This window comes from Urocitellus parryii, chromosome 13, assembly GCF_045843805.1.
Source record: "Urocitellus parryii isolate mUroPar1 chromosome 13, mUroPar1.hap1, whole genome shotgun sequence".
Taxonomy (NCBI): domain Eukaryota; kingdom Metazoa; phylum Chordata; class Mammalia; order Rodentia; family Sciuridae; genus Urocitellus; species Urocitellus parryii.
Genome location: NC_135543.1, coordinates 64877138 through 64949226, shown reverse-complemented (window position 1 = coordinate 64949226; position 72089 = coordinate 64877138). Strand labels below are relative to the sequence as shown.

Below are 72089 nucleotides of genomic sequence, written 5' to 3'. Positions count from 1 at the left end.
GACTCCATTTTCTAGGATTTGTTACATTTTACAGCTTTCTTTACTCAAAAAAGCTATTTATATTTGTTTTCTCTTGGCAGCTGGAATTCAAAGGCATACTTGTAACATGATAGTCCACGTTTTATAAACTTTATAATAATTTTTTTCAAACACAGAAAATAGTAAAATGAGAGCCAATTCCAAAAAGACAAATGCTGAATGTTTTCCCTGATATAAGGTGACTGACTCATAGTAGGGTAGGGAGGGGGAGCATGGGAGGAATAGACAAACTCTAGATAGGGCAGAGGGGTGGGAGGGGAAGGGAGGGCTCAGGGGATCCGCAATAATGGTGGAATGTGATGGACATCATTATCACAAGTACACATATGAAGACATGAATTGGTGTGAATAAGCTTTATGTACAGAGATATGAAAAATTGTGTTCTATATGTGTTATAAGAATTGTAATGTATTCTGCTGTCATGTACTTTAAAAAATAAAATCAATTAAAAAAGATAGAAAATAGTAAAATGAGAATATCCATATTCTAAAGGTGGATTTTTTCCCCCTCTTCTTTGGAAGTGTCTGATATTAAACCCAGGACCTCAGACTTGCTAAACATACACATTACCACCAAGTTATATTCTCAGCGCTAGAGGTAGAAAGTCTTCATGTCTTGCCTTTTCCAGTTGTTATTTTATTAAAAGTCATAATTGTATAGTACAACACAAAGAACTTAAACATGCAGTTCTTTAATAATGTATAAAATTACCTACGTGATCCCAATAAACGAAAGTCATGGTAACTTTCCTCGATATTTCTAAGGTCCAGGCCATTTGCTAATTTCCCCAATTGTTCCCAACTAGAGTTTCTAGCTCCTTTTTTTCTGCAACTAAAATGAGATCAAGGACTACACACTGTAGGTGCCACTAGGACAACAATTCCATATCACCTCTGAGGCTGTGGCAGAACCTGGATTTCTGGTATCAGGACAGACTGTCTGTAACAGGTTGTCCCCAGCTAAACCTTCCAAAGGAAAATAGAAATCCTCAGCATGACACCTGGATGGTGGCCTTCTGGGAAGTGTAGTCCGCAGGGTGCCGAGCAGCCTTCTGGGAGTGGGCTGCCTCCGCGCGTGCGCAAGAAGCACGGGCTGGCCCACAGCCGCCGCGTCTCTTCGCGCGGCCCAGCGTCGGGCGCGCGCCTCGGCGAGGCCTCCGGAGCCGCGTGGGGCCACGTGCTCGTGTCCGGCGCGCCCTTGCGGTGCGAGCCAGGCCCGGTCTCCGATCCTGGCCCTGGGCCGGCCCGGGGATGTCGCCGCATCCAGAAGCCCTCCCGGCTTGCGGGGCGGCGGGCGCTGCGGGCCGCTGCGGGGACGGTGAGTGCGCGGGGCGCTCGGCCCTCCACCGCGAGCCCGGAGACCGCCTGCCGCCGCGACCCAGCGGGGGCCAGCCCAGGGCCGCGCCCTCCGCCCGGCTCCCCGCGCCCGCCCCGGCCGGTGGGAAGAAGTGCACGGAACTGGAGCGGAACACGTGGAGCGTCCCACCCGTCAGCAGCTGGGTTAGTTTTCAATCGATATGAGTAATGTCAGTAAAATGGTCACATGAATTGTCACTTTGTCAGCCCTCAGTAAAAGAAGACACATTTAGGACGAATTAATAGGAAAAAGGACTCACAGCCACCCAGTGGAAGAGGGGATGTCCGCACGTGGCGGTCGTGGCCCTGGGTCCTGCGCTGTCCGCGTTCCAGACCCCTAATGACCGTGTCCTTACCCCCAGGTCATCCTTCTCAGTTCTCAACTCTCTTCCAAGAGCGACAGAAAATGAACCTGTCTCAGGTGAGTTTTTAATCAACAGCCTTTGTATCATGGATTTATAGTATTTAAGGGTCTGTCCATGTGGAAAAGTAAAAATGAGAGTGGGCCAGAACCTTTCAGAGGGGATGTAGAAAAACTCATGAAAACACAGCAGAGTTTGTGTGTAGAAGGTGCAGATCCTCTGATTCGGATTTTTGCAAAGTGCTGCTGCCATTTTCCTTCTGACCTTTCTCATATCCGTAGCTGACAGTATTTGTTTAAAGATTTGTCTTTAGGAGAGACTTAAGCCAGACTGAACCCTTGTGGAATCTAAACAATTGAGAAAAGTGTTTTTGTTGGTCTTCATGTAAGTGATAGTAAAAAATCTTCCCAAGAACAGCCCTGAGGTAATGCAGTATATTGCTTCTCCTTTTTCCTCACTGTTAGTAGAATACCTTGGACCAAGTGGGGATTTTGTTAAAACAATTTTTCAGATGACTAAAACAAGTTGAGGTTAACAGTTTGTCAACGAAGGGAAATCAGATGCCTGGTGTAGGCTCAGTTGATCAAAGGGGGAGAGGTGAAGAGGATGATGTCAACCCTAAAGAATGGCTGGTACTATAGCTGTTACAAAGCGTGGAGGTTCTTAACCTTTTAAGAGCAGGCTAAGGAAGGTGTGTCCTAATCTGTTGTTTTTGTTGCTATAACAAAATACCTGAAACTGGGTAATTTATAAAGAGGTCTTTGGGCTCCCAGCGCTATAAGCCCAAGGTTATGGATACTGCATCCACTTGGCTGTTCTTGGGTCTCTTGGTAGAAGGGCAGTGGGCTGTGACAGAGAGAAGAGGATGTCAGGCTTCTCCTACAATATCACCCTCTTCAGGAACTATATTAATTCTTCATGAGGCTATTTCTCCCTATTAAATGATTGATATCTGGGTTTACTTCTTGGTTCTCAGTTCTACCGAATGGATCCACATGACTGTATTTATGCCAGAATCACACTGTCTAAATTACTAAGAAAATACAAGTCTTCCAGCTTTTTTTTTTCAAGATTGTTTTGACTATTCAGGGTTCCTTGAAAATTGTATGAATTTGAGGATTGACATTCTGCAAAAATGCCTTTGGAATATGGATACAGATTTCACTGAATCGTAAATCACTCATAGGAAAATTGCCATCTTAATATAAATCTTCCAATTATGCACATAGAATGCCCTTTCATTTATTAGGTTTTTAATTCTTTCAAAAATGTTTTCTAGTGTTCATGCACTAGAATAAATTCTTAATTTATTCCTAAATGTTTCATTATATTTTATTCTATTGTAAATAGAATTATTTTCTTAAATTGTTCATTGCCTGTATAGAGATGCAAATTATTTTTGTGTATTCTTTAGTATCCTACAATTCCTCTGAATTTACTAAGCAACATTTAACAATTTTTGTGGATTCTTCAATACTATCTATATTAAATCATTTGGTATATGAATAGAGTGATTTACTTTTTTTCTTTCCAATTTGAATGATTTTTTTCTTCCTTTCTTACCTATTTAAGATGGCTAGGTCTTCTAGTGCACTGAATAGAAATGATTAAAGCTTGCCTTCTTTGTCTTGTTCCTCATCTTTAGGGGAAACATTCTGTCTTTTGGCCCCATGTTTGGTGTTAACATCAGTTTCTCATAAATGTTTCTTATTATGTTGAGGAAATTCCCTTCTGTTCCTACTGTGTTGTTTGCAAAGATTATCATGTGGTATATTTCCTTTATTCTATCAATGTGATGTATTACATTGATTTTCTTAAGACAAGTCTCATTGCAATTATGCAGCAAATTATACTTACTGTTTGTTGTGTCCCAATAAACCCATTATACATTGAAAATATGATATCATAAGTCCAAATTGCCCGTAATACACTAATTTAGTGAACATTAAAGCTTAGCCTAGGCTACCTTAAGCATGCTCAGAACATTCACACCTTGGACAAAAATGATCTAACACAAAGTCTGTGTTATACTAAAATATAATTTCTACAGCATGTAAATCACTTTCCCATCATGAAGTTAAAACAGACAAGTCAGGCCACCGTATGTAGAGGAACATTTGTCATCCTTTTTATTATGCTGGTATTATGTTGAAGTCTTTTGCACCTATATACATAAGTGATGTTGATCTATAGTTTTCTTATGTCTGGCTTTAGTTCAAGGTAACTGAATAGATTGAATTAGGATGTGTTTCACTTTTATTTTGGGGAGAATTAGAGAAGTGTTATAATCCATTCTTTAAATAATTTGGTAGATTTACCAGTGAAGCCATTTGGTTTGGGGCTTTCTGTTTGGGAGAATTTTAATTACTGAAAGGTCTCTCCAGATTTATTTATTTGTTTTTCTCTATATCACTGAGACATGTTTTCTATTTTGTTTTTTAAGTAAGCAAAATATGTGATTATGTCTGTGTTCCAATAAAACTTTATTTACAAAAAAAAAGGACTGGTAGTGGTGATGATGTTTTTCTTCATTTATAAAAAGAAACAGATGATGAGCTAGATTTGGCTTTTGAATTGTAAGTTGATGATTCCTATTCTATGTCCTTGTTAGTTCTTTCAATCTGCTTTTCTGTATTACTGGAAGAGTTCTATTAAAATCACTAATTGCCTTTTTATCATTTTTTTAACCTTTTGTTTATGTATAAGCAATTCCCTGTTGTCCTCAGTTGTAACATTCTATAAAGTCACCATAAATACTCAATTAGTAAAATACTGAACCATGACTAAGAAGGGATATACAGGGTTTGGTTCCTGCAAATCTCGGCTCACATTTTCTTAAGCCAGTCAATATGTAATCTTGTCATGTTTCTGTTTAAAGACATTTATAACATAAATAATGTTATAAATTATAATATTGTTGATTTATAAACATTGGGCTAACAGCCAACAGCACACCATAGCTAAGGCCTGAACAAAGCTTACCTAGTTCAAATGTTTTCTCCATGGAGCATATCCAATCCTTCCTATCTTAAGAGCACTAGACAGTCCATCAATATCAAACAAGTAGGCTATAATAGGCAGCTTTTTGTCTCTGTGACTAAAATATCCAATAAGAACATCTCAGAGGTGAAAAAGTTTGACTCACAGTTCCAGAGGTTTAGTCCATGGTCTGCCAACCCCATTGCTCTGGGCCCAAGTGAGGCTGAACATCGTGATGGAAGGATGTGGTGGAGGAGTATTTCCATTCATGGCAGCCAGGAAGCAGAGAGGTTGAAGTAGAGTCCACGGGAGAGAGGTACCCTTCCAGGGCATGTCCCCAGTGACCATTTCCTCCTAGCCGTTCCCTGTCTACCTCTACACCTAGTCAGTCCATTCAAACTAGGATGAGCTGAGTAGGTTTATGGCTTTCATAATCTCATCATTTCACCTCAATATTCTTATATTAACACAGGCGTTTCGGGGGGACACCTTATCTCCAAACCATAGCAGAGGCCATTTTTAAAAAGCAAAATCATTGAGAAAAAGCACAAAAATGCAAATAATGTGGAACTAAATAAACTGAGAAAGGGATACTTGTTTACATTATCAGTGAAGCAGAGGAAGTACCTCCACCCTTGCCATGACTAAGCTTCTCCTCTTGTCATGTCAGCAGGATGTCTGCAGAGGTTATTGTGGTTGGTAGTTACCTCTTTCTTATAAATGCTAGGTTTGTACACAAAAGGTGTGACAGAGTTAGTTTGCAACCTTGTGAAAAAATATATTTCTATTTTCTTAATTAAAAACTTGTGAAATCTGTGTCTGGTCTAGGGGATGGAATAGAGAGCATTTGTCATGTGAACCTCCAATACCCCTCTAACCCCCTCCAGCTGGGTATAAAGTTCAAAAGTCTTCCAAAATCTTTGTTCAGGGGAAGAATTCTTAGACAAGAGCCACCTCTGAATCCTGTGGTCAATAAACCTGATTCCTGAAAAGTCCTCAGTTGTCCAGCTTCTTCTGTCCCACTTCATCAGAACTAAAATAAAAGGCAAAAAAACATCATTTTATTCAACCTCGCCTAGGGAAACTCAAATTTTGTGTTATTCTATGGATGACCAAGAGTGACCACAGATAACTCTGAATATTCATTTTGAGGTTACTAATAAACCTAAGTGAAGGATTGAGTTCACAATTACATAATTTGTGAATAATAACAAATGTTTGTATTTGAAAGCTCTATTTTCTAGTGCATACCTGTTTATGTTTGTTATATATACTCTATTGAAAGGATCATTTTATCATTCTAGGTTGTTACTTGTCAACTTTTATCATGCTTTCTTACCTTATAATCTACTTTTCTCAATACTAATATAACCACATCAACTTTCTTTTGGTAAATGATTAAATGACAGTTTTTAACATAATACCTTTATTTTGTTTGTTTATTTATTTTTATGTGGTGTTGAGGACCGAACCCAGGGCCTCACACATGCTAGGCGAGCGCTCTACCGCTGAGCCACAGCCTCAGCCCCCTATTTCTTTTTATATAAAATGTTATCTTTGTTGTTGCTTTTGTGCTGATGATTTTTCCTTAAATCAGATTTTTTGGTGTAGAGATTAGCAAATTTTCCTATAAATTATCAGGTAGTAAATATTTTCATTATCAACATTTGCAAGTCTCTGATAGTATTTTACATCTTCTGACTATAAAAAATAATTTAAAATGCCAAGATATTACTAACATCTATTGGTAGTTCATATTTATGACTTAAAAATATATACACGTGAATTATTATGTATTTACTAATTGAGTAACTTCAAAGAATGAGATCATATCAAATTCAGAATAGACTTTGTTTATAGTCATTTTAACCTCTTTATGGTAAACATAATAAGAATCATTTTTATGAGTATTTTCTATGTCTGTTTCTAATTCTGGACCTTACAGATGAAACAAAATGTACTGTTCCAGGCCTCAGTGTCATTCCGGGATGTGACTGTGGAACTCACCCAGGAGGAGTGGCAGCACATGGGTCCTGCTCAGAGGACCCTGTACAGAGAGGTGATGCTGGAGAACTACAGCCACCTCGTCTCTCTGGGTGAGCATATAAGCCTAACTTACCCTCGCAATGCTGGGAGAAGGCACTTCCTTTTTACTTACCATCATGTATGAACACCTAGCAAGTTTCATGGTATTTAGGATTTTCATTCAAGAATCCAAAGTAACTGAACTTTTAAGAGTACCACAGAGAATGTGTTGTCAGCTTTCAGTGATAAATTCAAATGTTACTTTGAGGATTCTGCTCCTGAAGCTATACCGTCTTCTACTTTTGGAAAACAGAATGCTCATGTATCTGGCCTAAGCCCTCAATTGTTCCGTATTCATAGGGTACTGCATTTTCAAACCAGAGGTGGTCTTCAAGTTGGAGCAAGGAGAAGCACCTTGGTTCTCAGAGGAGGAAATTTCAAACCAAAATGACCCAGGTGAGTTACTGAACAGATCTGTTTGCAGTAGTTAGACTCCAGATGGTCAGTTTACAAGTGAACACCTTTGTATCATGAAACTTTTATTAAAAGATCAAAGTTGTAAAAACAACTAATCAAAGGGAAATGATTAATAAATCTGACTCCATTAAAGTTTAAAACTTTGTTTTAAAAGATATCTTTTAAAAGGGTAAAAGACCACAGAATAGCAGAATTGGAATATGGTGAAAGTAACCTAGACAGAGTAAGCTTCCTGAAAATGTAAAGGATTTCTATAAATCAATGTGAGAAGAGGGAGACAACACAATTGAAAAATGGGCATAAGGACTGGGATGGGGGCTCAGCGGTAGCACATTTGCCTGACGTATTTAGGCATTGGGTTCGATTCTCAGCACCACATATAAATAAATAATATAAAAGGTCTATCAACAACTAAATATATATATATATATATATATATATATATATATATATATATATATAATATATTAAGAAAAATGGGCATAAGACTTTGAACAGAAAATATTCATTTTAGTTTTATTTATTTATTAATTTTTTGTGGTGCTGGGGATTGAACCCAGGGCCTTGTGCATTAGCGGCAAGTACTCTACCAACTGAGCTACATCCCAGCTCAGAACAGGAAATTTTTAAAGGGTCAGTAAATCTGAAAATTTATCACATTATTTTTTATAGACTACAAAGTGAAATAAGAGATGTAAGATAAGATTGCCAAATCTGGCTATACCAAGTCCTGGTGGGGATATGAATTATGAGAGACCAGTATTCATAGATTGGAAGTGTAAACTTGTAAAACTATTGTGAAGTCAGGAACATGCCACCTAGTCTGGTTATGTTTTGCTTACATTATAAGCAAGCAAGCCCTTTGATCTCTGTACACCCTACCAAATGTATAATTGTATTCTCTAGTATATGTAATAATATTAATGGGAATATTGTTTATATTTGCTGAAATTTGGCTCATCAGCCACCGGGTAAAGAAATAGCTGTATTTTTTAAGGAAAAATTATGTAGCCACATAAAATTCTGTGCAATGATTATAAAGATTAACCCAACAAAATATCAATACATACATATCACTGTAATGTTACATATGAAAGTTTCATGCACTTATGTATTATTCCATGCCATGTTAGCTTTTTTTGCTTTGACCAAAATATCTGATATGAACAACATAAGGACAGATTTATTTTGGCTCAGTTTCAGAGGTTGGCAGGCTGCATTGCTGTGGGCCTGAGGTGAAGCAGAACATCAGGGTGGAAGGGTCTGGCAAAAGCAAAGTTGTTCACCTCATGGCGGCTGGGAAGGAAATCAGAGAGTGGAATGAGCTAAGTTTTAAGAAATACCCCTCTAGGGCTTAGCCCAGTGACCTACTGCCTATGGTTTCCACCACCTCTCAGTAGTCCATTCAGCTACCAGTGAGTTAATCCCCTGATGAGACCAGAGCATTTATGATCTGATCACTCCCCCAAAGCCCCTACCTTTGAATATTTCTCTGTTGGGAAGCAAGCCTTCAACATATGAGCCTTGGGAGAAATTCCAGTCTAACCTATAATACTTAGTTTTAATGGGTGGAACATAAGTGACAAGTTACATATTTTGCAATATAAATTATCAAGACAATCATTTAGATTACATAAAAAATCTGGACCTTTCTTATGATTTCTCTTCCATGATTCCTCATTTAAAATTGAACTCGTGTGTCACATTGAAATGTGGAAACTCAGGATGGAGTCAACTTCGATTATTGTTGTGTTATGACAAAATTAATAAAAGATGAGAGCCAGAATGGAACTGTGAATCTAATTAAGTTGCAAGAATGGATTTTCTTTTAATCAGTTTATATATTGCAGAGCTAGGGCTGTAGCTCAGTGGTAGAGGGCCTGCCTAGCATATTTGAACCTCAACACCACATAAAAATAAATAAAGGTCTTGTGTCTATCTATAATATTTAAAAATTACATATGTACACACTCATATATATAATTCATATATTGCTTGTATTTCTGTGAATCATAACTGTAAGATAGCTAAAAACTTCTTCATAATCATATGGAAGTCAGTGCTGTTATACATTTACTATTGAAAAGTTGATGGAAATGAGTGATATCCAATTGGAAGAATTTAAACAATATAGTTCATTGTAGTCTAGGTAATATCTGCACCTAGCCTGCAATTTACTTCCCAAACCAAACTTTTTCCATGTTGAGTCTATTTCATGTATATTATCCCAATTTTTAATACTCTACTGAAGTTTATAGTCTTTGTTGTATTCTTTCTATTATCCACTTTTTCTGAGGCCTAGTAACCACCCCTGTGAGACTATTTTCTATTTCCTTTCCTTTCTTTTATGTACTTAGGAAATACTCATTTACTACAAATAGTATTCGCAAACAGTTTCCTCTCCGTTTACTCTATATTAATATTATTGTTAAAAGGAGAGTTGGCTGCACATACACATATATTTTAATTATTAGGTTTTGAGAACTCAATGTAATAAAACAGACTATGTGCATAAACCCTACTCATAAGAAGTATTTACTTCATGTGTTCAATTTTTCTTGTTTTAGAAAATTGCAAAGTTGATGACTTGATCAAGAGGAACAAGAAAATCAAAGACAAAGACTTACAACAGATAATATTCATCAAAAGTAAAACATTGACTAGAGAGAGAGGGGAAATTTGGGACAAACCATTTACTCAGCCCACAGCTCCAGTTTGTTCAGCAAAACTGTCCTGCAGATGTAAATCATGGGGAGTGAATTTTCAAAATATTTCTGAATTTGTCCAAAATAATAGAAACTGTTCAACAAAGAAAACAAATTGCCATAATGTATGTGAGAATTTGCCTTTCAAAATTAAGTTTGGCAGAACTCATACTGGAGAGAACTTTTATGAATACAATAAAAACATGCAAGACCTCAGTTATAAGGAAACTCTTGAGCATAAGAAATTTCAAACACTGGAGCAAGATCTTGAAGGTAATAAGATGCGAAAAACCTGTGAGAATGCCGACTTTGTTACACATAAGAGTTTTCACACAGAAGAAAATTCCTATAAAGGTGGTGAGTGTAGGAAAAACCTTCTTAAGATAACTCTTTTTGACCATAGACGAATTAACACCAGGGAGAAACCCCCATGTCTTCACCAGTGTGGAAAGTCTTCCTTTGAGAAGTCAGCCCTGGAGGAACACAATAAATATAACACTGCTATGAAGTATCATGAACCTAATGCCCCTAGACATCATTTCAGCAAGCAGTCAAACCTCATTCAGCCTCAGAGAACTGTTGCAGAAGAGAATCCATCAGTATGTATTGACAGAATACACACTGGGGATAAATCCTTTGAATATGAAAATAAAAGGTCTTATCAGACACTAACCTGCAAAGTAAAGCAGAGAACTCACTCTGACATGAAACCCTATAGATGTAGTGAATGTGGGAAATCCTTTTGTCAGAAAGGCCATCTCATTCAGCACCAGAGAACTCACACAGGAGAGAAACCATTTGAATGTAATGAATGTGGAAAAACTTTCTCCCAAAAGTCCCACCTCAATACACATCAAAGAATTCACACAGCAGAGAAACCCTATAAGTGTAATGAATGTGGGAAGACATTTGTCCAAAAGTCAACCCTCAGGGGACATCTGAGAATCCACACAGGAGAGAAACCCTATGAATGTATTGATTGTGGGAAAACTTTTGTTCAGAAGTCGACCCTCAGAGATCATCACAGAATTCACACAGGGGAGAAATCCTTTCATTGTAATGAATGTGGAAAAACTTTTGGCCAGAAATCTAACCTCAGAATACATCAAAGAACTCATAGTGGGGAGAAGACATACCAGTGTAATGAATGTGAAAAATCCTTCTGGCGCAAAGATCATCTCATTCAACATCAGAAAACTCACACGGGAGAGAAACCATTTCAGTGTAACGAGTGTGGGAAAACCTTTGCCCGGACATCAACCCTCAGAGTGCATCAGAGAATTCATACTGGGGAGAAACCATTTAAATGTAATGAGTGTGGGAAAAAGTTTGTACGGAAAGCAATCCTTAGTGATCATCAGAGAATTCATACAGGGGAGAAACCCTTTCAGTGTAATAAATGTGGGAAGATGTTTGGGCAGAAATCAAACCTCAGAATACATCAGAGAATTCACAGTGGGGAGAAAGCTTATGAGTGCAGTGAGTATGGGAAAGTGTATAAGTCAACTCTATGTCAGAGAACTCAGGGAGGAAGGAAACTCTATTGATAACTATGGACAATATTTCTGACAAAGATGGATATGACAACAGAAGATATCCAGGAAATTCAATCGGAAATACACACACGCTAATAGTTCCAGAAATTAACCCCTACAGTACAACTGTTTACGTAAGGAAAAAACCATATGGATGTCAGCATAGGAAGAGTTCTGTCTAGAAGGCAATGCTAAGATATATCAAAGAATTCACACAGACTTCTGTTTTTTCAGAGGACAATACAAAGTCCTTTTGAATGAAGTCATACCCTTTTAGATAATTCATGCATCAGTCTGTTAATCTGTTCAACAGTAAGTTTCATTTTTCTTTAAGGAACACAGCTAGTCTAAATTTTCTGAACTTCCCTTTCAACTAAGAGGGATTTGTGATAGGCTGCTGGAATGTGAATGCCTGTGATGTATGCATAACCAGATCTTACAAATCAGAGGTCTTCCTGAGAAGCTTCCAGGGACCTGTAAGAATAAAATGAATGATTTCTGGGTTGTCATGCCTTAATGTGGCATAGCCCAAGGTAAGAAAGGCCAGCATGGCTGAATAAATTGATAAGAGAGAAGTTGTCTTCCATATCTTTGCTGGTGAAAAATATTTTGAGCAAAAATTAGACTTTATTCTATTGAAGTTTTGCATATATTGATGTATTTGTTTCTACATCTAGTTTAGCTCTCACTCTGTTAGGAAGGCAGAATATGGGTATGTAAACCAAGTCTAAGTCATCCAGAGGACACCAGCCTCATCAGAAGACTACTGGGTTGAGGAGTCTCTCAAGGATGATCAGAGAATTCATACAAAAGTCATCCTTTCCATATATCGAAGTAGATGGTATCACTTGATACAGTGTTTTAGATGAACCTAAAGTGTTGGCAGAGGAATTTTTTTTTTTTAAAGAAAGAGTGAGAGAGGAGAGAGAGAATTTTTAATATTTATTTTTTAGTTCTCTGCGGACACAACATCTTTGTTGGTATGTGGTGCTGGGGATCGAACCCGGGCCGCACGCATGCCAGGCGAGCGCGCTACCGCTTGAGCCACATCCCCAGCCCCGGCAGAGGAATTTTTGATGGGTGATTTGGGTTGAATGGTGAGCAGCCACCATACAGCTCAAATGAACTATTTCTTGTTGAATGGCATAAAACCACTTCCTTCAGTCCTATACCACAGCCTTACTCTTTTTTTTTTTTTTTTTGAGAGAGAGAGAGAATTTTTTTTTTAAATATTTTTTAGTTATAGGTGAACACAATGTCTTTATTTTACTTTATGTGGTGCTGAGGATCGAACCCAGTGCCTCATGAATGCCAGGTGAGTGCTCTACCTCTGAGCCACAACCTCAGCCCCGAGAGAGAGAGAATTTTTAACATTTATTTATTTTTTCTTAGTTCTCTGCGGACACAACATCTTCGTTTGTATGTGGTGTTGAGGATCGAACCCGGGCCGCACGCACGCTAGGCAAGAGAGCTACCACTTGAGCCACATCCCCAGCCCCACAGCCTTGCTCTTTAAAGATTAAGGTTTCCTTATCAGGGCTGGAAACCTGAGTATTCTAGGGTGATGTCTGGGAAGGGAAAAGACTCAAATGTTTATGGCTTTATTGGATACAAGTGCCCAAGTCCACAACTTGCCAATTCTGATGGAGGTATGGGCCCCTAGATTTAGCTAATGTGGTTTGGAAGGGAAACAAAAGTAACTTGGTGGATGGAACTGTTTAGGTCATTGCAATCAATATACTGTGGTTACTTCTATATCTCAAAGTGTAGTAGTGCTAGGGATGTGGCACAGTGATAAGGTGCTTGCCTAGCATGTGTGAGGCCCTTGGTTCAATCCCCCCATTGCAAAAAAAAAAAAAAAAAACAGTAAGAATCAATATGGTATATGCTCTATTTCCCACAAGTCATACAAGGAATTCTCCCAGTCAGGAAGAATGGAATGTGAAGAAGAAAATCAGCTCTTAGCTTACTCTTGGGCTCTTTTACACAGTGGAAACCTTTGGCTTCAGTAGAGGCCTCTGCCTTAAATTCCAGTTTTGGGGTATGTCATCTTGGATTCAACAACTAACAAAATGAAGATAGCCCAGCAAGCCTCAACTAGCGGAATGAAAACTGTTTAAACTGCAGATCCATAGGCCCACAGTGTCTTAGCTGAACATGAAACAGGAGCAGGCTTTTGTTAAAAGAGAAATTTATCTCTTACTTCGTTACCTGAAACAAAATTTCTGGCTTAGTAGGCTCCTCGGTTTGTGGAGGTCAATCTAACTGGGCTAAAGCACTAGAATGCTGTATCTGCTTAAATTTGTCTTCATATACTCCAAAATGAAAGTGGTCACTCCTCAGTGAACAGATCACAAGAATTTCTCAACACTGTCCAGTGCTTCATTTCATAAACCGTGGCCTTACTCTTGGGCTTTTTTACACAGTGCATTCTGATTGACCCTTGGGCTCTTGCTGTGGCCTAGCTATTGTAAATTCCAATTAGAAACTATACACAGATGAAAGGCCTTCTGTGGTGTTCTGAACTGTGGGAGAAAACAGCTGCCGAGCACCCACAGTGTGCTCCACTAGATGCCCATGATTAAACTGTTCTCTAGTGATGCTCAAGTGGAAGCCAGCTGCTGATCCAGTGGTCTCTGTTCAGATGTTGTCACTGGTGTCCATCATTGTGCTGGTATGTGAAAACATTCTGTGTCTCACACTGGGCACAAAAGTCTGTATATCTCCCACGTCTCTATAGGTATCATTTGATGTAAGGATTTACACATTTTTTCCTTCTGAATGAATAGACAATATTCTGTATACCATTTGGTTAGATAACATCTTTCTCACTGATTTTTTTAAAAGAATTTATATATGACAGTGGAATGCATTACACTTCTTATTATACATATAGAGCACAATTTTTCATATCTCTGTATACAAAGTATATTCACACCAATTCGTGTCTTCATACATGTACTTTGGATAATAATGACCATCACATTCCACCATGATTTCTAACCCGCTGCCCCCTCCCTTCCCCTCCCACCCCTCTGCCCTATCTAGAGTTCATCTAATCCTCCTATGCCCCCCTCCCTACCCCACTATGAATCAGTCTTCTTATATCAAAGAAAACATTCAGCATTTGGTTTTTTGGGATTGGCTGACTTCACTTAGCATTATCTCCTCCAACTTCCTCCATTTACCTGCAAAATGCCATGATTTTTTATGTCTTCACATATGAAATTGTCAGTTGTAAAGATATTGCATGTTTATCACCCTTACATTTGGTTTATCATTCCCTGTATTCTGTGACTTCAGTAAGATATCTTGTACGACCTAGGCTGGCACATACCCCATGAGCCAGAATACTCAATATTTCTGGTCTGATACTGAAGGATATTTGAATCAAGTTTGGAAAATGAGAATTCTAGGACTTTAGAAATGGAGCATCATTGACCTGTGATATTGTAACTGAGTGGCCAGCAGCCTTGCCAAGGAAATGCATCTGCAATATAAGATAAGGTTACACATGAAGAGAAGAAGACAGGACAGGGAGATTGGTAGGTAGAGCTATAGTTCCCAAGAAGCAAAATACCATGTTTGTTCTTTATAAGAGTGCTAGAAATAATGTCTTTCATTCTTTAAACTGTTGGGTTTTGCTTAGACACTTTCTTTAAAAAGATATTTAAAATCATCTCCTTCTCTGCTCCCTTTTAAATAGAATATTTTAAGATCATGATTGGGTTTGCTGTTCAGAACTATGTACTCCCCAACCCCTAGATGGAACTAAGTCATCCAAGTGGCCAGGTAATGAAAGTCCCATGACTGGGCACTTAGGCCTTATCTGATGTCCCTTTTACACATAACACACCACCAATTAGAGATCATGGTCTGTTCTCAACTTGACTCTTCCTTTCCTCTCTCTTCCTGGCTGTTCTTAACAAGTTGTAGTATTATCTTATAAGATGGGTAGGACCTCATCTAGTAAACCTAGAGATGTTTATTTCTTTGTCTGCCCACCTTATGATTTAAAAAAACCTCCATGAGGACAGGAAATTGGGGGGAGGGTATGATGTCTTATGCATATGAAATAGTCCCTTGATATATGAGACACTTGGAAATCTTTCTTGAAGATAGTTGCCAAAGGGAAATATGAACCTCTTTGATACTGTAAATTCTTTTTCATTAATTATTTTTTAAAAAGTGTTACAATAAGGTCCGCATTCAACAACTTCTGTTACAGATATTTTCTGCATTTACTAAATTAAAGTTGGTTTTAGTATTCAGAACTAAGAGTACTATTCTGATCTTTGTTGCACAAAACTTTTTAGTGAACTTAAAGATTCCCAATTCAAAGGTTTTTTCTCTATATCAATCAGTTTATTATTATTATTATTAAAATTATTATTAGCAGAATAGACTGCAGTCTTCTTTATTTAGTTTGCTTTCACACAAATATTTTAGAGAGGTATACAAGCAATTTTGCAAAACAATTATAAAGGCAAAATCATACTTTCTAAGGTCAACCAAATCGATTAGGGGGGAAAAAAACCTGCTGGGAATTATCCCGTTAGTCCATTTTAACAGGAGTTCCCTCATTTTTACTTCCCAAATCTTGCCCTGAATGGTGAGAAGTTTTATTTTTCAATTTTGTCAAGTTGGAGATTAGCTCTTCAGAGAGAAGTCTGACCAGAAGAAGGGCCATAACATTTGGCCTGCTTCCCTTTTTATCCCCTATAGTTTCTCATATTGTCTCCTGTAGACCAGAAGGAATTTTTTTCTCTCCACTCACCACAGCAGCTTTAGACTTTTTTTTTATTAGCTACACATGACATTAAAATGATCTTGGCAATTCATACCATTGAATCATTAGGGTATAATTTCTCATTTTTCTGATTGTACAGGTTGCAGAATCACACTGGTCATAGAGTCACCTATACACATACAACAATCATGATGTCTATTCTGCTGCCCTTCCTGTCCCCCTACTCCTCCCCTCCCCTCCCATCATTTCTCTCTATCCAATCTAATGTGACACACTTTTTTTTCTTTTTCTCCTCACAGCATCATACATGTACTCCGTATAATGAGGAGGGTCTCCTTCCATCTTCCGTGCAACTCCCCTTCTCCCTCCTTGTCCCTCCCACCCGTCTTCCCTATTTAGTGGTAGTCTTCTTCTCATGCTCTTCCTCCCTATCCCATTTTGAGTCACCCCCCTTATATCAGAGAAGACATTCAGCATTTGATTTTTAGGGATTAGCTAACTTCACTTCGCATAATCTGCTCTAATGCCATCCATTTCTCTGCAAATGCCATGATCTTGTTATTTTTTAGTGCTGAGTATTATTCCATTGTGTATAAATGTCACATTTTTAATCCATCTATTGAAGGGCATCTAGGTTGGTTCTACGTTCTAGCTATTGTGAATTGTGCTGCTATAAACATTGATGTGGCTGAGTCCCTGTAGTATGCTCTTTTTAGGTCTTTTATAGTCCAAGAAGGGGAATAGCTGGGTCAAATGGTGGTTCCATTCCCAGCTTTCCAAGGAATCTCCATACTGCTTTCCAAATTGGCTGCACCAATTTGCAGTCCCACCAGCAGTGTAAGAGTGTATCTTTTTCCCCACATCCTTACCAGGACCTATTGTTGTTTGAATTCATAATGGCTGCCATTCTTATTGAAGTGAGATGGTATCTTAGAGTAGTTTTAATTTGCATTTCTCTGATTGCTAGAGATGGTGAGCATTTTTCATGTATTTGTTGATTGTATATCCTCTTCTGAGAAGTGTCTGTTCAAGTCTTTGGCCCATTTGTTTATTGGGTTATTTGTTTTGGGGGGGTTTTTTGTTTGTTTGTTTGTTTTTGATGTTTAACTTTTTGAGTTCTTTGTAAACTCTAGAGATTAGAGCTCTATCTGATGTTTGAGGGGTAAAAAATTGTTCCTAGGATGTAGGCTCCCTATTCACCTCACATATTATTTCTCTTGCTGAGAAAAAACTTTTCAGTTTGAATTTGTCCCATTTGTTGATTCTTGGTTTTAACACTTGTGCTATAGGTATCTTATTAAGGAATTTGGGGCCTGCCCCCACATGATGAAGATTAGGGCCAACTTTATCTTCTATTAGACACAGAGTCTCTGGTTTGATTCCTAGCTCCTTGATCCATTTTGAGTTGGCTTTTGTGCATGGTGAGAGAAAGGGATTCAATTTCATTTTGTTGCATATGGATTTCCAGTTCTCCCAGCACCATTTGTTTTTTTTTAATATTTATATATTTATTTTTTAGTTATCGGCAGACACAACATCTTTGTTTGTATGTGGTGCTGAGGATTGAACCCGGGCCGCACGCATGCCGGGCGAGCACACCACACATGAGCCACATCCCCAGCCCGTCCCAGCACCATTTGTTGAAGATGCTATCCTTTCTCCTTTGCATGTATTTAGTAACTTTGTCTAATATAACGTAGTTGTAATTTTGTGGGTTTGTCTCTGTGTCCTCTATTCAGTACCATTGGTCACCAGCCTGTTTTGGTGCCAGTACCATGCTGTTTTTGTTACTATTGCTCTGTAGTATAGTTTAAAATCTGGAATAGCGATACCACCAGTTTCCCTCATCCTGCTTAGAATTACTTTAGCTATTCTGGGTCTCTTATTTTTACAGATGAATTTCATGATTGCTTTTTCTATTTCTGCAAGGAATGTCATTGGGATTTTGATGGGAATTGCATTGAATCTGTAAAGTGTTTTTGGTAATATGGCCATTTTAATAATATTAATTCTACCAATCCATGAGCAAGGTAAATCCTTCCATCTTCTAAGGTCTTCTTTTTTTCTTTCTTCAGGGTTCTCTGGTTTTCATTGTATAGATCTTTCACCTCTTTTGTTAGGTTGATTCCCAGGGTTTTTTGTTGTTTTTTGTTTGTTTTGTTTTGTTTTTGAGGATATTGTGAATGGAGTAGTTATCCTCATTTCCATTTTAGAGAATTTGTCACTGATATATAGGGATGCCTTTGATTTATTGGTATTGATTTTATATCCTGCCACTTTGCTGAATTCATTTACTAGTTCTAAAAATTTCTTGGTTGAACTTTTTGGGTCTGCTAGGTATAGGATCATGTCATCGGCAAATAGTGCTAATTTAAGTTCATCTTTTCCTATGTTTATGCCTTTAATTTCTTTCATCTGTCTAATTGCTCTGGCTAGTGCTTCAAGAACTATGTTGAATAGAATTGGTGAGAGAAGGCATCCCTGTCTTGTTCCAGATTTTAAAGGGAATGCCTTCAATTTTTCTCCATTTAGAATGATGCTGGCCTGAGGCTTAGTGTATATAGCTTTTACCATGTTGAGGTAATTTCCTGTTATCCCTAATTTTTCTAGTGTTTTGAACATAAAGGGATGCTGAATTTTGTCAAATGCTTTTTCAGCATCTATCGAGATGATCATATGGTTCTTATCTTTAAGTCTATTGATGTGGTGAGTTACATTTATTGATTTCCATATATTGAACCAGCCTTGTGTCCCAGGGATGAATCTCACTTGGTCATGGTGCACGAACTTTTTGATATGTTTTTGTATCTGATTTGCCAAAATTTGATTGAGGATTTTTGCATCTATATTCATTAGGGATATTGGTCTGAAGTTGTCTTTCTTTGAGGTGTCTTTATCTGGTTTTGGAATCAGGGTGGTGTTGGCCTCGTAGAATGAATTTGGAAGTACTCCCTCTTTTTCTATCTCCTGAAATAGATTGAAGAGTATTGGTATTAGTTCTTCTTTAAAGTTCTTGTAAAACTCTGCTGTATATCCATCTGGTCCTGGGCTTTTCTTGGTTGGTAGTCTTTTGATGGCTTCTTCTATTTCCTCACTTGATATTGGTCTGTTTAGGTTGTTTATATCATCCTGACTCAATCTGGGTAGCTCATATGCCTTAAGGAATTTATCGATGCCTTCACTATCCTCTATTTTATTAAGAGTATAGGTTTTCAAAATAATTTCTAATTATCTTCTGTATTTCTGAATTGTCTGTTGTGATGTTGCCTTTTTCATCCCATAAGCTAGTAATTTGAGTTCTCTCTCTTTCTCTCTTTGTTCGTATGGCTAGTGGTCTATCAATCTTATTTATTTTTTCAAAGAACCAACTTTTAGTTTTGTCAATTTTTTCAATTGTTTGTTTTGTTTCTATTACATTGATTTCAGCTCGGATTTTAATTATTTTTTGCCTTCTACTATATTTGCTGCTGATTTGTTCTTCTTTTTCTAGGGCTTTGAACTGTAGTGTGAGGTCATTTATTTGTTGGCTTTTCCTTATTTTAAGGAATAAATTCCATGAAATGAATTTTCCTCGTAGTACTGCTTTCATAGTGTCCCACAGATTTTGATATGTTGTGTCTGAGTTTTCATTTACCTCTAAGAATTTTTTAATTTCCTCTTGGATGTCTTCTGTAACCCTTTGTTCATTCAGTAGCATATTGTTCATTCTCTATGTGATGTAGGAATTTTTCTTTTTTATTTTATTATTGATTTCCAATTTCATTCCATTATGATCAGATAAAATGCATGGTAGTATCTCTGCTCCTTTGTATTTGCTAAGATTTCCCCTGTGACATAATATATGATCCATTTTGAGAAGGATCCATGTGCTGCTGAGAAGAAAGTGTATCTGCTTGATGTTGGGTGGTATATTCTGTATATGTCAATTAAGTCTAAATTAGTAATTGTATTATTGAGCTCTATAGTTTCTTTATTCAACTTTTGTTTTGTAGATATGTCCAGTGGTTAGAGAGATGTGTTAATATCTCCCATGATTATTGTGTTATGGTCTATTTGACTCTTGAACTTGAGAAGAGTTTGTTTGATGAACGTAGCTGCACCATTGTTTGGAGCATATATTACTGATCATTAAGTATTGTTGGTGTATGGTTCTCTTGAGCAGTATGTAGTGTCCTTGTTTATCCCTTTTTATTAGCTTTGGCTTGAAGTCTATTTTATTTGATACACTATGGACACCCCTGCTTGCTTCTGAGGTCCATATGAGTGGTATGATTTTTCCCAACCTTTCACCTTCAGTCTGTGTATGTCTTTTCCTACCAGATGAGTCTCCTGTAGGCAGCATATTGTTGGATCTTTTTTTTTTTTAAATCCAGTCTACTAGCCTATATCTTTTGATTGGTGCATTTAAGCCATTAACATTTAGGGTTACTATTGAGATATGGTTTGTACTTCCAGCCATATTTGTTTATTTATTTTACTTAACATGATTTATTTTTCCTCTTAGATTAGTTTTCCCTTTACTGTACTACCTCCTGCTGTTGGTTTTCATTGATATTTTTCATTTCCTCTTCATGTAATGTTTTGCCAAGGATGTTTTGAAGAGCTGGTTTTCTAGCTGCACATTCTTTTAACTTTTGTTGATCATGGAAGATTTTTATTTCATCTTCAATCCTGAAGCTTAATTTCTCTGGATACATGATTCTTGGTTGTAACCCATTTTCTTTCAGCGTTTGAAATATGTTGTTCCAGGATCTTCTAGCGTTCAGAGTGTGTGTTGAAAGATCAGCCATTATCCTGATTGGTTTACCCCTAAATGTAGTCTGCATCCTCTTTCTTGTGGCTTTTAAGATTCTCTCCTTATTCTGTATGTTGGACATCTTCATTATAATGTGTCTTGGTGTGGATCTCTTATGATTTTGTACATTCGGTGTCTTGTAGGCTTCTAGGATTTGGATTTCTGTTTCATTCTTTATGTCTGGGAAGTTTTCTAGTATTATTTCATTGAACAGATTGCTCATTCCTTTGGTTTGGACCTCTATACCTTCTTGTATCCCAATCACTCTTCAGTTTGGTCTCTTTATGTTATCCCATAATTCTTGTATGTTCTGCTCATGATTTCTTAACATTCTCACTGAGCTGTCTATGTTCTTTTCAAGTTGAAAAACTTTGTCTTCGTTGTCTGATGTTCTGTCTTCTAAGTGTTCTACTCTGCTGGTAATACTCTCATTTGAGGTTTTATTTTTTTTTTAATATTTATTTATTTATCTTTTAGTTCTCGGCGGACACAACATCTTTGTTTGTATGTGGTGCTGAGGATCGAACCCGGGCCGCACGCATGCCAGGCGAGCACGCTACCGCTTGAGCCACATCCCCAGCCCCTCATTTGAGGTTTTAATTTGGTTTATTGTTTCCTTCATTTCCAGGATTTCTGTTTTTTTTTTTTTTTTTAATATATCCTCTATCTCCCTGTAGAGTTGATCTTTTGCTTCTTGGATTTGTTTATGTAATTCATTGTCAAAGTGATCATTCATTGTCTGACTTTGCTGTCTAATGTCTTCCTTGAGACTCCAGATCATCTGAAGCATGTATATCCTGAACTCTTTATCTGAGATTCCATCTGCTACAGATATTACCTCTTCTGATGTTGAATTGACCTGCATTATTTGTGGTCCTTCCTTTCCTTGTTTTTCAGACTGCTCATGTTTCTTTCTAGCTTTGTGAAACTGTTGTGTTAATGGTTTTTCATTTATTCATTTATATTCCTCTTGTATAGCTCCAAAATTCCTCTTTTGTGGAGAAAGACAATGTTCACAGTTCCCAATATCAACAGTACATTATAAGCACAAGTTTTATTATTAATACATTTATAGTTAGAATCTAAGTCTTCAGATATTGGTTTCAATTATTATTTTAAAATATAGTCATTAGTTTCATAAAAGGCATATCATATCTGGTGGCATATAGAAAACTGAATTTCAGACAAAGGATGTTATACTTGGGGGAAATGGAGTGAGGGTATGTGGTTAATCTAACTTAGCAACTTTGGAGAACTCTAACCAATAGACTGGTAATTTATAGAAAATTAAAGGCATTCTGTCCATCTCCAACTTAAAAAAAAAAGTGTTGCCTCTTTTCAATTGCCCACTTAAGTGAGCCATGAAGAATTTGTGCATTTGAGACTAACATTTTGTGAATAAGGAATCAAATGACAGAAAGAGCATGAGTGCAGACATGCTCAATCTATAGATTCAACCTCCTATCGGTATTTAGAAAGTTACCCTACGTATAGATAGCAAAAGTTAGGGGGTTGAAAGTGGGATAGAGGGAGTAAGAATGAAGAAAAAAGAAAAAAATTTTAAAAATAACAAGGAAGAAAAGAGAAAAAAGAAAGTAAGGAAGAAAAAAGAAAAAATGGGGGAGGTGGGGCATATGCAATTCCTCTCTATTATATTATTTTGGTGATTCAGTTGTTCATGCACAGTTCTTGGTTTCACATATGTTGAGGTGAAAGAGAGAGAAGAGAGAGAGAAAAAAAAAAGTCTCTCAAAACTCTGTTTTCCTTTCTTCCAGTAGGTGGCATTGGCTATTCCTAGCTTGAGCCTCTGTGTTCAGGATGGTGGATGTAGCCAGTGTGAAAGGACATGAGCTTCTGCCTGTAGCCTCCCTGCTCTAGTCTCTGAGATGGAAACCAGGTGCCTGTACAGTTGTTGTTTTGCGTTGATAGCTACACCCCCCAAAAGCTTGTGGGAAATATTTTGAGTTATCGCAGCTAAGGGTGGGGGAATTGGAAACCGGGTTCCTGGATCAGCCGCAGAACCATGCTGGAAGCCACACCCCCTTTGATGGGTTTTAAGGGTTGATGGAGTCCTCCGGACTAGTGCGCAGGGCGGGCTTCCTCCTCTGGTCTGAGCTTTAGACTCTTAAAAGAGAAAGCAATTTGTTTCTTGTCAGGCTGCACAGTCTCCAAGTACTCTTGGCCTGGCCAGCCAGCTGTTCTAATGACCTGGTATTCTCAGGAACACGGAACAAGTGGCTTTACCAATAGCTGAGGAACTAATTCATGTGACCTGGCAAAACAGACATGAAAACAACAGTATTGCAACTCAGTAAACTTGACTGATCAGATCTGCCGGGGCCAAAAGACAGGGTTAAGATTGGCAATGTCTGCACTCATGCTTTCTGTCATTCGATTCCTTATTCACCAAATGTTAGTCTCAAATGCACAAATTCTTCATGGCTCACTTAAGTGGGCAATTGAAAAGAGGCAACACTTTTTTTTTTTTTTTTTTTTTTTTTAGTTGGAGATGGACAGAATGCCTTTATTTTAATTGTGTGGGTTTTTTTTTTTTTTAGTTGTAGATGGACACAATACCTTTATTTTATTTATTTTTATGTGCTGCTGAGGATCAAACCCAGCACCTCACATGTGCTAGGCGAGCACTCCACCACTGAGCCACAACCCCAGCCCCTTATTTGTTTATTTTTATGTGGTGCAAAGGATTGAACCCAGTGCCTCACACATGCTAGGCAAGTGCTCTGCCACTGGGCTACAGTCCCAGCTCTAGTGTGTTTTTAAAAAAGAAATAATCTTTCTAATGCTTCTATTAACAGTAACAATCCTTCCTCCCAAGGGCTTTTATTTCCTCTCTTGCCAATCCTGATTTTACGTTTTACCAGTTTCCTAAGGTCTCCATCTTCTCCTTCAGCTCTACCAACAATAGTATCTAACTGTCTTCCCTCTGGACACTATGGGCTTCAAGAAAAGTTATATTCATGACATGTATGGGAATGAAGGAACAGGGAGGATTACAGCAATCCCATTTGAAAGGATAAAAATAGCAATAATAAGGTACATTGATTGCTTAGTGGAGACTTAAACACTCAATTATAAATATATAATTTATAATTTAAAACAATTAGGAGACAAGAAAAAAAGAAACAAGATTTGAAATGCACTATTAAACAGTTAAACCTGTGCAGAAACACAACAACACCAGTGTAAAACGTGCACATGAAACATTCTCTGGGAGAACATATGTTAGACCACACCAAGAAGTCTAATTAAATAAAGGTTAAAGTCATTCAAATTATCTTCTATAACTGGAAGTTAATAAGGAGATAAATGAGAAGATTCACACACATGTGAAAATGAAATGTTCTTTTAAACCCAAAAGTTCAAAGGAAATCATAAGGGAAATTGGAAAACACTTTTGAGGTGAATAAAAAGAATGTAGCTAAAGCAGTACTTGGAAGGAAATTTATAAATGAAAACATTTTTTTAAAATGGAGCTCAGATCAATAACCTAGCCATGGTGGGCACAGTGGCACACATCTGTAATCCCAGCAGCTCAGGAGGCTGAGGCAGGAGGATCATGAGTTCAAAGCCAGCCTCAGCAACAGCTAGGTGCTAAGCAACTCAGTGAGACCCTGTCTCTAAATAAAATACAAAATAGGGGGCTAGGTTGTGGCTAGAGGTAGAGCACTCGAGTACCACACATGAGGCACTGGGTTCTATCCTCAGCACCACATAAAAATAAAGATATTGTGTCCACCTATAACTAAAAAATAAATATTTTTAAAAATACAAAATAGGGTTGGAGATGTGGCTCAGTGGTTGAGTGCCCCCGAGTTCAATCCCTGGTACCAAATAAATAAATATTTAACCTAGCTGTACACACCTAAGGAACTAGAAAAATGAGTGTGAACTAAAACCAAAACTCATAGAAGGAAGGAAATAACAGATCTTGGAATGGAGATAAGCAAAATGCCAAATAGAATCAACAAAACAGAAAGTTTGTTCTTTGAAAACATCAACAGAACTGACAAACCGTTAGGTAGCCTGATCAAGAAAAAAAGGTTATTAAAATCAGAACTGAAGGGCTGGGGTTGCGACTCTGGCAGAGCGCTTCACCTGTATGAGGCACTGGGTTCAATCCTCAGTATCACATAAAAATAATTAAAATAAAGATATTATGCCCTCTATAACTAAAAAAATTAAATATATTTTTAAAATCAGAACTGAAAATGGGAACAATCTTTCAGAAATAAAAGTCATATAAGTAAAATGTTAGAGGACATAATTCTCAATTTCAAGACTTATAAAGCTACAGTAATCAGAACTGCGGTCTGGCCTAAGATTATCCATGATATAGAATGGAGAACCTAAAAATTATACATCTATGTTCAGCTGATTCGTGACAAAAGTACCAAACCATCTAATGGAAGCACTGGGGTGTGGCTCAGTGGTAGAGCTTCAATCCCCAGCACCACAAAAACAAAACCGTCCAATGGGAAAGGAAGACAACAAATGAAGCCAGGACAATTGGATATCCACATGCGCAAGAGGAAATCAGACCCCCACTTCACACCATTTACAAAGTTTACTTCAAAATGGAGAAAAGACCCAAATGTAAGACCTAAAATTATAAAATTCTTAGAGGAAAACAGGTACATGTTTGACTTTGGGTTTGGCAATCATTTCTTGGAAATGGTACCCAGGCATGATGATGCAAATATGTAATCTCTGAGACCGGGAACACTGAGGCAGGTGGATTACAAGTGGGAGACCAGCTTTCGCAGCTTGGTGAGGCCCTGTCTTAAAAAAATTTAAAGGGCTAGGTATGTAACTCAGGGGTAGAGCACTTCTGGGTTCAATTCCCAGTACCGCAGAATGAAAAAGGAAAGGACTACAAAAAATGACCAATTGGACTTCATCAAAATTAAAAATTATACAGTGGAGGACATGATCAAGAAAGAAGAAACCCTAAAGAATGTGGGGATAGGGAATTGCAATTCATACATCTAATGAGAAGCAAATATCCAAGATATTTTAGGAATTTCCACGTCTCAACTACAACAAAGAGCTAAAATCTAATGAAATATGAATAGAGACTTGAAGAGGTATTTCTCTAAAGAAGTATACAAATGACCTATAAGCACATCAGAAGATGCTCAAGGACATTGGTCATCAGGGAGATGCAAATAAAATGCACAGAATCATATCACTTCCCAGCCCACTAGGAAGGCTGTAATCTATTTTTTAAAAAGTACTGGGAAAGAACATGGAGAATTTGAGAACCTCATACATTTCTTTTTTTTTTTAATATTTGTTTTGTTGGGTTTTTTTTAGAAAATTTTTAATATTTTTTATTTATTTATTTTTTAGTATTCGGCAGATACAACACCTTTGTTTGTATGTGGTGCTGAGGCTCGAACCCGGGCCGCACACATGCCAGGTGAGCAAGCTACCGCTTGAGCCACATCCCCACCAGAACCTCATACATTTCTGATGAGAATATAAGATGGTGAGTCACTGTGGAAAACAGTTTAGTTGTTTCCTCAATATTTAAAGAATTGCCATGAGAACCAAGAATTCCACTCCTGGGTGTATATCCAAAAGCACTGAAAAATGTGCATGAATGTCATGGCAGCAATATTTTCATAATAGGCAGATGGTAGAAAGAACCCAAATGTTCGAAAGATGAATGAATAAGCAAAATGTGATGTATTCATAAAGCATAGAAGTATTCCACCATAAAATAACATGCTGAGAAAACAGAGATGAACCTTAAAGCCTGTAAATGAAAAAAACCAAATACCAAAGATTGTATAAATAAAAAAGAATATTCCCATGGTAGAGAATGATATTACATGATTATAAAAGGTCCCATTGATCAAGAAAACACTAACCCTATGCACACAAAGCAGCAGATCTTCAATATACATGAAACCAAAACTTAAGGAATTGAAAGGAGAAATAGGAAAATCTCTTATAGTTGGTGAATGCAACATCCCACTTTCAACACTTGATAGAACCACTAGACAGAAAAATCGCCAAAGATATAAAAGAATTAAATAGCACCAATAACTAACTGAATTTGATGAACATTTGTAGAACACTCCATCCAACAACAGAATATATATTCAAGTATACATTGACCATGTCACAAGTTAGTACTTTGTCATAAAACAAATTGTAAGTTTTTAAAAATGGGTGGCATGCCACCTCAGTGGTCTGACTACAATGCAATCAAACTAGAAATTAGTAACAAAATGATAACAAGAAAATCTAACACTTGAGAATTAAAACATCATACTACTAAATATACCATGGGACAAAGGAAGTTTTACAGTAATGAAAAAGTATTTCAAACTGAATGCAAAGGGAAAACCAGCTTGTCAAAATGTGTGTCAGAGAGCAAGAGCAGTACTGAGGGAAATCTATACCACCAAATGTTTACATATGGAAAAGAAAGTTAGTAAATCAGTAACCTAAGCTCTCACTTTAGGAAACAGCAAAATAAATGCAAAGTAAACAGAAGGTAATAAATAGTTAACTTCAGAGGAAGCTTCAATGATATGGAAAAAAAAATAGAGAAAACCCATGAAACCTAAGGTGATCCTTTGTAAACTTCAATGAAATTGATAAAACTTTAGCATAACTGAGAAAAGGACACAAGTTACTTTAATTATAGACTCCAAGTGAGCTCTCATCCATGGTTTTCATGGCTTGCTGTACTTACTGGCAGGTGTGGTGGGTCTTGGGTCAGAGTCCAGCAGAAGGTTCGGGTTGTTAACTGGGGAAAGATGACTCTGAACACATCTCATCCCAGAAGGCAAATGGAGAGGATCTCACTTTTCCAAGTCTTTTCCACTTGTTAGAAAACAGACGATATTTTTTTAATATTTATTTTTTTAGGGGTAGATGGACACAACACAATGCCTTTATTTTTATGTGGTGCTGAGGATCGAACCTGGGTCCCGCCCATGCTAGGCGAGCACTCTACTGCCGAGCCACAATCGCAGCCCCAGAAAACAGACAATATTTTGACAGCCAAAAGTGGATTCTCCTTGAGATGTTAAACGACTGTCCCAGTGAGTGGTCACGGAGGCTGGCCATTAACCCAGGTGGGTATGTGAGCCTAGTTCTGTCTGTCTGCCTTGATGTTGTGTTGCAAGGGCCATTTGGAGGTATATTTCAGACAAGTCACCAGTTCTAGCCCTGAGTTTTGACTCTGACCAAGAACCTCTCTACATTCCTCCATAAATCCTCCCCTCTTTCATCCAAGGAGGAAAAGCAACTGTTTATTTCAGCACAGACCAGTGTGGTTAAACTTTGGCTTCTCACCTTCATTCTCTTGGTCTCCTCCCAGTCCCCTTAGTCTCCCTTTTCTGCCCTTAAGAGTCAAAAATAGCTTATTGGCAAAAGCATGTAGGCATGTTTTCTTTTGCTCAGAGGACTGAGTAAAGAATATAGGTTTCCACCTCAGAGCAACGAGTCAACTAGCCAAGCCCAAATCCTCACAGGGTAAGGCATCTTTCAGACAGGCCTTTGGGGTGACAGCAACCCGACAGAGCAGGTTCCTGATCAGGAGGTGTGAACCACCTGGGAAAATAAAAAGTCTAAAAAAATTAGAAATAAAGACTAAGCCAGAAATTAGATACAGAAAGCAGAGCGCCTGATGGGCCTGCCTGTCCTGATGGGAACTGGAACTGAACAACTGAAAGAGGCCCTTTTTATTTAAGGGGAGGACACCAAAGGCAGGGATCAGTTTCAGCGGGAGGAGTCTTATTTTGGAGCTTGCTTCTCTGCTTGGCAGTGTTCTTGCAGTAAACAAGTTGATTAGCATTTTGGCAAGCCACACCTATAATCTGGGAGGCTGTCTGGCTCCAGCAGGTCATTCCTGTCTCCTGAGCTGAGCAGTGAACTAGGACAGGACGCCATGCCACCTGGTGTCCCCATTTTCCATCCACTGATAGGGCTGCCCAGCGTGACTCAAGAGGTACTGGACATTGTCTCCCATGGGGTGTGCGACACAACAGTCTCATGGGTATAGAGAACTGAGGGTCTAATCAGGCTTGAGTTGTGGTGGGGGGAGGTGGCCAAAGGCCCTCAGGAAAAATTTATTCTTTCCATTGTAAAGGTAAAATTTCTAAGCTGATTCTAAGCTGCAAAAGTCTGAGTTAAAGTGTAAAAGGCTGGGCATTGTAAAGCTTCTAAATCGAAAGGCCTGGGCTAAAAAGTAAATGACCAGGTATTGTTAAAATTCCTCTGCTACCCCAGAACCTGTAATCCCTGTAGCTGTTAGGACAATACCTGAACTGCCCAGTAAATATTTCTCCTGGTTCCCTGGTTGTTTAATAGCTAAGGGTTCCAAGTAGCTTGGCACGTAAGTATCTAGGCTCCAAAACCAATCAGTTTAAATGTGTACCCCGCTTAGGAGTGACGAATCACCCCTGCCCAGCCTGTTCCCGCCAATGAATGTACTAATCCTGTCTCAGAGTTGTTGTTCAATTTTCCTGCGCCTCATGATGATTTGTTCTGATGTATGCAAAGCCCCCCGCCCTCTCCAAAAAGTGTACTTAAGCTCTGCTTGACCTCTGCTCTGGGCTCTGGGCTGCTCTCCCTTCCTGAGTGAGCCTTGAGCCCCAGCATGCTGGTTCAATAAACTCCCTCCTGCCAATTGCATGAAGCTAGTCTCTTGTGTGGTCTCTTTCCCCGACGCTCCACCGGACCCTTACACTATGCTTTTTCTTTAGACCTTATAGATATAAAGTAATTTCAAATTAAAGAAAAATTTAAAGTAGGAGAGTTCACATATACCCACTTACTCTTCCTCCTTGCAGTATCTTCTATGATTAACATCCTGGATTAAAGTTCTCATAATTGAAAAACCAATAATGATACATTACCATCAATAAAAATCCATAGTTTGCATCAGGGTTCACTCCTTGTGAGTTCAGGGAGTTTTGACAAATACATAATATTATGTGTGCACCATTAGAATGTCATACAGAACGCTTCACTACCCAAACAATCCCCCATCCCCACTATTCATCCCTGTCTCCCATTCCTTTGACCCTGATAACTTCCCTTGCTCTAGTCTGCTCTGTATTAATATAGGTATTATAACTTTCTTTTGATAAGTATTGGAGTGGTAATATCTTTCTTCATCCAATTATTTTTAATCTGCATTGCATATTTAAAGTGGGTTTCTTATAGATAGTACATAGTTGGGGCTTTTTTTTTTTTTTTTTAAAGAGAGAGAGAGAGAGAATTTTTAAATATTTATTTATTTATTTTTAGTTCTCAGCAGACACAACATCTTTGTTTGTATGTGGTGCTGAGGATCAAACCCAGGCCGCTTGAGCCGCATCCCCAGCCCCGGGGCTTGTTTTTTGACCCACTCAAACAATCTCTGTCTTTTAATGTGTATATTTACATCATTGATATTTAAATTGATTATCAAAAAACTTAAATATCTACCATATTTGTTACTGTCTTATTGTTTACCTTTGTCTTTTTTTCTTGTTTGTCTTCCACCCTTATTCTGCCTGCTCTGCTTTTCCATGAGCATTTTATATTGTTCCATTTTGCCTTCTCTGACCATATCAATTATACTGCTTTCCAACAAGATTCTGGGCATAGACTGTTCACAACTCTCTCAGGACAACAATGGGCCCTGAGCCTCAGTGTGCTGTAGAGATACAGGAGTGAGAGGCAGTTTAAGGCAGGACAAGGTTGTAAAACGAGACTGTACAAGGCCCTACGACCTTCACAGGGGCCAATTCCTGAAAATGAATTTCCAAGGGTCACACAAGGATGGCACCTGAGGATCCTGAGGACGGCAGGTCCACATGAGATAAGGAGCCAGGGTTAGTCTCCCTGGACAGCATTAGTCACCTTGGTCCACCCAGGACACTTGGATTGAACCGAGGCACACCAAATTCACAGAAAGCCCATAACACTGTAAGTCTGCCACTTCCAGTTGATTTTTCTCATTCTTAGGATCAAAATCCAGGTTTCTTAGTAACTTTGGGGAGTTCTTTCAGTCTTGTAGCCCTGTTTCCTGGCATTGACCAAACACAAAGGAGAGAGAGAGTCTTGGGACAATGAACTCAGGGACATAGGTAGGCCATCCAGGCTTCCTGGCACCAGAAAGAAACTGGAAATCAGGAGAATGGACTTCATCAGGGTGGGTCTGCCATTGTGGGCATGTGGCACAGATCTGCATTGAACTCTGGGTTTGCCGTGAGGCCAGGTAGAGCAAGGAGTGCCCCACTTCAGCCAGCCATCAGACCTTCCTGCTCACCCAGTGCCCTGCAGAAGTAATATAATTTTCCTCTTCTAGAGCATAGTGAGAGGGCAGTATTTTCTAGAATCTTGTTAGCCTCCCCTCCCCCACTTCAACTAATAGTCTAATAGAACTAATAAGTTCCCGGGAACTTATTGGCACTGCAGATGGGACACTCCATAGGGCTCTGTGGGCTCACTTGTGCGACAGTCACTGGTAAACAGAAACAGAGCTGCAGAGCCCTTCCCAGCCACAGAGGGCCTATTCCCACCTGGGGTGCCCTCCTGCTGCCCCTGAGCCATCGTGGGCTCCGCCAGTGACATCAGGAGAGGCTGAGACAGGGGCCAGGAGCCTTGTCTTCCCCTGGGAGATCCTGTGCGTTCTGCTGGGCTGCTCCTTGGAGTGAACAGAGCCCTCACAACAAGAAGGAGAAAGCTGGCCAGATGGTGCTCAGCCAGGGTAGCAGTCCATGCCAAAGCCCAGGCTGAGGCTGGACCAACACATAGGTCATCTGTGGTGGCCAGTCCTCCCATGCTGCAAGCCTTATCCTTGGGGGCTCTAAATAGAACCCTGAACAGATGTTCCCTTTAGGATAGAGGTGAACCCCTTACAAAGACAGAAAAGCAATTCTTTGAAAGTCTCCGCATGATGGATGCAAAACACCTCTCACAAGGATCCGAGAACAAGGAGGAAGATTTTCAGGAGAAAGCAAAGCAAGGCTTGAGTAACAAGACTGATGCAACCAGGTCAGACCTGCATGACCAGGACACTGTGAGGTGGACGCCAAGTCTGCAGAAAAGGAGGAGAAAGAAGGCTGGAGCACCCCAGCACACAGATGCCACCAGCTGAGACCCAGAAAGTGATCCCGGGACAAGGCCTGGCCAAAGCACACTGAGCTCCCCACCTCTGCTCCCCTCCTTAGAGAACCCCCTGAGGACGTAAACCTGGAAGCAGAGAGAAAGGGGAGCACAAATCAGCAATCACCCAGCTGAACAGCCAGTCCCACCTGAAGGGGCTGCTGAAAATGAGAATGTCACCGTGTCCTTTGAAGACCTGAGGGGGAGACTCAAGAACTAGCCAGAAAATAGTGGGAAGAAAGTTCGAGGTCTAAAGAGCTCCTGACACAATCACGTCTCCAGCTGAGCAAGAGTCTGTCATGTGAAGCTCCCAGCTGAAGCTTCAAATGCAGCCTGAGCTCCACCAAGAGCAACTGATGTGACTTGAGAGGACATCAGAAGGAGGAAAGACTGCTCAGAAACCCAGAAGCAACTTCCCCACATGGACAGAGACGTGACCTACCCATGCCAGGTCCGCAGACCCAACAGGATGGCCACAGACACCAGCAAAGACTCGGAGGGCACCACTTCCTTCTCTCTGAACGAGATCCTCTTCTATTGGGAAAGCTCAAGAAAGCTGGGTGGCAGCTCTGTCACCCAAGGAGCAGCTCAGTGAGCAGAGAGGAGAAAAGGAGCACCGGGAATCCTGGCTAACTGAAGACCAGCCTCCAGCCTGTCCCAGCGGCCTTGTAGCCCCTGCTGCCCCACACAAGGAAGAGGATTGTGCTGGAGGGTTCAGGGACCCAGAGTCACGGGTGCTCTGACTGCTTTCAGAGCAGCAGGGGCTTGAAGACCTACAAGCAAGCAAAACATGTGCCTGTATGTTCTGCCTTTGAAAGCCCTTTTGATTTATCTCTTTGTAATTTAATTAGTATGGTTTAATTGATGCTCTTGAGACTGTCATTGAAGTTTGATGTAACATAGTTATGATGAAGTATTTTTCAGGTAGAGATTAATATTTTGTATGAATACACTATTTGCATATCTTTGAACCCCCTAGAGTATAATTATTGTTTTGGTTTAAATAAAAGGTCCCTATTATTTAAACCATCATCAAAGCTTGATATACATAGAGATATTTAAAGTGGTACACTATTTCTGTATGCTATGAGCTGTTATTGGAAATCTCTAAAAGTAAATTTAACAGAGTAAATACTAATTAGTTTACCAGGGATTGATTCAGGGGCATTCACTTGACCTCTGAACCACATCCCCAGCCCTATTTTGTATTTTATTTAGACTGTCTCAACAAGTTGCTTACTGCCTTGCCATTGCTGAGGCTGGCTTTAAACTCAAGATCCTCCTGTCTCAGCCTCCTGAGGAGCTGGGATTACAGGCATGTACCACCACGCCCAGCAATACTAATTAGTTTTAAAAGACAAAGGGAAAAAGGAAATCTAATTGCCACTACAAGGTATCAATCAGCTTTTTTTGTTGCTGTAGGAAAACAAAACAAAATAAAAACTCTTAAAGGAATGAAGCTTTACTCTGGCTCATGGTTTCAGAGGTGTCAGTCCATAGTAACTTGACCTAGAGAGAATATGAAAGGTTCAGGAACCAAATATAGCCTTCTAGGGAATTTCCCCAAGGACATACTTCCTCCAACTAGACCCCACCTCCCAAATTATGAATCCACCCATTGATTAATCCACAGATGATGCCAGATCCCTCTTTTTGCAATCACCTTCCAAAGGCCCCAGCTCTGAACATGACTGTGGGTCAAACCTTCAGTGCACGAGCTTTGGGGACATTTCATATCCAACCCACAACATACACTATCAAAACATTATAATTTTTACTTGCTTACACCATAGATTAATTTAGAGTTGGCCTTTTACAACCATGGTTTATTGATTTATAACTTAAAATATTTATTGTTTTATTTAAGTCAAGACCCAGTCAAGTGTGTTTTTCAGCATTGTTTGCTATTTTAATATTTCTAAATTTTGTGCATGAAAAATTTTCCCCTTGATTGTAAACACACAGAGATTTAAATTTTATAATGTTTAAAAATATAAAAGAAGGAAAAATATCGTGTGCACTTGCTTTGTATATATCCCAAAGAGTCCTAAATTGTTTACCACAAATGAAGAATTGCCTGAGTATGAGATGGGATTCCAACATGAAACCACAAAACCACCATCAGCCACTGAGTCTGAGCTGTGAGGATCCTTGGAGTCTGCTGAGGGCCATTGCCAAGTAGGTATGACGCATCGATATTTCCTTGCCAGCGTACCCCATGTTAAATGGACTTGCCTTGGAAATTTGCTGCAACCTTGCATGTGTGTTTGAGAAAGATGACCCTGCTCAAGGTGATCGAGGGTGGATCCAGGTTTGAGGAAGTATCCTGCAGGTTTGAAGAAGTATCCCGGTCCTTGGGTTTAGGGTGTTCCCGGTTTAAGGCGTTTCCCCGGTTTAAGAATATGGGTTTTAGGGAAGTTGAGGTTGAAGATTATTGCTGCTGGGATTAGGGTGTTCCTGCTGCTTGTTCCCATTGAGTTCTCGGTCAGATAAAAATGGGATTTGGAAAAAGCCTTGTGAGTAGGTGATTGGGGGCGGCGGCATATTGGAGATTTGGAGCAGAACGTGTTTGTAGACGGCTGGTGTGAGTTCGGGAATAAAGATTGCTGTTTGAATCTACAAGGTGTGTGGTGGCTCCTGATTCAGTGCCAGAGTCAGCTCCTGGCAACAGATTAGGATGGGAAGGGGCATAGAACCAATTGGAAAAATGTAGTCATTTTTTATTTGATATGAGTCATTTGACTCAAATCAAAAGGTCTGTGGCATTTGTTCCCATCCAGTCATTTAACATGTACCTAATGAGCTTCTCTGATATCTCCTGCACTGTTCAGGTGCTTGGCAGGCAGATGGCAACCTCACTGAGCCCTGAGGACCACGGAGCTCACACTGTGGGCAGGGGCCAGCGAGACAATAGCATCCAGTAAACGCAGGATTGAGATGATTCCTAGCTCTCAACTGGACTGGATAGAAAGACACTGAGAACACTGGTAAAGCACACTTCTGGGTGTGTCTGTGGGAGTGTTTCCAAAGACAGTAGGCATGTGTGTGGGCAAAATGAGGGGGAAGACCCGTCCTGAATCTGGGCTGCAGTGGTCACTAGACTCGGTCCAGATGGAACAGAATCAAAGGGGAGCTGTCTGTGGGTGCAACCTCAATTCTCCCTGAGGGGCTGCACTTTTTGCTGCTGCCATTACCTGTGGGCCCTGCACGTCAGCTATTCCAGTCTCTAAATGTGGGTTCACACCCGCGGCTCTCCCAGCAGCTTCCAGGCCTGCAGCCGTAAACTGGGCTGCTTGTTGGTCAACCTCCAGCAGTGGGTGGAGAGAAATTGGGGAGGGACAGTGGGAACTGCCTTTATTAGGGTGTCATCCTGGAGGCCGCCTCCTGGGGCTGTAGATTGGCTAGTTTAAATAAAGCATGAGAAGGGGCACGGACATATTAGATGACCCTGGTGTTAAGCATGCTGGGCTTGGGATCCGTGGGATGAAGAGCAGGTGGGCTTTAATCACAAACAGCCACACAGAGAGGGGAAGTTAACTAGACAGTAGGTGACAGGAGATGACTGCATTTCCAGTAACTATATCAGGTCTAAAAATGGCTTAAACAAATTTATGTCCCCATGTGTCAGGAACAGTAAGGAATTTGATGAATTTACTTAAGAATTCATGTAAAGAGAGCATAATACAATGATGAAAAGTGTCATCTGGGAAAACGTCACAAGTAGGAGTGATACTCAGGAGACTGCCACGTGCAAGCTCTGGCACTAGTGCAAGCAACAAGAAAGAAATGACCTGATGGTGCAAGGTCACAGCGTGACAGTTGCTGAAATATTAAAGAATTTAAATTTCATATAAGGTCTATGGAAATACCAGGTTTCTAAGCCGGACATCATTTTTGTCAGCCCAGAGATAAATCGGACGCTTTATGTAAAAAGCAAGTCTAGTTTGGAGTAAGAATAACTGGGGCATGAAGAAGCAGGGTTCTAACTTTGGGTAATGTCTTTAGACAGTGAAAATAAGAAACGACTGTGTGCAAAGAAAAACACGAGTCAGGGAGAGAGCAGTATGGAGATGACTGAGAGGAAGAGAGTCGGAGCTTAAAAGCGATTTCTGGTTGCCTTCTATAGGAGTAGGACCGCAGGACAGTTATGGAAGAAGTAGAAAAACATAAGATTTTTGAGTTGTAAGAGAAAAATTTAGGTTTCATTTGGCCATTTTGTGAACAAACAGACCATAGACCTGCGGTGGAGACAACCTGAAAGAGGAACAAGACTGCAGGATAAAGGAACAGGGCTTATGTGGTGGGGCTGAGGGAGACACTGAGGGTAGAACTGTGTGGAAAGAACAGACAGGGGACAGTGTTCAGAGACAAGCCAGGAAGGCAGGAAGGCGTGGAGATGAAAGTCATTCACAAGTATTCATTGTAGACTGATTATGTGCCACGTTTAGGTTGCAGATCCACAAATTTAAAGTAGGCCAACGGAATGTGAAGTCTAGAGGGAAAAGACAAGAGGGAATTCTGATCACATCCAAGGTGGAAGGGATTTCAGGAACCATGTTTAGTTCAAGGGAGGGAGAAAATGGACGGGAGAAGGAAGCAGTGCTTCTGAAGTTTTCAGTTATCACAGATAAGTGGAGACTCTGAAATATGATTTCAGGAGTAAGAAGAGTGGGGAAGTGCTTAGGAGAAAAGTAAAGCAAGGGGAGAAAGGGGTGGCTTGAAGTGAAGAGTGCCCTTTAAAATTGATGGTCCCAGAAGGCCCTACTGAGAAGATGACATGATGACAGCTCGATTTTCAAAGACATTGAGAGCAATGTGTAGCATGTATCTCCCACTAACTGTGCTTTCACTTCTAGCCTTTATACATGAAAACTAATAATAAAAACAAGGACTAAGGAAGTTATGAAGACAAAAGAACTTAAATGTTCTCTGGTCCAGCCCTGGGAATCTTGGGCAAAAGGTCCAACAATGAGACACCCCAGTGATCAACCAACTTCCTCATCCAAGGCCAACCAGACTTCATATAGGCTGCAGATGCTGTGGCCACCTGCCAGACACAGGAAGTGCGGGCCTGCGGAAAAACAGAAAGTCCCATCAGAATCCAGTGTTTAGCTTTAAATGTAAAATGACCTGGGATGTAAGAAAGGCAGCTGGAGGGGAGAGCAGGATGAAAAGTTATCACTGGAGTGTAAAAATCCACAGTCTCTTGACAAACGGGAGGTGAGAAGGAAGGACCCCAACCTGACCTACAGAGATGAACTGTGTACCTGCCCAAAGGCACTCAGTCCCAGGGGACTTGCCCACCACAAGAGAGCAAATGGAAGTGGGGACAACTAAAGGTATATTTCTTCAAATAAGAGACCATAAGTGACCCTTGGGAAGACTGTACACCCATAGTACTTAGTCACTGAGGAACTGGGGGAGGAGGGAGACAACCCTTGTGCTCTAGGGAATAAAATGCTGGTTGTACCCAATCTGTGTGTCCCTGACCACCAGGTACCCGATCTTGCAAGATTGTTATTAATGTAAATCCTCCCTTTTTGCTATACTTCGTGTCTCTTAGGCCATTCTCTGAGTTTGGACAGGAGAGTGCGTTTCTCACAGAGGTTAATACAAAACAGATGCTGAGGGTGGGGTGTGCAGCTCACTGCTAGAGCACTTGCCCTGCATGCAGGAGGCCTGGTTTCCATCCCCAGGACCACAAAAAGCAGAAGTCTGATGCTCAACCATCAAACTCCATTGCCATCCATCACCACCCTTCACCTCAGTGGATCATCTCACCTGAGTGTATGGTAGGTAACTAGTCTTAGATATAAACCTTTTGAATAGAACACATGGACTCCTGAAATATGTTTCTAAAATAGATTTATCGTGCCCACTGTTTGAAAGCAGACTTTTTCTAAAGTGACCAAAATGTTTCATATTTCAAGAGCTGTGGATGACAGATGAATAAGGAGTCAAAATCGCCCTAACTGTGGATAGGAGACATACCGTGATGGAGGAGACATTAATGGCATAATCTAGCGGGTGGGTAACAGAGTCTTCACTGTGACATTTTTTCATAATGGAAATTTTTAATTGAGCGGTTCACGTAAGACGTCGTGTCTGAGTCACACTATATGTTAATACGCCCCCCCCACCAAAAAAAAGCACCTGCATTTAGGAGGGGTGGGTTAAAATGGAACAGGACAATTTACTTGGCAATAGATACGATGGTCCTGCATAGGAAATCCCTCTTCACTTCCTCGGTAAGGAGTTTTCCTGAATAAAACTAAAACGGATTCACACAGCTATGCACGCGGGGCCGCCCTACCAGGAAGAGCTCAGCCTGAAAACGCGCTGGCTGCGGCACTCGGAGGAAAGAGAATGCAACAGCTCGCCGGAATCCCGCGTGCCAGTCCGGCTCGGGCACGGCCCCGCCCTCCGCCCCGCCCCAGGCACGGCCCCGCCCTCCGCCCCGCCCCAGGCACGGCCCCGCCCCAGGCACGGCCCCGCCCTCCGCCCCGCCCCAGGCACGGCCCCGCCCTCCGCCCCGCCCCAGGCACGGCCCCGCCCTCCGCCCCGCCCCAGGCACGGCCCCCGCCCTGCTAGGGCATGGCCCCGCCCCCGCCCCCCGCCCGGCTCAGGCAAGGCCCCGCTCAGTGCGCCCTCCACTACGCGACCTCATTCCAGTGAGCCGCGTTCCGCCTCGCTCCGCCCCAATTAGGCTCCGCCCCGTGTCTCGCCCCGCCCCTCTCGGACACTGCCCCCGTCTCTCAGGCACTGGCCCGCCTCTCGCCCCGCCCCCTCCACCCCTTGCGCCCTCCCCTACGCTACTTCAGTCCCGAGGGCCGCGTTCCGTCTCGCTCGGCCCCTGTCAGGCTCCGCCCCGTGTCTCGCCCCGCCCCGCCCCTCAGCCCTGCTCCGCCCCGCCCCTCAGCCCTGCCCCGCCCCGTGCGTCCTTCCCCGCGGGTTCAGCCCGGAGTGCGGCGCTCGCCGGGTCCTTTTCCCCCCTCGCCCGGTTCGCTGTGGCCCCGCATCCGGCTGGAGCGGACCCCGGGCTCTCGGACGCAGGTCCTGATGGCGGCGCCCGTTACTCAGCAGGTCAGCGGCGGCGCCGCCCCGTCCCCGAGCCCGGCGCTGGCCGGCCCTGAGAGCGGGCAGCCCCTGGCGCCCTCCGTGGCCGAGTTGCCGGTGCTGGACGCCACGGGGAAGAGGCTGCCCTTCGGCGCACTGTTCCGGGAGCGACGCGCCGTGGTGGTCTTCGTGCGGGTGAGCGCGGCGACCCAGAGGGGGTGGCTCCGCAGGTCCTGGCGCCTGCGAACGGGCCGGCCGGGCCTGGCCTTCCGGTGTCCGCCGCTCGGCAGCGAGGCCATCCCCAGCCAGCGGCGGCGCAGCCCGGACGTCCTGCCCCCTCGAGCGCTGCATTTCCTACGGGCGCTCCCGGCCGCGGCGCCGCCGGGCTGACTCGCCCTGTTGTGTGTTGGGTTTCAGCATTTCCTGTGTTACACCTGCAAAGAATACGTGGAGGACCTGGCCAAAGTCCCCGAGCGACTCCTACACGTAAGTTTCCCGACGGTGGGTGGCAGTGTCCTGCCTCAGGACGGAGTGAGTGGCGCCTGACGCTTATAACCGCCGGCGTGGAGTGTGGAGGGTGCATGACCTGCATCCCCAAATCTTCCACTTCCTCCCATTTCTCCAACCCCTCAAAAAAGGAGGAAAGAAGTTAGAGATGTTTTGTCCTAATTTATTGCCACTTGCTTGTAAACAGTGCTACCTAGTAATTACCAAGTAATGTGCCTAGTAAATGTTGAGTGATAATGCTCCAAATCAAGTGCTGGAAATTGGTTGGTTGGTTGTTTTTTGTTTTTGGTACTGAGGATTGAACCCAGGGGTGCTTAACCATTGAGCCTCATCCTCAGCCATTTTTTTTTTTTTTTTTTGTATTTTATTTAGAGGCAGGGTTTCGCTGAGTTGTTAAGTGCCTCGCTAAATTGCTGAGGCTGGCTTTGAACTCATTATCCTCCTGCCTCTGCCTCCTAAACCACTGGGATTACAGGCATGTGCCACTGCGACCAGCTGGAAATTGATATTGTTGTCCCTTTATTTGTGTTACGCCGCCAAATAGTTGTTACTTGTAGGAAAATTGTAATGTATCTTTTTTTTTTAAGAGAGAGAGGGAGGGAGAGAGAATTTTTTAATATTTATTTTTTAGTTTTTGGTGGACACAGCATCTTTATTTTATTTTTATGTGGTGCTGAGGATCAAACCCAGAGCTCTGCGCATGGCAGGCGAACCACATCCCCAGCACCTGTAATGTATCTTACAGATGCCAATTTGTATTTAATAGACTGCAAGTTTCACTACTCTGTTTTTCTTCAGGTATTACATAGGTTTGGTCCCAGGTAAGCTTTTTAAGTGAAGATATTAGATAGGCTTTGTAAAACTAAGGTCTGTTTTCAGTAGACCTTATCTATTGGAATGAAAAAATAAAATAAAATTGCCTCATTAAATAAGCCTGCTTGTGTGTTGTGGTTTTTAATTTTTTAATTATCTTTGTTTTTTCAGTACTTGGGATTAATCTACATCCCCATTGTATCTAGTGGCTCGGGAGGCAGGAGGATCACAAGTTCAAAGCCAGCCTCTGCAATTTAGTGAGGCCCTGAGCAACTCAGCAAATTTTTAGACTAGTATTCTTAAGTTTCCCAGGCTGTCCTCAAAATTACAGTCCTCCTGCTTCCGCTATGCTTCCGCTACCTGAGTAGCTGGGATTATAGGCATGTGTCACCCATGCCTGAGGAATACATCATTTTGAAAATTTTTTTTTTTATTTTTCCTCTGCATGCCCTTTTATTCTTTCTCTGTGTGTGTGTTTTTCCCAAGAGCTGGAGATCCAACCCAGGCCTCACCCATGCTAGTCAGTACTCTGCCACTGAGCCACATCCCCAACTCACCTTTGTCCTTTTTTTAATTGGATACTTTGTTTTCTTGCTATTTAATTGTTTGAGCTTCTTATATTTTTTGGATTTGGGTTCCCTATCAGATACAGAGTTTATTGTTTCTCCCAAACTGTGGGCTTTCTCTTCACTCTAATTATTTCCTTTGCTGTGCAGAAGCTTTATAATACAACCATGCCTATGTTTGCTTTTGTTGCTTGTGTTTTGGGGTCATATCCAAGAAATCATTGCCCAATCTAATGTCATTGAGCTTTTCCCTGTTTTCTTCTAATACTTTTACAACTTTAGTCTTCCATTTAAGTCTTGGAATTTTTACTTAGCAAAAGAATCATCTAAGTTCATCAGACATTTTAGAACAAGTTTCTTTATGTTGCACACAATCTTGCTGTACCATTCTTCTAGAAGCCTATAGGTGGCATTAGAATGAAACAAAAGAGTGGGATTAGGGGAAGACTAGGAAACAATTCTGTTAACATGCACATTTTTTTTTTCTCCTAAAGGAAGCAGATGTCACCCTTATAGTGATTGGACAGTCATCCTACCATCATATTGAGGTAAATATCTACCAAATTGGGGAACTCAGAGATTAAATTTGTTTCAGGTTTAAGTGCTATACATCTGTACCTAGTGGCTTAGGAGGCAGGAGGATCATAAGTTCAAAAGCAGCCTCTGCAATTTAATGAGGCTCTGAGCAACTCAGCAAAACCCTGTCTCTAAATAAAATATTTAAAAGGGCTGAGGCAATGACTCAGTGGTTAAGCACTCCTGGGTTTAGTCCCCAATACCAAATAAAGTAAAGTTTCAGGTGTAAAAATTATGTTAATAGAACAGTGAGTATAGGCTAAATTGGCTGAAGTTAGATTATCATTACTTTTTTCTCATTTGTTCTTATAAAAACTCCAACTATTCTCTCTTCAGCCTTTCTGCAAACTGACTGGGTATTCCCATGAAATCTATGTTGATCCTGAGAGAGAAATTTATAAAAGACTGGGAATGAAAAGAGGTGAAGAAATTGCCTCCTCAGGTAAGACAGCATGTTTCAAATAGAATAAGGCAGTGGTGTGTTTTCACATCTGTGTATATGTGCATAGGGAAGCAAATGGTAAATTCCTATGATTCTTATGATTCTGGTAAATGATCCAGCTATCCCATACTGAAAGACTTGTTCTCTGAACGTAATGATGTTTTAGCATTCTGTTGCTATGACAAAATTCCTGAGATAATCAACTTATCAGGAAGAATGGTCTACATTGGCTCGTGGTTTCAGAGGTTTTAGTCCGTGCTTGGTTGGCTACATTGCTTTTGGACCTGTGTTGAGGTGGCACATCATGGCAGGGAGCATGCACTGGAGGAAACCTCTTCATCTCATGGCAGCCAGGAAGCAAAAAGAGAGGAAAGGGCCAGGATCCCCATGTCCCTTCAAGGGCACCGCCCTTCCCCTTGTTAATGATCTAACTTCCTTCCATGAAGACCCACCTTCTACTTTCTACCACCTCCCAACACCACAGGCTGGCAACCAAGCCTTCAGTACATAGGCCTTTGGGGGTCCCTTACAAACCCTGGCAAATGGCATGGAAGGATGTTGGCAATGTACTTTTGAAAGAAAAGGCAATTGCAGAACAGTATTTTCAATATGACTGCATTTTTGTAAAAGCAAAAATAATTTTCACAAACATAAAGATTTGGGTATGAAAGCATGCGTGTGTATGTGTACGTGATGAAAAAGGTTATAAGAAAGATTACAGCATTTTTGCCCCAAAAATGGAAGTGAAAAAATTGACTTTTTAAAAAATATTTTTTAGTTGTAGATAGACATAATACCTTTATTTATTTTTATGTGGTGCTGAGGATTGAATCCAGTGCCTCACATGTGCTAGGCGAGCGCTCTACCCCTGAGCCCCAACCCAGAGAAAATTGACTTTTGTAATTTTTACAAGTGTGTTTTACTTTTGCAATTAAAAGAAAAACAGCATGAAGCTTACATATTTTCATATCTCAGCACCACGCCTGGGACACTCCGTGTCTTTGAACTGAAGAGAACCTGCGGATCCTTTGAGACCCAGCACAGAGAGGTGCTTCATAGCTCTCCAGGTGGACGAATTGCTTTCTTGGGTGCCACAGCCCCTGTCTCCACAGCTGCTTTTACTGCGCTGAGGAGCCAGGTGGCACTGTGCAGCTAGTTGAAGATTGTCATAGCTCCACATTCCCCACCTGACCACGATTCCTGGTGATTAATGGAGCTTAGTAATTGCAGTCAAACCCAGTGTGTGTGCTTTGGATAGGAATAACTCAGTTTCTGAAATGCAGAATAAGGCAACTCAGACTCAGGCGCCACAAATACTATTTTGAGCTCTTGTCTCTGACACCCACTGTGGTAGATGCTCCCTGGAGAACAGAGATGAATGAACCCTGCCTTCCAGAGATTTCCATACTGCAAAAGGGCTTGTGGTAGAGAAGTGTGTGCTGGGGGCCCGCCTCAGCATCTCGAGAGGAAAGGGATCTGGACAGCTTCTCCCAGGAGGGACGTCTCAATGCCCCCTGAAGGAGCTGGCTGGTGGAGGGAGGGCGAGCAGGGTGCTCAGGACACAGATACATGTGCAGGTCCCTGCCTCTGGCCGGACTCTCAGAGCCAGCTGGGGAATTGGTGTGAGCCAAGAGGTGGGTCGGGCTGATGCACAGTGATGTGGAATGACATTCCAAGGATTGTGGATCTGTTCTGAAAGTACTGGGGGAGTTGATCAAGTGTCGAAACAGCAAAGTGAGACAGACACATCCCAGTGTGGAGGACGAACTGGAACCAGCCCAACCAGATCCAGTGATGTCAGTGAGAAGGTTCTAGTAATTAACTAGGGAGAAATGGGAGGCCTCCAGAGGAGATGGAGAGGCGTGATGGACCTGGAGAATTGCCCTGATCGCTTTGCTGATATTTTAATTTCATTTTTTATTTTTTTCTTAATTTATGTATTTATTTGTTTGTTTATTTATGTATTTGTTTGTTTATTTATGTATTTATTTGTTTGTTTGTTTATTTATTTATTTAGTAAGTACTGGGGATTGAACCCAGAGGCCCTAAACTACTGAGCCACATCCCCATACCTTATTTATATTTTATTACAGACAGGGTCTCACTGAGTTGCTTAGGACCTCACTAAGTTGCTGAGGCTCACAATCCTCCTGTCTTAAGCCTCCCGAGCCGTTATTTTGTATTTTTATTTCTACTTGTGGTACTGGGGACTAGCCCAGGGGCACTCTATCACTGAGCTATGTCCCTAGCCCTTTTCTGTATTTTATTTTGAGACAGGGTCTCCTTAAGCCCAGGCTGGCCTTGAATTTTTGATCCTTCTGCCTCAGCCTCCCCAGTAGCTGAAATTACAGGTGTGCACCACCATACCCAGCTCACTAGTGATTTTAAAGAAAGCAGCCTAAGCTGGGCGTGGCGGTGCAGGAAGGTGAGGAAGCTGAGGCAGGAGGGTCAAAGTTTGAGACTAGGGCTGGGGATGTGGCTCAAGCGGTAGTGCGCTCACCTGGCATGCGTGCGGCCCGGGTTCGATCCTCAGCACCACATACAAAGAAAGATGTCCGACGAAAATTAGAAAATAAATATTAAAAAAATTCTCTCTAAAAAAAAAAAAAGTTTGAGACTAGTCTCAGCAACTTGAGGAGATCCTATCTCAAAATAAAAAATTTAAAAGGTCTGGGGATAGAGAACCCCTGGGTTCAATCCCTAGTGCTGCAAAAAGAAGAGGAGGACAGAAGTAAGAAGGGAAAAAACACAGACTTTATTAAAACTGATGATGAGCTAGCTTAAGCTTGAGCGCTTGATCTGACCTTCCCCCTGCCTCTACCTCCCTCCCTCTGTCCTGCCCCCACCCCCAGCCCTGCAGTGGAGGAGATGGCAGCAGATCTGCCGGAAAGGGCAGACTGTGGCCCTTTCCTCCTGGCACACTATTTTCATGTGCTGTGACTGAGTCTCAGCATGTGTAAGGTCTGCTTATCATTTAGCACTTTAGATATAAACTGTGAGTTTCACTTTAGTAGCACCTCATCCATTGCCACAATAAAGGTATGGAGTTGCAAAGAAAATAGGTGAATTCTAAACCAAATGCATGCTTCTAATTATGAGAAGGTATGTTCAAATCTTTTAATGTGCTTTAACTTAAATATACTTTATATAATATGTATAGGTATAAAGCTTACACTGTAAATATTATATAAACCACTATATTATAGATTTTATGAAATTATATAATATGCATTTGGGGGGTACTAGGGATCAAATCTAAGGGTGCCCTACCACTGATGTACAGCCTTTTTGGGGGGGAGCTGGGTCTTGCTAAATTATTTGCCCACACTGGCCTTGAATTTGGCCATTCTCCTGCCTCAGCCTGGGGAGCTACTGGGATTGCAGGGGTGCACCACTGTGCCTGGCACATGTTTTGATTTATAGTTTTAAAGTACTGTCTTGACAAACAGAAAATATTAGATTTTCACAAAATACTTTTTTAAAAGCTTGAACCTGTATAAAGTATAAAGCATAAATATCAGAATTGTCCTCAGAGTAGTCTTATTTGAAAATTAAGGCACTTAAAATACATTATACAGTTATAATTTAGAGTTAACAGTACCCACTTTATAAAGACAAAGAATAAGAAAATAAGACCATTAAATTGTTTTAAATTGTTTTAAAGTCAAAAAACAAGAGTTTTACACATAAGAACTAAATTCAAACTAGCAAAATTAGATCATGCCTAATGGGAACGATGGCTCAGCTCTAGGCTTTGGGATCTCCTTTAACTGAATTTCTATCGACATGAGATCATCTGGACTTATGAACATTTATTTTAGATATAGAATCCTGTAAAACAAATTTGATGTTTGACTCACGTCTCTGAGTCAGCGCGCCTGTTCTTGTTTCGTGGTAAGATGATGTCACAGTCACAGTGTAAACATGGAAGAAATCAAAGAGCTGGAAGAAGCCGGGAAATAATATGAATCTGGAACTATCAGGAAGCAGTGGGTCCAGAGCTGCATGATCAATGTGATATTATTCTCATATATTTTGGTTTTCATCCACAGTTCCTGGCTCATAGCTGCCTTAAGGCAGGTCATAAGAACCAAAAATATACTCTAACCTCCCCAACCGTGCTGTGTTGGAGCTGGCCATAAAGAAGTTCTCTTTTCTACCTGACCTGATAGTAGATCATGAGACCCCATTTGGGAAGGGGTCCTGCCCGGAAGGAAGGCTGCACAGAGTCAGGGAAGAATCTGGACAGGCCGTGCTGGCTCCCCCGCCCCCTGCCTGTCAGCACCAGATCCAGCCCTCTACAGAGTTGCCCGTACTTCAGGCGTGTCTATGCAGTGAAGTCTCCATTAAAAACTCAGGGGAGCTTCACATGGCCACACACGTGCAGGTTTCTAGAGGGTAGGGTGTGCAGAGGCCCAGGAGGCTCTGTGCACCCTCCCTGTACCCGCCCTGGCCACCTCTTCATCTGTGTCCCCTGTGGCATCTTTTATGATAAACTGGCAAGAGTCAGGAAGCATCCTGAGTTCCGTGAGCCGTGCAAGCTCACTGAAGGAACCTGGGGAGGGCCCAGGGGAACCTGGGTTTGTAGCCAGGCAGTCACAGCTCAGGGCAAACGGTCGGGGACTGACTGGCCTCTGAATTGGCCTGTCTCGGGAACTGCACCCTCTGCCTGGGGACCTGATGCTGTCTCCTTCGGACAGTGTCAGGGTTGCATTGCATTGGAGGACACCCCCGTCGTTGGTGCAGGCTGGCTCCCCTGGCGTGTGGGAGAAGCTCTGCCAGTGGGCAGCAGAAGTGGACTGAGCTGTGAGAGGCCAGAGCAGAGCCGAGGTCAAGTCTGAGTTCGTTTTTCCTACTCAGTTGTCCGTGAAAAGCTAAAGGCGAGATGAAAAAGAGACCCCAGGAAAATCAGTTGTGGGAGTCGTACAGGGGCTCTGTGGGGAGGGGGACGTCAGTGGACGGGGGAGGAGGAGCCAGGGCAGCGGCCTCTCGGCCTCTCTAGGCCTGGCGCTGCAGGCTGTCCCCTGCTGGAACTCTGAGGCGGGGCATTCCCTTCCAGGCCTACTCTGAGGAGAGCAGCCCTGGGGCCAGCCCTTCCCAGCTCCTGCTCTGTCCTTGCCCCCAAGCCTCACCCCAGGGAGGGGACAAGGAAGCCACCTTTGGGCTGCTCAGGAGTCGGGGCCCAGGCGAGCTTCTCACTCCCTGGTTAGGACAGAGTCCCAGCCGCCCGCACCCAGCTGTGAGGACGCTGTCCAGCGTAGGGCTACAGCCCAGAGAGGGGAGCGGCTCTGTGACCGACATTTAACCACCGGGCCACAGTGTGCCCAGAACAGGGCCGGAGCAGCCACTAGTGGGTGAGACTGAAGAGCAGAGTGGGAGTCGGGTGGCAGCTCTGCCCGCTGCAAACGCCTCCCTGTTGCCTGCTGGGGTCAGACTCTGCTCCGGGCTCTCCCCTGGGCGCAGCCCAGCCTGAAGCTGACAGGCTTCTGTGGCAGAAAGTGACCTGGGTCTGTCTGTCATCACTTTTTGAGAGCAGACGTTCTCACCAAGGACATTATCCCCCTGCTAAGGGGGCATTTGGCATTTTCTGGAGACACAGCTTGGCAAACAGTGCCAAGAGCGCGCTGGGTGTCGACCCAGGGTGCTGCTGAGCACCCGACCCCACGCAGACAAAGGATCATCTGGGCCAGAATGTCCATACTGAAGCTGTTCTTTGAAGAAAAGGAAAAAGGTCAAATGAGATGCGAAGTGAGATGTGACCTAAGAAAGCGAATGGCTTGTAGAAATGCCAGCATCGTCTCCTTAACATTTGATGGCGTGTGTAATGACCGCATCTAAAGACACTCTTAACGTTCCAGGACAGAGCCCCCACGTCAAGTCAAATCTGCTCTCGGGAAGCCTTCGGAGCCTGTGGCGGGCAGTGACTGGCCCTCTTTTTGACTTCCAAGGAGACCCAGCCCAGCAAGGCGGGACCCTCATTGTAGGTCCAGGTGAGCATGAAAGCCCAGATCCAGCTGTGTGCGCTTCCTGTGCCTCTTACATGCCCCAAGGCCACCTGTTTCCTCTGTAAAGCAGACAGCATATAAAGTGGGCACCTGGACCTCACTCAGGATGCCGTGCTCTCACAGGGCATCTTTTGTTTTCAGAGGCTTCTGTTCTTTGGCATCTGTGTTTGATGAGTGTGCCTGTCATTCCACACCCCAGGGACTGCAGGGCTCGGGACAGGGGAAGCCAGCTGTGAGATGCTGATTTGTTTATGGCTATTTCACGCTTTAAAAAGCTCAGCAGAGGCCAGGAGTGTAGCTCAGTGAGAGCATGTGCTTAGCGTGTGTTCAGCACCCACCACAAAAGAAAAGAAATAGCTCATTGGAGGTGAATGTTTCTGAACCGGAGGAAATCCTTAACACCTTCTGTCAGTGAAAAACTCTGTCTAGTCATTTATAGCTAACGAAACTGCAGGACTTGCAGTGTTCGAAAGCAAGTCTGTGCAGGGCAGCTCATTTAGTAAGAGCTACCATAAGCTGGGCACGGTGGCACCTGGTGTGCATGCCTAATAATCCCAGCGGCCTGGGAGGCTGAGCAGGAGAATCACAAGTTCAAAGTCAGCCTTAGCAACTTAGGAAGGCCCTAAGCAACTTAGTGAGACCCTGTCTCAAAATAAACGGGGCTGGGGATGTGGCTCAGTGGTTAATTGCCCCTGGGTTCAATCCCTAGTACCATAAATAGAATAAATAACATAGCCTTCATAAGTCACAGACTTTTAATGACTTTATTTTTTAAAATACTTTTTAGTTGTCAATGGACCTTTATTTTATTTATTTATATGTGGTGCTGAGTTTTGAGTCCAAGAATCAAAGTGAACAGAACCTAGACTATAACTCGCAGCTTACTTGAGCAGATAATAAAGATTGTGGACCTCTGAGTGTATTGTAACACAAGGTCTTTTTTTTTTTTTTTTTTTTTTTTTTGGTACCAGGGATTGAATCCAGGAGCACTTTACCACTGAGCCACATCCTTAGCCCCTTTATTTTTTATTCTGAGACAGGGTCTTGTTAAGTTGCTTAGGACCTCCTTAAGTTGCTGAGCTGGCTTTGAACTTAAGATCCTCCTGCCTTAGCCTCCCGAGTTGATGGGATGTCAGGCGAGTACCAATGCACCCAGCTTGTAACAGATGGCCTTATGCCTTATTTTTAAACCTGTTTTGGGCTTTGTTTATAAAACAGATAGCCTATTAATCATTATTTGGGCATGGATTTTTAGAAGTGATTTGTTTCATTATTACATATATTCAAGAAACAGATGTGATTTCCAGCTTGGTATCTATGTTCAGTATTCTGCCTGTGTGACAGGACATTTTATTTAATTATATTCAATAAAACCTAATAGGTTATAATTAAAGAATCTTTCTCCTTGGATCTCATAAAACCACTCTTATTTAACCATAATTCTTGTCCTGCTTTATTGCTATAATTAAAAAGTATTATGGCATTGTACAGAGAATATAATGTACTCTAGGTGATTAATTTTCCCCTTTGGACTAATTAAAAGTTGAAGCCCTTTCTTGATTCTAGTAAGAAATAAGATAAATAATAGTTAACATTCAAACCTCAGCTTTTGTTCTTATTTTCTTCTAGGTAACAACATCCATTTTATGCACCGTGATAGGAATAGGTTGGATCACAAACCCATAAACTCTGTCTTACAGCTTGTAGGAGTTCCGAATGTGAACTTCACAAGCAGACCTTCCGTCATCCACGTGTGACTTGCCAGTGGTCCTTGGGAACCTGACCTTCAGTGCCAGCATGCAGCACCTTGTGCTTTCTGGGGCTGGCCCCTCCCAGCCTCTGAGGGAGGATGAGAGCAGATTCCTTCCAGTTGGATCCAGGTTGAGGCTTCAGTTGTCAAAAATGTGCTACATATTTTAAATTTTGTAGCTTTTTATAGCTTTTTAAAAAATAACAGAGTCAGTCTACTTTGGGCTGTGGAGAGCAGCTCAGCAGCAGAGCACTTGCTTCCCAGGAAAAAGGCCCAGGGTTTACCCAGCACTGCAAAAATAAAAATAAAAATACCTTGTAGGTATACAGGAGAAAACTTTAAAAGTTATAGAACTCTCATGCACAAGGCCCTGGGTTTAATCCCCGGCACCACACACACACACACACACACACACACACACACACACACCCCAAAAATCATAAAATTAGGAACACATTTGCTAAAATTAAATAACGTAGTCAGTTGTTCAATAAAAGATGGTGTCAGCAATTTAAACATATAAAGGAAATGGAAAACAACTCGACCATTTTATTCAATGAAAAAAGCAGGATATCAAATTCTGTAAGAGATATAACCACTTTTTTATATGTATATGTTTATATTTTGGTATGCTTAGAGAAAAAAAAACAGAGGAGAATTGCCAGTATTGTAAGATTACAGTTATTTTTGTTTTCTTTTTCAAACTTCTCTTTATTTTCCAACTGTTCTCTAAAGAGCATGATTGACCTTTTTCTTTTCCTTTTCTTCTTTCCTTTCTTTTTTTTTTTTTTTTTTTCCTTATTTTTTTGACTAGGCAAAGATCTTTAAACACCGGAGGACAAATACCTCCTCAGAGGTGCAGATTACCTAGGCTGAGGCCTGCTAGCTTCCATCCTGTTAGTGCTCTGCCCAGGCACAGACCTCGCCCCTGACACCCAGCCACACCGGCTGCCTGTTGCACTAGGGTTTCTTGGTAGGAAGAAAGAAGTGAAGGAGAAAAATATTTTAGGGTCTTTGGGTTTTTTGTTTGTTCGTTTTTAACATGGAGCTAGGGATCAAGCCCAGGGCCTCGCACATGAGAGGCAAGTGCTCTGCCACTGAGCTATATGCCCGCAGCCCATTTAAGATATTTAATTCATGTATTTAAAATATGGTCAGGGCTGGTGACATAGCTCTGTGGTAGGGCACTGGCCTTGCAGGCATGAGGCTCTGGGTTCAATCCCTGGGACTACACTAAAACACATATATAGAGAGATATATATACACACACATATATTATATGTATTATATAAATGTGTTTATATATATGTAAAAGTATGCTTTTTGAAGTTTTAAGAATGTGTGAATCTTTAAAACTTTATAACAATTGTACACCATGGTTTGGTTGTACATTCCTAGACAACTACTATTTCTCACCCCCAGATTGCTCTTATTTAGAGAACTATGTCATCTTTTATTTTTCTAGAATCTTAATATTTTTGGGGGGAAGCAACTGAGAAATACTGATGAAAAATAGTTACATAAAAATATTGGTAATTAGCAAGTATAATACTGCTTTGAACTTATAATTCTTTTATATCTAATGAAATTACAAAAAAATCTATATTTAATGAACCCAAACATTTGTATTTTCACATCTGTATACTTGAGCGGTCATGTTTTAATCAATTAAAATGAAGTTTCTCATAAAATTTAAAATTAGACTTTTTCATGCTATCTTTAATACTAAAGAATGGTAATTCAGAGCCCTTTGTCAATATCAAACATAAAAATGCTAGATCATAAGCTTACAGGAAAATCTATGTAGTCATACATGTACACCACATCTTTCTAAGGTAAATAAGTATCCTTTATGTGGCTTCAGGCAGGTAGTTACATTAATAGAGTTCAGGGGTAAATTGCCCACCCAAACAAATGTGTTTTATGTAAAATCACCACTGGGTGTGGCGCCATGTTCACATATACCTGGGAGTTTGAGGCATGAGGACCACTTGAGCCCAGGAGGGAGAGACCAGCCTCAGCAACAGAGCAACTCCCCACCTCTTAAAATTGTGTGTGTGTGTGTGTATGTGTGCACACACGCACATACATATGTTTATGTTAACAAAACTACATATAACACATGCTGTGAACTATATAAGCATCCTCCACATCTAGTCATAATACTGGACTCAAAATTCTGAACAACCTCCCTGTGATATGTGCATGGACATACTGGATAAGAGACTAATACCATAACATTTTGTGGTGTTGATTCTTTGCCAGGTCAAATCCAGGTGTTTTGTGTACATTGGGTAGCATTGGTATGATTTTATTATCATCACTATTCCCATTTTACAAAGAAACATCCTTTTTTAAGTTGAGCTTACAATAAAGTGAGGAAGCTTCCATGGAGGCCAAAAACATTCTCAGAAATGAGACTGATGACCACGTTTGACACCGTGGACCGCCCTGAGGAGCTGGGATTCATCCAAGAAACTGAGCAGGCTGTTCCTTGGCCTTCTCCAATGCCTGGCACAGCAGAGTTAAAACTGTGACTCCTGATTCAAGGACAGCCTACAACTGTGCCTGAGGCCTGAGACAAGGGCTGCAGCCTTGTAAGAATACCATCAAATCCATCCCTAGGCTGAGGAACCCAGTGAGGAAATTTGTTGTAAAGAATCTATGATGAACTTCTAGGGAAACAAGACTCAGTGAAATGAGAATGTAAGTTTAATTTTTAAAAATCGTGATGCCTGTAATTCCAGCTAACTTTGGAGGCTGAAGCTGAGAGTCGATAAGCCCACAAATTTGAGAGCAGCCCTGGGCAACAACCATTGAGACCCCCATCTCAGAAAGCAAAACAAAACAAAAGAATTGGACTGGGGTGTAGCTCAGTGACGGAGCAGATGCAGGTCTGAGGCCCTAGTTCTGTCCCCAGAGCTGAAAAAAACAGTGTTCCAGAAGATAATTTAAGACACAGCTGCGAGCAGTACTCATCATCCTCTAAAGGATGACTTTCATTTAAAGTGTTAAGATAATTGCATTCACTTTTCAGCTTCCACTTCCTCATGCACGTATCTAAAATGAAGTAGTGCTGTTCATGTGGTGGCCCTGTTAGCAGAAACACTGGGAACAGTTCAGGGATGCCAGGCTTAGATTGTATTCTCAGATGCTTTAAATAGATAATCAGATAAATTAATTCCTAACAGACGACCTAACAGTGGCTTGTTTTTCCATCTAGTTTTCAGAGTCTAAACAAAACCCTTGCAAATTCATACTTTCAAAGGCAAAATATCTGACAGAGGAATGCTGCTCTAAATTCTTAACAATTCAACACGGAAAAAAAAACAGGATTTGTTTTTGTGGTGATGAATACAAATTTGAATTAATGCATTTTAAAAAATATATATATAATGGGGGCTGAGGATGTGGCTCAAGCGGTAGTGCACCGAACTGCGTGCGGTCCAGGTTCAATCCTCAGCACCAATACGAACAAAGATGTTGTGTCCGCCGATAACTAAAAATAAATATTAAAAAATATATATAGGGCTGGGGATGTGGCTCAAGCGGTAGCGTGCTCGCCTGGCATGCGTGCGGCCCGGGTTCAATCCTCAGCACCACATACCAACAAAGATGTTGTGTCTGCCGAGAACTAAAAAATAAATATTAAAAAAAAAATTCTCTCTCTCTCTCTCTCTCTCCTCTCTCACTCTCTCTCTTTAAAAAATAAATAAATAAATAAAATAAAAAAATATATGTATATAATGTTAATACTTATACCTGTGGAGCAGAAATGTACTTGGATTTTCTTTAATTAATTTATTTAGTGGTACTGGGAATTGAACCACTGAGCTATATCCCAGTCCTTTTTTTTCTTAAATATTTTATTTTTTAGTTATAGGTGGACACAATGTCTTTATTTTACTTTATGTGGTACTAAGAATCGAACCCAGTGTCTCACGAATGCTAGGCATTGCTCTACCTCTGAGCCACAGTGCTAGCCCCTATATCCCAGTCCTTTTTGTTTGTTTTTTATTTTAAGACAGGGTCTCACTAAATTGCCGAGGCTGGCCTTATACTTGCCATCCTCCTGCGTCAGTTTCCCAGGTCGCTGGGATTATAGGTGAGACCACTACACCAGATGTACTTGGAGTTTGTTGTGGTACACACATAATTCACAATTATGTCTCAATAAGGTATCAATCAACAGAGATCATAGTTGTTAAAGTTTACCAATTAAAATATAATGGACAGCAGCTCAGGAGGATGAGGCAGGAGGATCATGAGTTCAAACCAGCCTCAACAAACTTGAGGCGCTAAGCAACTCAGTGAGACCCTGTTTCTAAATAGAATACAAAAATAAGGCTGGGATGTGGCTCAGTTGGTTGAGTGCCCCTGAGTTCAATCCCCAGTACCTAAAAAAATAAGTAAATGAAAATTTTAAAAAAATAAATATAAATATATAAAATGGACCTGAGCGCTGTGTCGCACAACTGTAATCTCAGCAGCAGTGAGACCCTGTCTCTAAATAAAATACAAAGTAGGGCTGGGCATGTGGCCCACTGGTTGAGTGTCCCTGGGTTCAATCTCAGTACCCCCGAAAAAAAACAAAGGTATATCATGGAGATAAAAATAAATGTAAAATTTGCCTTTCACCATGATTCTGTGGTGCAGTTGTGTGGTATAAGGCACACACACCTGGAGAGCATCCCACCAGCCATCTCCAGGTCTTGGTCCCCATCCTGTGCCGAGACTGTCCCCATGAAGCAATAGCTGCTCACTGAAAGCTAAAATAGAACATAAGATTGTTTTTAAAATTCTGTAACTCAACACGTTCTCTGATTTTAATTGGGTAAATGTAAATTCTGCACCCGCAAGGAATGAAATGGAAAAATAAGAGTAAACCAGCCAGTGATTTCGCAGCATCTAAATTGGGTGGAACGTTCAGGAGAATTACATAAATGGAGAATGTATTTGACAAGTATCATTTTGTAAAAATCAGGGCTAAAGAAAGGTACTCTGAATAGAGGCAAATGACAGTGTTTGGAAATGTCAGAGCTGAGTCATGCTTTTAGTGCGAAGAGAATGGATCTGAAGGTGTCCTCAATTTAACATAATCTGTCCGAGTTTTCCAGGTACTTCCTTCAGTACTTGTAGAGAGAGAATATTCTCAATTTGAAACATGGTCCAGAGAAAAGCCAAATGAAAAGGTCAGCTGTTTCAAGTCATTTGACTGTAAAATGCAACTTTGGAGGTTGCAGGCAATTTAATTTATTTAAGAATTAAAATGAAGGGTGGGGGCCTGGTTTTGTAGCTCAGTGGTAGAGAGCGCTTGCCTAGCATATGTGAGGCCCTGGGCTTGATTCTCAGCACCACATAAAAATAATAAAATAAAGGTCCATCAACATCTAAACAAATAAAGAAAAAAAAAAAAAGAAGGGTGGGGATGTGGCGCAGTGGTGACGGCTTGCCTAGCACACATGAGGTCCTGGGTTCGATCCCCAGCACTGCAAAAATAATAAAACCATATGAAAATAGTTTTCAGAAGAGTACCAATAACAGTGGCATTAGTGAGCTAAGTAGACTAGAGAATATGTGCTTGGCATAATTATTCTGTTGGTTGTATTTACAGTTCAGATACTCAATGTAAAGATTATTTATAGGCTGGAGCTGGGGCTCAGTGGTAGAGTGCTCGCCTACAACATACTAGGTCCTGGGTTCCATCCTCAGCATCACATAAAAATAAATAAATAAAGGTATTGTGTCCAACTACAACTAAAAAAAAATAAAGTTTGTAGATAGAATGATTTTATTACTCCCAACATGAAAACAATTGTCAGTCAATAAATATTTCAAGAAATTATATAATCTTATTTTTGTGGTGTCAGTTTTAACTCTTGAATGTTCTGGTTTGCCTCACAGATTACATGGTCACTTCATTGCTCATCCTCATTGATGGATGAAGCAAAGGAAAGTCATGAAGCATAAATGATAGAACCACACACAGTGAGCTTGATTAATGAACAAGTGTAATTTGAAAACTCTCGTTTCTTCTCCAGCACAGGTGAAACATCAACAAAAATTAACCATGTATTCTACCACTCGGCCTGCGCAGTGGTTTCATTAATGAGGTTCTAGGCATAAAGTTAGTTAGACGAGATTGAAATAAAAACACAAGACTCAATTACCTTATTTCTATTGCTAGGTCCGAGAGGGCTCCCCTCTCTGGTTTGCTCCTCTAGCCGCCCAGCAGGGCAGTAGGGATTACTCAGGGCTAGCAGGAGAGAGAGAGAGAGCACGCCGGGGACTAGCCTTTTATTAGGGAACAAGAGATTCAGGGGAGAATTCCATCCAATGAAGGTTGAGGGGGGGCTGCACTCCAAGGTCAGGGTCAGTGATTGGGTCCCTTGGGTCAGTGGTCAGGCACACCCCCACACGGATGGGCTCTCTCATCAGGAAAGGGCTGGGAAAAACTTCGACATTTGCCAAAGTGCCTCAGGCCCTTAACGGGAGGCACCCGATCACGTGTGAGAATGGCTTCCCACAATGTATTGTCCCCTACAGGAAATCTCAACAAACTTCAGAGATTTGAGTTCATACAGACCATGATATGTTGTCACAATATAACTATATTAAAATCCATAAAACATCACACTTGAAACCCTTCAGAGCCACCTATTTAATTTCAACTTTATTTTGAGGTGCTGAGCATATTCCAAACCACCTTACACCAATAAATTGAAAATAATAAGCCTAGGTTTTCGATTCTGCAAGTATTTCAACAAGATTGACACAGGTGCATTAAAATAGATTGGAATAGAGCACAGTGGGGCATGTCTGTAATTCCAGTGACTCAGGAGGCTGAGGCAGGAGGATCAAAAGTTCAAGGCCAGCCTGGGAAACTTAGCAAGATCCTGCCTCAAAAAATAAAAGGTCCATATGCAACAAAATAAAACTAAGCCCCTGTCTCTCACCATGCATAAAACTCAACTCAAAGTGGATCAAGGACCTGGGAATTACCAGAGACCTGCACCTAATAGAGGAAAAAGTAGGCCCAAATCTTCATCATGTGGAATTAGGCCCCAACTTCCTTAACAAGACTCCTAAAGCACAGGACATAAAATTAAAATCAATAAATGGGATGGATTCAAACTAAAAAGCTTCTTCTCAACAAAAGAAACAATCAGGTGAAGAGAGAACCTACAGTATGGGAGCAAATTTTTACCACACGCACATCAGATGGAGCACTAACCTCCAGATATATAAAGAACTCAAAAAACTTAACACCAAACCCCCCCCCCCAAAAAAAAAACAACACCAATAAATGAGCTAAGGAGCTGAACAGACACTTCTCAGAAGATATACATGCAATCAACAAATATATGAAAAAGTGTCCAACATCTCTAGTAATCAGAAATTCAAATCAAAACTACTCTAAGATTTCATCTCATGCCAGTCAGAATGGCAGTCATCAAGAGTACAAGCAACAATGGGGCTGGGATTGAAGCTCAAGGGTAGAGTGCTTGCCTGCCTGTGTGAGGCCCTGGGTTCAATTCTATCACTACATACAAATAAATAAAATAAAGGTCCATTGACAACTAAAATACATACATACATATATACATGAATATATTTTAAAAGAAAGAGGGCTGGGGTTGTGGCTCAGAGGTAGAGTGCTCGCCTAGCATACACGGGGCACTGGCTTTGATCCTCAGCAACAGATAAAAATGAAATAAAGATATTGTGTCCACCTAAAACTAAATAAATATTTTTTTTAAAAGAATGCAAACAACGATAAGTGTTAGTGAGGATGTGGGGGAAAGGCACACTCATACACTGCTGATGGGACTGCAAATTGGTGCAACCACTCTGGAAAGTAGTATGGAGATTCCTTAGAAAACTTGGGATGGAACCACCATTTAACCCAGCTATCCCACTCCTCAGTCTATACCCAAAGGACTTAAAAATCAGCTTACTATAGTTGATGTTACTATAGTAACATCAATGTTTATAGCAGCTCAATTCACAATAACTAAACTGTGGAAGCAACCTAGGTGCCCTTCAATAGATGAATAGATAAAGAAACTGTGATACACATAATGGAATATTATTCAGCATTAAAAAATAATAAAATTATGGCATTTACAGGTAAGTGGACAGAGTTGGAGAATATTATGCTAAGCGAAGTAAGCCAATCCCCAAACACCAAAGGCTGAATGTTCTTTCTGATAAGTGGATGCTGATCCATAATTGCGGGGGGTGGGGCATGGGAAAATGGAGGAACTTTGGCAAAGGGGAGGGTGGGGAGGGGGGCAGAATGGGGGCAGGAAAGATGGTGGAGTGCGATGGATATTATTACCCTAGATACATGTATGGCTGTATATATGGTACGATGTTAAGTCGTGTACAGAAAAATGAAATGTTGTGCTGCAATTGTGTACGATGAATCAAAATGCATTCTGCTGTCATATATACTTAATTAAAATAAATATATAAATTTATTTAAAAATAAAAAGGGCTGGGGATGTAGCTCAGTGGTAAATATCCCTAGGTTCAATCCCCAGTACCAAATAAATTAATTAATTAAATAGGTTAGAAATCATAATCTAGAGTTTATATTTATCATTATATTAATATTACTAAGTTTACTATTGTTTATATATTATACTCTATATTTAACTGTGTTTATATATTATATTCTATATTTAAGTTTTTATGGGTGTTCCATATCTGGGATAATGGGACAAAATGGGGTAAAATTAACTTTCAGAAGAGTTAAGAAATGGAATACCTATAAAATGTATAAACATTTCAAAAAATGAATCAGCTCTGAAAATCTTAGCACAAAAAAAACCCCCAGATCCCAGGGTTTTACAAGTAAATTCCACCAAATTTTCAAGGAATAAATACTTCCAACTTCTACAAGCTTTCCAAAAATAGAAAATGAGGCATTATTTACCTTGTTACATGAATCAGGATAAAGTAGTATAAGGAAAACTGTAAATTAGATTCTGCCATGATTACATGCAAAATTCTTAAATATTAGCAAACAAATTAAAAAAATATATAAAATATTTAATTTACCATTACAATGTAAGGTTCACCCCTGAAATAAAAATTTCAAAGAAACAGAAAAATCATACAGTAAAAATTATCTGTTTATAGTTTTTTGTCTGTTTTTTGTTTTGGTTTGGCTTTTTGGTACCTGGGATTGAACCGAGGGGCACTTTGCCCCTGAGACACATCCCCAGCCTGATTTATTTTTTATTTTGAGACTGAGTCTCACTGAATTGCCTAGGGTCTCACTAAGTTGCTGAAGCTGGCTTTGAACTCATAATCCTCCTGCCTCAGCTTCCTGAGCTGCTGGGATTACAGATGTGCACTACCACACTCGGTTCGTGTAAGGATTTAGAAAGTATATTGCACAGGAATTCCTACACGTGTGTTATAGTTTGAAGGGAATTATAGGCAACAAATGAAGGGTGATTCCTTTGGGGATGAAGGTGGAGGTGATGAGGTGGCGCACACCCAGAGGCTGTGACTGACTTGGCAACATTTCATTAAGTGAGGGGGGTATGTGGGCATCTGTAAGGTCATCATCACACATTTCTATTTTTATTTTTTTTTAAAAAGTATTTATTTTTTAAATTTATTTATTTTGTAGTTGGACACAATACCTTTATTTTATTCATATATTTTTTATGTGGTGCTGAGGATTGAACCTAGGGCCTTGCACGTGCTAGGCCAGCAGCTCTACCGCTGAGCCACAACCCCAGCCCCAGCTCCTGTGTGTGTGTGTGTGTGTGTGTGTTTTTAAAGAGAGAGAGAGAGAGAGAGAGAGAGAGAGAGAGAGAAAGAGAAAGAGAGAGAATTTTAATATTTATTTTTTAGTTCTGGGCAGACACAACATCATTGTTGGTATGTGGTGCTGAGGATCGAACCCAGGCCGCACGCATGCCAGGCGAGCGCGCTACCGCTTGAGCCCCAGCCCCAGCCCCATTTCTATTTTTAAATGGTGCATTTTGAAAATTAAGCCAGGCTCAGTGGCCCACACCTGTAATACTAGCAGCTCAGGAGGCTGAAGCAGGAGGATCACAAGTTCAAACCAGCCTCAACAATTTAGTGAGTCCCTAAGCAATTTAGTGAGACCCTGTCTCAAAATAAAAAAATAAAAAGGGCTGGGGAGGTGGCTCAGTGATGAAGTGTCCTGGGTTCAATCCCCAGTAACAAAAAAGAAGTATATGTACATATATGTCCACCTGTGCTTGTGTCTGCATACACACGTGTCCATGCCCTAGTGTGTGTTCGAGCTGTGGGGATGGCGTGCACTTCACCTGACTCCACAGGAATTGCCCTTGCAGTCTAAAGGCTGAAAGGTTGGGCATCAGCAGTTCCATATTTTGACATAGTGAAGGGAAAAGTGATTCCCGTGTCTGAGGAATGCACGGCTTTACTGAGCTGTGGTCGCGGTCCCCACCTAGAAGAGCAGGTGGCAGCATTCTTGCTTGGGACCCCTGTGTGCTGTGTGCTCCCTGGTGGGTGTTGTGGTCTGATGATCAAGGACAGGATGGTCCTAGCACCTGGTGTGCCTTAGTCTCATGGGACAGTTAAAGAACAGAGTCAGCTGAAGGTCTGCCTCTTGAATCATTCTGAACATATTTGGCAAGAACTGGAGGAACATCAAAGGAACTAGCAAAACAGGGCAGCCAACAGCCCTTTGCGAGATGCAGTCAATCCCTCAGTAGTTTGAAGAAGGTCACAGAGGATCGTGGTCATTTGAAATGCTCAAAGGTTTCCTTATGAATTGCTAAAAGCAGCTCCAGACCACAAGTGTAATTAGCCTTATTTAACGAGATGCGGTATTTGATCGAAGCTCTTGTGGAAGTAAAACTTGTCTCTAGAAAACCATTCTAAACATCATGCCAGTCTTCCTGCAACACCGTTTTTAAAAGTAGGTAAGCAGTCAGAATCCTTTCAAAGTTTCTTTGGAAATCCTGGGAGCACACGGTCACTTAGCTTCACCTAGGTGCAGCCAGCCTACAGCCGCTGACATCTCCAGACTTGTAAGGACTTCAGGTGCCACCTGAGTGTGTGTAAATGAGAGCAGCTTCAGATTTCCAAGCAACACACATCAGCATGGTAGAAGACAGATAGTCCTCCTCCTTTCTGCTTAAACCACTAGGAAAGCCTAGACTAAATGCCCAGATTTTAATATCTGGTTGTTCGTGTCCCTATTGGCAAGGATGAGAGTCTCCTGTGAATTAATTCTGTTTGCTACCTATCTGTAATTCTTTTACACATACCTATGCTGGGGGGAGACCGGGACAGGGAGAGATGATCTATGTATGTTCTGTCCTTAAGAAAATGAAATATAGCCCCAGAGAGCTTCCTGTAGAGAGACCTGTGACCAGAGATACACAACTCAAGCATTTTTATATTACTTTCAAAAGAAAGAAAAATGTCTCCACTTCTGTAATGTTGAGAAATGAAACATTCTAATATTAATTTATAATCCATAAAATGCAAGGTAATCATGTATCCCTATTAAAGATTATAAAAATAATTCTGTTTTCACATTTTCCTAAGTCATTTTATTTTCAGATAGAAAAATAGACCACATACAGGGAGTGTGTACACACACACATACACACCTACACTAGACCACACAGAAGGAATGCGTATACACACATATGCATATAAGTGCTTGTAGGTGCATAAGCTATATCTGTATATGGAAAAACTGCAAACTGCTTACCTATAAGGAAGGCACCGGGTGGTTTGGGGACACCAAACAGATGAGATTCTTTTTTTTTTTCCTGGTATCAGGGATTGAACTCAGGGGCACTCAACCACTGAGCCTTATTTTTTGTATTTTATTTAGAGACAGGGTCTCACTGAGTTGCTTAACACCTTGTTTTTGTTGAGGCTGGCTTTGAACTTATGATCCTCCTGCCTCAGCCTCCCAAGCCTCTGGAAAAATATAGTTACTTTAAAAAGTAATAAAAATCCTAAATTATCATTGCACAACAATCTTCCCTACATTATTTGGTACTAATTGTTTATAGGAGATTCAACTAAGGTGGGCATGGTGGCACACACCTGTAATCCCAGCTGCACAGGAGGCAGAGACAGGAGGATGGCAAGTTGGAGACCAGCCTGGGCAATTTATCGACGTCTTAAAACCATAAAATAGAGATGTAGTTCTGGGTTCAATCCCCAGTATTGCCAAAAAGAGAGGAAGCATGGAAGAAAGCTTTAAAGAAAGAAAGATTTAATTAAAAAGGGAGCCAAAAAGAATAGCAACCTTGTGTGTTTGTGATGCAGTCTGTCCAGACCAGCTTTATTCTCTATTGCCCACAAACCAAGGAAAATATGCTCAGTCGCATTGACTTGGAAGATGTCAATTAAGACATTGAGATGCCACTCCCCCACACCTGAGTGGTCCAAGGAGGGGCTGGGGGAGGAGAAGCACTCCCAGGGGCCAGTACCTGCAGGATCCTGGAAAAAGGGGTGGAGGAAGAGCACCAGGGCCACCTACAGAAGCCACAGTGTGTGAAGGAGCATGGCCCTGCTGGGGACGCTGACTGGCGGGTAGTGACTGAAGCCACCAAACAGATGAAGGGGTCTCAGGAGGAGCTGCTGGTGGATAGACAAGAGCCAGGTCAGGGAGCTCCGGGACGCTTCCTGAACACCACGACCCTGAGAGGAACCAGAGTGTCAGGACAAGGACAGGAGGGTGACCCTGGGTCAGGGGCTGGGAGCAGCTGTGTTAGAGCTGGGCTTAGCACGCCTAGGCCTGGGTTCCAACGCCAGCATCAAAGCAAACCTCCAAACACCAGGAACCTCTCGGACCAGAAAGTAAGAAAGCACTGCAAAGAAACAATGGGGACTGGGGACGTGACAAGAGGAGACAAAAGCCGTGTGAACTGGCACCCACTTTGCCAATCAGGAGCAATTTGAGCATCGAATAAATAACAACAGTAAGGGATCACAGCCTATCATATAAAACAAGAATCCAGGCAGGTGCAGTGGCACACACCTGTAATCCCAGCAGCTCTGGAGGCCAAGGCAGGAGGATCTCAAATTCAAGGCCAGCCTCAGCAATTTAGCAAGGTCCTAAGAAATTTATTGAGAGCCTTGTTGCAAAATAAAATATAAAGAGAGCTGGGGATGTGGCTCAGTGGGTAAGAACCCCTGGGTTCAATCCTTGGTACAAAAAAAAAAAAGCCATAATCCATTCATCCATCCTCCCAATACATACCTGACTATATGCGTACATTCAGAAAGAGAGAGGGCTGGGGGTGTGGCTCAGCGATAGAGCACTCACCTAGCATGTGTGAGGCCCTGGATTCGATTCTCAGCACCACATAAAAATAAATAAATAAATAAATTAATTAATTAAAGGTATAGTGCCCAACTACAACTAAAAATAAATAAATAAATGTATGAATTGCCAAGATCATTGTAATATCATGTGTAGCTAATAAAAAAAGTAAAATAAATAAATATTTTTTAAAAAGAGAGAGAGAGGCTCTTCTTTCTAAAGAATGACAATTAATAAATGTATGACGATTAGGAAATTCTACCACTATTACAGCATCATCCCAACAACCAATCCAGAATCATCACTGAGTCGTAAATCAAAGTCCAGAAGCCTGTGGTTTTAAAGTCTCTCCCCACAAATGATTCATTTCAAAGGAAAAGTGATAGCTTTACAGATACACAGGAATAAGCCCAGAGGTCAAGGTTCATGAGTGGCCCAGGACAGGACAAACTGCCCAAGGGCCTCCTCATCCTGTCTAAGAAGGCCACCCCCAGAGAACTGCAGAGACGACCCCTGGGGCCGTCCTTAGGACGCTTAGGATTGCCTCCTCCGTCAGTGTGTGTGTGCATGGGGGGGGGGCTGTAAAGGACATTTTTAGGGCAACGGTGAAAGGAGAAGATGGATCACATCACTTTAATGATCGTAACGTTCAGTTTTCTGATTTTGACGACTGCTGTATGGCTAGATGAGAGCCGGTCCCTGTTCTTAGGAGAAGCACGTCTTGGTGTCTCCAGAAACTGCCAGGTGGTGCACAGCTCCATCCACTTTCCCAGGGGCTTGAAATTCCAAACAGCAGCAACCAACAGCAACGGAAAGCAAATGTTGCCCTCATACAAACGGGTACCATGGCAGAAGAGAAAGCAAGAGAGACTGTGCCTAAACTGGGTGGGGTCTCTTCATTGATAAAATAATGAAATTAGACCTGTCATCTTGAAAGTCCGCTGGGGGAGCTGGGCCTGGTGGTGCACGCCTGTAACCCCAGCCGCTGGGCTCAGGAGGCTGAGGCAGGAGGACCACAGGTTTTCAGAGCCAGCCTCAGCAACTTAACAAGGCTGTCAGCAACCTAGTGAGGCCCTGTCTCTAAATAACAAATAGAAAGGGCTGTGGGTAAGCACCCTTGAGTTCAATCCCCCCACCACCAAAAAAACAGAAAAAAAAAATCACTGGAGGGCAGGGTGGAGCCAAAGAACAGCCAAGTGTTTTTTTCAATTCTGCACTCTAATATTTCTAATATTTTAATATTCTCTCAGCAGCTAGATTTAGACACAAACATAGTTTTTGTTTTTGCATAGTTCTGAGGATCAAATCTTGGACCTCTCACATGCTATGCGAGCGCTCTACCACTGAGCTACATCCCAATCTCTGAAGTTTTGGTATTCTGGGTTTTTTTTGGTGTGTGTCTTGTTATTTTTTAATTTTTTTCTAGTTGTAGATGGATACAATACTTTTATTTGATTCATTTATTTTTTAACTCCTTTTTTAGTTATAGATGAACATAATATTTTTGTTTATTTATTTTTATGTGGTACTGAGGATCAAACCCAGTGCCTCACACATGCTAGGACATCGTTCTACCACTGAGCTACAACCCAGCCCAAACTCTGAAGTTTTGGGGTTTTTAAAAAATTTTTGTTGTGGTCAATGGATCTTTTTAAATTTATGTATTTATATGCGGTGCTGAGAATGGAACCCAGTGCCTCACACATACCAGGCAAGCACTATAGCACTGAGCTGCAACCCCAGCCCCCAGGTTTTCTTTTTGTTTTTGTTACTGGGGATTGAACCCTGGGGCTGAGTTACACTGAGCTACATCCCCAGCCCTTTTTATTTTTTATTCTGAAACAGGTCCTCCCTAAGTCGCTGAGGCTGGTTTTGAACTTGGGATCCTCCTGCCTTAGCCTCCCAAGTAGCCGGCATTACAGACTAGCGTCACCCAGCTAGTTCTTTAAACACAATATTCAATAGCTCACAAACTAAGTTAATATATTAAATATGAGGATGTACTTGCTTTTCTTTAGATAAATATTGTTAAAGGACAACTCACTTTTCTGACAGTTTCTAGAAGCAGATTGCCTGTATTGCGGGCTATCTTAGCCTTCTGTTTTTTGACTCTACATAGCCCCTAACTTTGGGTAAAATAATTCACTGCTCAGTCGAAGTTGCACTTAAATGTATGAATTGTCAAGATCATTGTACTGTCATGTGTAAAAAAAGAAAAAAGAAAAAAGAGTGAAGAGAGGAAATTAAAAGAGAATCAGCCTGATGCACATCTGTGCTCTGGTGTGTCCTGCTGTCTCTTCCTGGGGAGAATAATGGCTGGAAGTGGGGAACCAGGAGGGCCCAGGAGGAGCCAGGGGGGGCCCTCATATTTGGAAAGGGTGATAAGAGAGCAGCACAGGGCAAGCACTCTCCTAGCATGCCCTGGGCACTCAGATCCATCCCCAGCATTACAGAACCCCATGTATGTGAATGGGTAGCTAGCTCTCTTCCAAAGCCAGAAAAGTCTTTGCAAGGAATTTTCTCGCCAGCCACAACAGGAGATAAGAAAAAAAAAATGCTATTGCCTTCTATAACTACAGAAGATAATCGAAATCGATGCTTTTCATTTCCTTCTGTGTGGATAAGGGGAGAATTAGACAAGGGTGTCTTTCTTGTCCTGCTACAATTGGTAAAAAAAGCTGTGTAGCGAGGGTAAAGGAGGCTGTTAGCTACCTCGTATTCCCTGATGGTCTCAGCTGATTGTGACTGTGAACAGGCTCCTGGGCCACTCCCTGCCCCTAGGGAGGAGGCCTGCTGGGGTTAACCTGGCAGCTGGGCACAGAGCTTGGATCTGTAGCGAATTTTGCAGGGTCCAAGAGAGAAGAGCCAAGTTCTGTCTGAATGACAGAACCAAGGCTCCAGCCAGAAGAGCTGGTCCAACTGGGTCAGGGTTAGAAAGCCAGAGGTGATTTCAGAAGCCAAGATGTGGTGCCAAAGCAGTGTGTGAGACAGAAAAGCAAACAAGAGTAAGGTGTGGGGCTGGGGCTGGGGCTGGGGCTCAGCGTAGAGCACTTGCCTCCGACGCCTGAGGCCCTGGGTTTGATACTCAGCACCACATAAGAATAAAAAAAGATATTGTGTCCACCTACAACTAAAAAAAAAAAAAAATAGTAAGGTGTGTTAGCTCTCCATTGCTGTGACAAAATAATACCTGAGATAATCGACTTACAAGGAGGACAGGATTAGTTTTGGCTCCTGGACAGCTGATGGCCAATTAGCTCTGTCATTTTGGGGGCTCTGGCAAGATAGCACGTCAGGTGAGAAGAACATGGTGGGTACGCTACTCACTTTCTGGTGGCCAAGATGCAGAAAGAGGAAGAGACAGGGGTCCCAGTATCCCCGTCAAGAGCACACCCCCAGTGGCCTAACTTCCTCCCACCCGGCCCCACCTCTCTTTAATTTCTTTTTAGGTTCATGTATTTTAATATAGCAAACTTACAGAAACAGCACAAAAGACAGGCAACATTAAAAACACTGCTTACATGTAGGGCAACTCAGAATAACTATAGGGAATGGATGGACCATACAGCATAAAAGTGCTGCAAACACCATTGAGTTGCTGCCAGTAAGACATTTACTTGTTTTTTAAAAATCCAAATGCTGTCATTGTCCCGAAAAAACTTTGTGTGTGTGTGTGTGTTCTGGGAATTGAAGCCAGGGGAACTTTACCACTGAGCCACATCCCCAGCCCTTTTTAATTTTTATTGTGAGACAGGGTTTCACTCAGTTGCTTAGAGCCTCTCCAAGTTGCTGAGGCTGGCTTTGAACTCGTGATCCTCCTGCCTCAGCCTCCCCAGTGGCTAGGATTATAGGCATGGGTCCCCGGGCTCTGCTGTTTATAGTTGTTATAAAGTTATGTGCTGAAACTTGTTCACTGAAACATTTTGACTCATATTAATGTTTTACATTCCTGCATTTATAGTAAAAATTCACAAACAAAAGAAAAAAGTGAAACTGCCAATACCTGATCTCTGTTCCCTGGTTTTCCACTTGCAATTATATGCTTAGGTACCTTTTGACCCCATGGAAAATATATATCTAACATTCAGAACCACCCGTAACGGGAAGGGACCGAAAGTCTCCCTCCCAGTGGGTTCTGCAGCCGTGTTGCCGGGTGTCTTTGGCCTAATTGCTACTCGTCTGCTTGGGTAGTTCACAGGTTGGCGTCTTCAGAAAGCCCAACCAGGGCGGCCTCCCTGCACCGACAGCTGCCTCTGGAAGTGCAGATGTGAGATCCGGAGCAATTTCTCACTCCAGGAGCTGCAAGGGGAGTTGCAGATCCGGGGTTCAGTGGAGGCCGGGGAGTGTGGCTCTGTCACGTGTAAGGTTGGCCTCCCACAGTTTCCCTTCAGGGTGGGGACCAGGCTGTCATGGTGACGTTTCTCGCCCCCCCAGGAGAGGGCACACTCTTGTGAGAGGCTTTTCTCGGTGGTTTCTGGGCGCTTCACCACTGATGGACCTGCAGGCGGTGGGCACTCAGATCCATCCTTCCAGGAGCCGCACCTGGAAGCCCCCCTAGCTGGCCTCTTCTCCTCCACTGAAGCTGGTTAGCTAGAGGTGGCACTGGCTTCAGGGAGTGACAGCAGTGTGGCGCCAGCTGGGAACACAGTTCCAGGCTCCACCTCTTAAAGGTTCCCACAGTGCCACAGGCTGGCAACCAGACCTTTGGGGACACGTGACTTTTGGGGACATTTAGGGTGCAGACCAAGGGAGGGGAGGAGGATGCAGGAGAGTGGCCACAAGGGATGGTCTGACACAGGAACTGTGGTACATGGTTCTTAGTCCATTTCTCTTGCATGGCAAAATACCTGAGGCTGGTACTTTATAAAGAGGAGTACTTAGAAAGTACTACAACTGTCGTGGCAGGTGGTATACAGTACACATTTACTGGACAGTTTAAGAGCATTACAATTTTATTAGTTCATAGTTTTAGAGATTAAAGAACATGAACTAATACCTGCTCAACTCTGGTGGGGACCCCATGGTGGATGGCATTACAGTGGTAGCATCAAGTGTGAGTGGCAAGTGGTTCACGCAGAGGAGAGCTTCAGAGGAGGTGCCAGGCTCCCTTGTAATAACCTATCTCTTGGAAAATAATCCAGCTCAGGACATCCCTTCCAAGGGCCCTTCCAGGGGTGTAGTCCCATGACCTAATCACTTTCGATGAGGCCTCTTAGACCTCACCACACCCACAGAGACAACAAGCCTCCAACATAGGAACCTTTGGGAGACACATTCAAACCATATCCAAACCATAGTAGGTGGTATTTTAAAAAGGCTCAATGATTCATATCTTGTTTGAGGCTGCAATTACATCGAGGTATATAACTTGAAAACTCATTGAATTAGTGCCGACTAAGTTAGTCAGCTTTCTGCTGCTGTAACAAAATACCTGAGAAAACTTAAAAAGAGTAAAGGTTTATTTTAGCTCAAGGTTTCTGAGGCTTCAGTTCATACTTGGCCCATTGCTTTTGGACCAGTGGTGAGGCAACACATCATGGAGGGTATCATGTGGTGGAGTAAAGCTGCTCTCCTCAGGGTAGCTGGGGAGCGAAAGAGAGAAAGAGAGAGCCCTGAATCTCCAATCCCCTTCCAGGGCAGGCCCTCAATGACCTAAAAGTCCCCGTAGGCCCCACCTCTGAGTTTCCACCACCACCTAATAGCACCAAACTGGAGACCAAGCTTTTAACTTGTGGGCCTTGGGGATGTGCAAGATCCAAACTGCAGCACTTGCGATATTTGTTTTTATTACAGAGTTAATTATACCTTGGTGTTTTTGTTTTGGTATGTGGGTGCATGCGCATGGGTGTGCATGTTTTAAAGCTCATTCCAGGTAGACACAGCAGGAAATTTCTGTTTCTGGAAGCATGATCTTATGTACCCTTGAGGTAGCACACTCCTGGGTTCAGTCCCCACTAACACACACACACACACACACACACACACACACACAATTTGCATTTTTTAAAAATGGATATAGACTGCACCCTGTTGTGATGGGAGTAGAATGCAAGACCAATACCCAGGTCTGGGTATAGATCAGTGGAAGAGCACTGCCCAGTGTGCATCAGGCCCTGGGTTCATCCCTAGCACTGCAAATAACACACAAAATCAGAAGCTTCCCTGTCTACCAGCAATGTCCTGTTAGAACCTGTCTTTGGGGAAAAAATGTCTATTTACGATTGCAGCCAGAATTATGCAATGTGTCACAATAAATCTAGGATGGTTTACTTACTGAAGGACATAAAGAGGACTTAAGTGGAAAGATAGTCCTTTGGCTTTAAAGAAACTCAGTATTTAAACTGGGGGTGGTGGGGCAGGCCTGTAAGCCCACTGACTCTGGAGGCTGATGCAGGAGGAGTGCAAGTCCAAGGCCAGCCTTAGCAATTCAGTGAGAGCCTGTCGCAAAATAAAAATAAAAAGGGGCTGGCATTAGTTCAGTGGTAGACCACCCCTATTCAATACCCAGGTTCCCCACACACAAAGAAATAAATTCAATATTTAAAAATATCCTACTAGGGCTGGGGCTGGGGCTCAGGGGTAGCGCACTTGCCTGGCATGTGTGAGGCACTGGGTTTGATTCTCAGCACCACATATAAATAAATAAAATAAAGGCCTATCAACAACTAAAAAATATTTTTTAAAAAGCATTTCTTTAAAAAAATATATCCTACTAAAGAAATTCAAGAGTGTGAATATACTAACTAGTCTAGAAAATTTAAGGCTACCCCAAGCAAAATCACAGTAAGGATTTTAAAGTACATAAGAACATAGAAAAAAAACCCTTGATTCTGAGTTTTCAAAAAAGACCAATATAGAAGCACAATAGAAAAAGTGACCATTATTTGGATCCAACAATTGTTGACACTTCACCACAGTTGGACCATAGGTAGCTAGATAAAGCCACAGGAGGTGGCCCTCACCTGTAATCCTAGCTAGCTGGTGCCTGAAGCAGGAGGATCATAAGTTCCAGATCAGCCTGGACAATTTAAAAAGCCCCTGTCTCAAAACAAAATTCAGGAAGGGCTGGGATGTGGTTCGGTAGTAGGGCATGTGTGAGACCCTGCGAGGTCCTGGGTCCAACCCCTTCATGTGGCTGGGGGCGTGGTTTAGTGGTAACGTGCCCCTAGGTTCAATCCCCAGCACAAAACAAATAAATAAATAAAAGGGCTGGGGAGGTGGCTGGGTGGTAAAGCCCCCCAGTACCAAGAAGTAAGGGAGTAAATGAATAAGAGTGCTGGGCCCTGACACTTTATGAACACTCCACACAGGGGCTTCAGCATTTGACTATTTATTTACCTTTGCTCTCCAGGCAGCTCTGGGGCTGGGGAACCAGATCAAGGTGGCAGCTGACAGGTTCCTGGGGGTTCTCTTCCTGGCTTGGCATGTGCCCTCAGGTAGCAGAGCACACCCGTGCCCTCTGGCTTCCTCTTCTCCTGAGGGCACTCATCTCACAGGGGCACGGACTCTTACTCTAATGATCTCCACGGGCTCCATCTCCAGGGGCTGTCACAGTGAGGGTTAGGCCTTCCACACAGGAACACAGGGAGGACACAGTCCAGTCCACACTAACACTAAGGTCGCTGACCTATACACTGACATTATCACCATCGTGCCCCAAGCATTTGACAACAGTCCCCTAACACCACCAAACACTGGTCCACATCCAAACCCTTCCAGTTGTGTGCCCGGGCCCTGCGTGCCCCTGCCTGCTCAGAATGGAAGCCAGGGCCTCAGGCATGCTCAGCCTTTGCTCCAGCAGGGCCGCACCCGCAGCCCTGGGCTTGTCCTTCATGGCTGGTCTCTTCAGACCTGGGCCCAGGTCTTGGATGGTGGGCCCCGCAGGCTCTTTTAATCTACCACAAGGTCTCCCTGCCCACTGGCCTCATTTTCCCCCCATGATGTTTACTTGTTGAGGAGACCGAGTTTGTAGAAACTTCCACAAGCAAGATTCGTCAGATTGTCTCCTTAGAAGTCATGTAAAGTGTTCCTCTACCCTTATCTTTCCTGTAAACCAAGCTCAGTTAGACCTGGAGGACACATGAATACTTCAGAGGCTATCCTAGGTTCATCAGGGCATACCTCAGTGTGACATATTCCATAAAACTTTTGTGAATCGACCTGAATAGAGTAACAGGACAAAGAATAAACAGGTGCCATCCACAGCAGCTGATAGGTGCCATCCACAGTGTGAGAAAAGCTCCTGGGAATCTAAAAGAAACAGAAACAATCAAATAGAAACACAGACCAAAGGCACTCCCAGAAACAATAAAGCAAACATCTAATGAGAACTTTATCATATGCTCAGCCTCCCTAGAGATCAGGGAAAGGCCATAAAAATAACAGATACAATTTTTTTATTCTAAAACTTAAAATATTGGTTAATGTGTGCAATCCCAAGCAACATGAAGATATGTATGTCTCTCTAGTGATTTTGAGGGTATAACTTTAAATATTATTGCTGTTAAAATTTAAAGTGATTATCTTTTGATCCAACAATTTCATCTCCAGTGGCAGTGTGTATTGTGGTATCTGTGGCAGCATTGTTTATTGTATAATAGTGCTTCCCCCACCTCCGTCCATGTATAACCTAGTGTCCATTCATCGGAAAATTAATTATGGGAAATGCACAAGGTAAAATTATGCAGACATTAGAATGAGTGAAATTGGACTTAGGTGTTGAGAGCCACAGTTTAGTCGGAATGACACCTGGCATTTTGCTAGAGGGAATGGTTGAAAGGTGACCCTGCTCCTGGAATAGGGCTCCGGGATTAGGGCGGATCCTGCTGGGAATAGGGCGGCTCCTGCTGCCTCGGGTGCCCTCTACTTTGGAGTTCCAGTTGAGTTCTCCTCGCTCGGGGGAGAACTGG

General features: G+C 41.8%; 2 protein-coding genes across 2 annotated transcripts; both read left to right on the top strand.

Moving 5' to 3' along the window:
* Positions 1–6762: 6762 nt before the first annotated feature.
* On the top strand, positions 6763–11490 carry Znf510 (zinc finger protein 510). Its single transcript, XM_026380482.2, has 3 exons — positions 6763–6832; positions 7122–7217; positions 9806–11490. Exons 1-3 carry the CDS (start codon positions 6763–6765, stop codon positions 11488–11490), a joined length of 1851 nt encoding a protein of 616 aa, XP_026236267.2.
* A 27631-nt stretch (positions 11491–39121) lies between these two features.
* Positions 39122–50060, top strand: Prxl2c (peroxiredoxin like 2C). Its single transcript, XM_026380492.2, has 6 exons — positions 39122–39410; positions 39633–39701; positions 41596–41649; positions 42014–42119; positions 47978–48109; positions 49754–50060. Exons 1-6 carry the CDS (start codon positions 39219–39221, stop codon positions 49879–49881), a joined length of 681 nt encoding a protein of 226 aa, XP_026236277.2. The 5' UTR covers positions 39122–39218; the 3' UTR covers positions 49882–50060.
* The last annotated feature ends 22029 nt before the right edge of the window (positions 50061–72089 follow it).

Coding starts and splice junctions, on each gene's coding strand:
- Znf510 (XM_026380482.2), top strand. CDS start 6,763: ATGGGTCCTGCTCAGAGGACCCTGTACAGAGAGGTGATGCTGGAGAAC. Junction 6,833..7,121: donor CAGCCACCTCGTCTCTCTGG/GTGAGCATATAA, acceptor CCGTATTCATAG/GGTACTGCATTTTCAAACCA. Junction 7,218..9,805: donor TTCAAACCAAAATGACCCAG/GTGAGTTACTGA, acceptor TTCTTGTTTTAG/AAAATTGCAAAGTTGATGAC.
- Prxl2c (XM_026380492.2), top strand. CDS start 39,219: ATGGCGGCGCCCGTTACTCAGCAGGTCAGCGGCGGCGCCGCCCCGTCC. Junction 39,411..39,632: donor CCGTGGTGGTCTTCGTGCGG/GTGAGCGCGGCG, acceptor GTTGGGTTTCAG/CATTTCCTGTGTTACACCTG. Junction 41,650..42,013: donor CATCCTACCATCATATTGAG/GTAAATATCTAC, acceptor TTCTCTCTTCAG/CCTTTCTGCAAACTGACTGG.